This window comes from Nicotiana sylvestris, chromosome 4 (assembly GCF_000393655.2).
Source record: "Nicotiana sylvestris chromosome 4, ASM39365v2, whole genome shotgun sequence".
Lineage (NCBI taxonomy): Eukaryota > Viridiplantae > Streptophyta > Magnoliopsida > Solanales > Solanaceae > Nicotiana > Nicotiana sylvestris.
In genome coordinates this window covers 44,338,013-44,410,101 of record NC_091060.1, presented here as the reverse complement: position 1 = coordinate 44,410,101, position 72,089 = coordinate 44,338,013, and the positions used below count along the sequence as shown (strand labels likewise).

Sequence of the window (72,089 nt, the reverse complement as noted above, 5' to 3'; positions counted from 1 at the left end):
TATTTGTTTGAATTGTGACATTTTTGTTGACTGAAATCTCACAATGACGATTAACTAATCTATTATTTTCCCATCTTAGGCATATGACATAAATGATCAACATCTTAAAAATAGTTAAAGATTTTAAAGATTGTATCAAAAAAGTCCTTTTTAAAAATAAAAAATATATTCGTTGTTCAGTTAAACAAATTTGAAGAATGCGTGATGGTATCTAATAGGAAAAAAGTTTATTCGGGCGTAAACCATGTATTTTTAGTAAAACAATTTACTAAATATTTATTGTAAATTAATTATTATTATTATATATTAATTTGAGATTATAATAAATAAATTTTTTTATGTATTTGACCAAGTAATAACGTTGAACCTAGCAAAGAAAAACAAGTTGAAGATGGAGAGAACGAATCCAATCCTGCCAGGTAAGATTTTATGGGAAATTCTTCTTTGGATAGGTTTGTTTTTAAGTCCATCCAACCCCCTTATTTAACATTCGCCCATGACACCTCCCATCCTATTGAAATCAGGAAAAATACAAAAAAAGTGCTAACAAAATATAGTATAGTAATTTTTTTTTTTCCAAATAGAAAAATCCTTTATTATCTTATCTGATGCTGATACTTCATCAAAATCTTCTCTATTATTTTATTGTTGCATTTAATACATCATCTCATCCCAGATACACATCAAGAGAAAAAAGGATGCCCAATACCATCAAAGCTCAGGGGAGATGAACTTACTATAACACGTGGTCCACTGTCATGATGTGAACACTATCAACTTGACTCATATATCTAACCCCACAACTCATATATATTTTCTAACGTTTCAATTTATTTGAACTTATTTGACTGAGTATGAAATTTAAAGAAAAATAGAAAATTTTGAAATTTGTAACTCTAAACAAGTCAAAAAGGGCCAGAGTGTTTGTGTGGTTATAAAAGTTTCTCATTAAGGGTAGAATTGTAAGTTTAAGCTAAATTATTACCAAATTTAGAAAGGGTTCATTCTTTTTGGAACGGAACAAAAAAGAAATAGGTTCACATAAACTGGAACAGAGGGAGTACAATATTTTGGGATACGAATGATGTTTGGATCAACATGTATACACTTTAATCAATACTTCAATTTATGTGAACTTGTTTGACTGGGTACGGAGTTTAAGGAAAAATGAAGACTTTTTGAATATGTGGTCCAAAACAAGTCAAAAAGAGGTCCAGAGTATTTGTGCGGTTGTAAAAACTTCTCATACTTAAGAGTAGAATTGAAAGTTTAAGCTAAATTGTTTCCAAATTTAAAAAGGGATTATTATTTTTGGAACGAACCAAAAAAAAAATAAATTTACGTAAACTAAAAAAAATGGAGTATTTAATTTGTTATCTTTTATTTATACAAGTACTGAATAACTTTGTCTATGATGGCTCAAAGGGAAAAGGGTGGAGCCACCTTCTTTTAAGGGTTACGCTCAATTGACATCTCTCCGTCCAAAAACTACATTGTGTAGCTAAATATTTTTTATATTATTATATTATTATATACTACAACCCTTGCTTCCGTGAAATTTTCATTCTTAATTTTTTAATTTAGCATGACAAGCAACCTCACACCACAACATACACATATCAGTGTGGCGAAGTCATGAATTTTTTGAAAAGTGGTCAAACTTGAAAGTAATAAAAGAAAAATCAGACAAAAAGATCTTCAATATATGTTATATATCTTTACAACATAATATTTTACCTATATACTAATGTAATTTTATTGACCACATTACCAAATTGTAGCTTCACCCATATCACTAACATACAATTTACACCCTCCCCTCTCCCACCCCCACCCCCAAAAAAAATTAAACAACAAATATACGTGACCACATACTATTCAAATCCTCCCCCACCCCCATCATCTTTGAATCTTCACTTAAACTTATTGGCTTCTGGTTGACCCACAACACCCACATCTCAATTTCTTCAAAAACCCTAAACAATTTGCATGACCAGTTGTATTTTTTTTCATATAATAAAACATTGATTATTGCAGCCAAAACTTGGGGCAGAGTTTCTTATATATATGTATTCAACGACTTCATCAATCAACAACCCTATTCATACTTCTTTATCTCTCTTTCTCCTCTCTTAACTTTCCTCTTTTTTCTTTTTTTTTTTTTTTTTTTTTTTGCAAAATTAACCATATTCTTGAACTTTTACATTCTCATCAAACAAAACAAGAAATTCAATGGACGGAAGTTGTTGCATAGAACAAGAGAGCACAACTAGTGACTCTCTATCATTTGCTCAAGCACTAATATCAACTAGATTATCCCGAATGGGAAGTGGAACTAGCTGCGTGATAATAGACGCAGAATTAAATTGCAGCATAGAAGCAGAATCTAATAAAAAGTTGGCTTCTTCAAGATTTAAAGGAGTTGTCCCTCAACCAAATGGCCGATGGGGCGCACAAATCTACGAAAAACATCAAAGGATTTGGTTAGGTACTTTCAACGATGAAGATGAAGCAGCCAAAGCTTATGATATCGCCGCGCAACGCTTCCGTGGCAAAGACGCCGTCACAAATTTCAAGCCATTGTGTGATAGTGATAAAGTGGAGATTGAAATTTCCTTCTTGAATGCACGTTCTAAGGCTGAAATTGTTGACATGCTTCGTAAACATACGTATAATGACGAACTTGAACATAGCAAGAAAGTCTATAGTTTTGACAAGAATGATAAAAGGGGATGTGAAAATGCCCTAGTGAATTCATTTGATGTGGAAAATATGAGTAAAGCTCGTGAACTAATGTTCGAAAAGGCGGTAACGCCAAGTGATGTGGGAAAGCTTAATAGGCTAGTAATTCCAAAGCAACATGCGGAGAGATACTTCCCTTTGGAAAATAATTCCAAAGGAATGTTATTAAATTTGGAAGATATGAATGGGAAAGTGTGGAGATTTCGATATTCATATTGGAATAGTAGCCAAAGTTATGTGTTGACTAAAGGGTGGAGTCGTTTTGTTAAGGAGAAGAACTTGAAGGCTGGAGATATTGTATGTTTTGGAAGATCTAATGGAGTTGATAAGAAGCTTTATATTGATTTGAAGGCTAGAATATCCAGTACTATTACTCCTATTTTGGATAAAATACAAGTTCAAGTTCAACCTGTAAAAATGGTGAGATTATTTGGAGTGAATATATGCAAAGTACAAGATGTTAATAATATTGTTGTTGAAAATAATATGAGTAGTTGTAGTGGTGGCAAAAGAACGAGGGAGATGGAGTTGTTGGCATTTGAGTGTAGAAAGAAACAAAGGGTTATTGATGTCTTGTGAACACTTAGTATTTTCTTTTGTTTGTCAGTTTTTTCCTTTAATTTCCTTTCTTTTTTGTACTTTAAGCTGGCTTTTAGATGTTCCAATATCTAACTTTCAATTGTACATTAGTATTAGAGAAATAAAAGAATGGCTCAAAAGGAGAGCTCAACTATGGTGAAAACAGAGATGCATGAAAAATGGAAATGGAAATTTAGAGAGAGAAATTTAATTACTTCACATGAATCTCTTATGTTCAAAAATTTGAACTTTCTATATTTCTTTATGTCTTTCAATTTTCAAGAGTTTGTGAAATTTCACGCTTTACTTTTTGTGAATATTGTTGCTTTGCAATCGTATCTTTATGATTACTTGCATACACACGTGTGACTAAGCCAGAAAATTCAATTAGAGTGTTCATTTTGAACACCCTTTGTCAGCAATGGGCTATACAAGGGTGTTCAAAGTCCAATTTTAATCAATAATAAGTAATACTTCTGCCTCTTTGGGCCCGGGAATTATTTGTTTTTGGTTAAGGGACAGTTATAGTAATTTTATTTTATTATAACTTAAAAGCTGCTGCAGATAACCTGTTAAAGTGTAAAAACTACTTTCACTACTGTGTACATCAATTAATTCAATATATTAACCTAATCATAAATTGGAACATTGATTTATCATGTGGAGTAATATGCATGATTCTTCATGATCTTGTTTGTCACGCCCCGAACCTGGGCCTGGACGTAACACGACATTTGGTGCCTGACTACATGTGATCGAGCGAACCAACTGGCTAGCTGAATCAACATGTGATATCATAACATATTGAATACGGAAGATAAACTAACACATGCTGATATACTGAAAGTCTAAATGATATAAATCAAAGTGAGGAAATACTAATACAATTTTGAAACATATTTGTAGCCAACATAGCTTAATATGAAAAGACTGCGACTCTGTCTAACTATTACTCTAGTCTATGAAGCCTCTATTGAAGTACTGAAAACACTAACTATCTGTAAATACTGACAGACTATAAAGTAATGATAATGCCCCGAAAGAACTGGGGATCACCAAATAGCTGGTACGAGAATCCTAGCGCTCTGCATCGTTGACCTGTAAATCATTACCTGCATTGTGAGATGCAGGCCTGGGCAAAAGGGACGTCAGTACATTTGAATTATACTGGTATGTAAAGCAACTGAAAGAAAGAATTATAAATGTTGAAACTGAAACTAAGCTGATAACTGAAATGATAACTATTGAAACTGAAACTGAAGTGAGAACTGGTAATTGAACTGATAACCGAAAAGATAACTGATAACTGAACTAATAACTGATAACTGAACTGAATAAAGGAAGTAAGGTTATGAATACTCCCTCTTCTGAATGATGAACAACATGTTTATCTAAATATTAAACTACGGCCTCAGGCCTAATATATATATATATGTGCACCAACTGCGGCCTCGGGCCCAAGTATACGTATACATAACTGCGACCTCTGGTCCAAAATGCATAAAGCATAAACTGTGGCCTCAAGCCCAAATACAAGTGTTCAATATTCAGGGATTTAAAGTCAGGAACTAAGAATCATACTGCAATATATGATAATGAAATACAGAATCACACTTAACTACATGATACTGGAATACTGGATCACACTGAGTTACATAATACTAGAATACTGAATAGGACTAGACTGAGACATGTATTCTTGAACTGATTATGATCACTAAAACTTCAATTGTTTATGACATGCTGAGTAAGCTATACTGAAACTTAGGGACATCAAACCCAAGTCTATATTGAATACGAACTGAGCTCACAACGTTCAGAATGATAGTCATGAACGAGTTATGAAGATAGAGAATAAAAGTTCTACAACTATTCAAGGAACTAAGCTTAACTATATTTTTGAGGCAATTGGTAACGTCATAAAAAAAATGTAGTGTAGGGAGAATCATTAAAATTCCCAAACATAGAGAGTTAGCCTCATATACCTTAACTTCCTGCTGTTGAGCATAATACAACATTCGCCAACCCTTTCAATTTTAATCTATATCAATACAAGTTAAAGGGATTCCATATTAGCAATAATACTCGTGTTTTGGTCACTTAGGCATTTTATCAAACACTCGGTGGCATAGCCCTTATTAATGGTGTTTCTACACTCAATAACTCATTCTCTTGCTCATAGATAAATTCTAAAGTCTCAAATGGTTATAAACAACATTATTCTTGATCACCCATAAGGTAATCAACACTCATAACCAATAATAATCAGTCAACAACCCAAACCTATCACCGTTCATGCTTTTCTATCAAACGCATCAACTCATATCTCATGAATAAAGTCTACAATCATTAATCCAATGATAGAATCAATTAGAGGGTGAAGATATTACCTTTTTGACGTTCAATCTTCTTGAATTCGAGTTCTAGGGTTTCTTCTCTCAACAATGGTGTGCCAATCGAATATCTAATGATATGGAGGGTTTAACCATGTTAATAAGATGTTAGAAAATTGAAATCGACTTAGAATCACCATTAGAACTTATCTTGGATGGTGGAAGGACCCTTAAGGAGTTAGGTTTTTGAGAGCTTCCCTTTCTAGAGCAAGTATTTATGTTTTGGGGCTGTGGGGGACGAAATATAGCTTTAAAATGACCCCCCACTAGTGCGCCCGCGCTACTAGAGGCTTTCCCGCGCTAAAAGGCAGTAACACTACCTCAAATTAGCACGGACGCGCTAATGGGCGCGCTACCGGCGCGCATATCGCATACTTTTCTGTAAAACGCGCATAACGCTTTGCACAGAGATCCGTTCGGACTCCATAATATATCGTTGGAAAGCTATTTCAAAGGTATATAACTTTAATGCTTTGAGTTTTCCTTAATTCCTTACAAATTTCACAAAACACTGATGGAATACAGACCTTCTGCAAACTTAGTCGATTTTGTCAAATCTTATGCACCTCATGCTCCGTCTTGATTCCAAAACAACTATTTTCACCTATAATCATCCCGCTAGGACTTCATATGTATAAAGTATCAAATTAATACCCATTTAACATATCCACATCTATTCCGAATGTACGGAATGTTACATTATCTCCCCCTTGGGATCATTCGTCCTCGAATGATTGTCCTGACTGTAACTTCTGTTAACTTCGAACCTTAAACGGATATGGTAGAATCATGAAATTTCATTAACACTTGCATACTAAACTGAATGAATACTTGATTACTAAACAGTTGCAATACTGAACTGAATGACTACTGCATTGACTGAATATTGGTCTGCCATGGATACGTGAATACTAAACTAACATGGATATATGAATATTGAACTGGCACGAATATTTGAGTAATCTAAGTACTAAGCTGGCATGAATGTCTAAGTATTTGACTAACATTAGTAGCTGAGTATTGAGCTGACATGAGTATCTGAGTACTAAACTGACATGAGTATCTGAATATTGAACTGACATGAGTATCCGAATACTGAACTGACATGAATATCTGAGTACTGAAAACTTGAATGTTATAACATGACACGTGAAGTGGTGGCTGTATAGCCACAAATTCTGGTGGTAACTCTAACTCATAAGCTAATTGACCGATCCTTCGCAAGAATCTATATGGCCCAATATAGCAGGGACTGTGCTTCCCCTTCTTCCCAAATCTCATAACGCTTTTCATAAGCGAAACTTTCAGAAACACCCAATCATCAACTTGAAAATCTAGGTCTCTATGTTGCATGCTCGAATAGGACTTTTGGCGACTCTGAGTCGTCTTTAACGCTCTTGAATCAACTTAACTTTCTCTATAGTCTAATAGACCAAATCGGGTCCTAACAACTCCACTTCTCCAACTTCGAACCAACCAATTGGTGATCTATACCTTCGCCCATACAGAGCTTCGTACGGTGCCATCTTGATACTAGAAGGGTAGGTTATTATTAGCAAGGTCAATAAGAGGAATGTGATCATCCCAATTACTTTTAACATCAAGGACATATCCTCAACTGTTTAAATAAAATGCTCTACCTGGTCATAAAGTCTACGATGTTCTTTTTCATGTCGTTCAACCAATAAATCTCCTTGGTCATGATGCATACTTGGGGAACCTGGATAGAAAGAATACCTAGAATCATGGGCTTCTAACATGATCTTCCCTCTTTAAGTCCATCTATGTTTAGAACACACAATCTGTCTTGGTACATCGAAGTACCATCATCTCCCCCTTATTCAAAAGCCATTGTTTTATACTTGTGAATTTCCTCTTCAACTTCAACACGTAGGGATCATCAAAAAAATCCTTCTCTTGGGCTACTAATGGGGAACAAGTCCTGTTCTAGACAACAACTCCGTCATCTTCGGAGTCCGAAGTCAAACTCCTATCTTGGCTGGTGAACTTTTTTTACTAGAGTTCTCTTATCTACCTCAATCATGAGTTATACTTCCCGCACTTTATCTCCTTAAGCACTTCCTGAAAACATTTATAGAATTGTTAAAGTCTATACTCCCAAGATTAGAGTCTCGTGCAATGACACTACCCTCGTGATACATAACTGGGCATGATTTTATAGCTTTTCTGTGATCACTTTATCATCAATAAATAAGCTTAGTGACCATTCTACTCACTTTGTATTTCTTACACATGTTAGACATAATCCCTATGGTAATTATACAAATTTTCCCTCATTACCGAACTGATTTTCTTTTTCATATCCCATGCTACTATTCGAGTTTCTGGTCTCCAACTGGACTTACTGACGATTTTCATATCTCTCCCTCACACCAAAGGTTAAGGTCTTGTACTTGTAGATCATTCTCTTTTGTTGGGATCCGAACAACTTTCTTTAAATTTTCTGCAATTCTTGCACTCTACATCAATGACAATTCATCTTCCAACTTACTTCTGAGAAATATTTCTTACTAGGAAAAACCAAATTATTCACTTAACGAAAAGCTAATGTATTCACAACTATCACACACAATCTTAACAATTTAACTCTGCTCTCACTGTCAATCTTGGGAAGACCCTTTTTCGATAATTCTTAAAGGCTATTCTTCTATAGTTTGTGCTCTCACTGCTAGCTTATTTTTTTCCACTATCGCTGTACTTCGGGTTTAACTTAGACTTTTTGGGTTCTAACACATGTTCGATATTTCAAACTGCCATCCACTCACTAGAGGTAACCTAGCTAAGTGAATCAAATCTCGTCTCTACTAGCTCTGCTGAAATTGCTAATTCACTGTATCTACTCAAAACTTACTTATTATCCTTTTACTAAACACCTGGTAGAATCATGTTTTCTTGTTCTAGTTTGGATAACTAGAGTGAGGAATAAGGTTATTTCTAACGTCCCTCATCATCCGACTCTATTCTATGGTCGCCTACTATCCCCCCCTTTTTTTCTTTCTAAACTATGTGCTACATCACACTTAAGGAATTCATCTATCTTAAATAAAATTAGAATATCTAACCCCAAACTTTCTACATAATACAAAATCATATCATACTATAAACATCCGGGGTAATCACTTAGTCACATAATCTAAGGGGGAACTACCATATATTTTATCTTACATCAGTAGTTGCTTCTTATAGTAGCTTACTAACGTGGTACTTCTAGTTCTGATTTGAATAAATCTAAACAACTTAAAATCATTCCCTGAAATTCAATATTGGCTGCTCTTGGTTCTTATTTCATACATCATATCTTCTAGTCATTTGCATGAGTTGTACGAAATCACACCTCTGGTAATAACAAATGTTTCTGACTCCTAGGTATTTTACCCTTAGGCTCTTTTCTGTCCAAAACTATAGTCACCAATGTTAAGGTCTGACATCTGAACTATCATCATCCAATTTGTGGCTCCATTTCCAAAAATTAAATGAAGTTGTTCTAGGAGGTAGAACACATACGAACACACTACCATGTACAAACTTATCCTTCAAAGTATACCATCATCTGATAAATCGCTTCCTGCGCCATCCGGTGAGTCTTGATCTTAATCCGGACCTAAAATATGTGAAGGTTTCGCTATAATCACTGTTACTTACATTTTCTTTTAGCACCCGTAGGCATCACCGTATACTCCCAAGTCAGCAGGTGTTGGATATACTGAAAATTGGAGATCTGGTAACTGAATAACAAATAACTAGCATACTGAATAACCATAAACCTGCTAACTGAAAGACTGTATAACTAGAAACTGAGGTAAACTGATAACCATAAGATATCATAACTGCCTTTGTACTTTCTCATAAGGTTATTCTTTAATCTGTACTATTATCCATTACATCCCACTTTTAACACCCTCTCAAGTCTCATATTTACCAAGTTGTACTCCATAATTATACCCCAATGGGCAATTATCCTCTCCAGGACCATAGGTTTCTCCCGCGCGTCGCTTGGGCATCCAATACGTTTGAAATTCAATAGGAAGAGAAGGTTACCTATTTCTCTAAGCTTCATGACATGATTTAGAGTAGAAAGAGATGAGACAATCCTGTATGTCTTGGTAGTTAACCGTTTATATGAGTGGCCGACACACACATATAAAGGAAACTCCACTAGACACGACTTCCTAGACTCCCTAGGATACTTGAACCTAGTGCTCTAATACCAAACTTTGTCACGCCCCGAATCTGGGCCTGGACATAACATGACACTCGTTGACTGACTACATGTGACCGAGCGAACCAACTAGCTGGCTGAATCAAAATGTGATATTGTCACACCTCCTTTTTACCTGCGCCCGCAGGGGCGTAAGGGGTAAGTGGAGTTTTTCCAATTAAAGGACAATCGAAACGGGATTTTTTATTTAAGAATCAGAATCGCCACTTGGGAGATTTATGGTGTCCCAAGTCACCGGTTTTAATCCCGAATCGAGGAAAAGAATGACTTTGTATTATAGTCCACGAACCCAAAATCCGGATAAGGAATTCTGTTAACCCGGGAGAAGGTGTTAGGCATTCCCGAGTTCCATGGTTCTAGCACGGTCGCTCAACTGTCGTATTTAGCTTAATTATCTGATTTTAACAATTATGAACTTATGTGCCAATTTTAACTTTGAACTGCTTTTATTATTATTTTTTTTTAAAAAAGACTTACAACATCGTGAAAACGGGTCTCGAACCACGTCATATCAATGCACCCGTGGTTATTGACACGTTTCGACGACGTTGAGATTTGGATTTAGGTCACATAAATGTGCACCCGAATTTAGGAAGATAACATTATTAAAATACGCGCCTAAAGAGACTAACACATTGTTATTTTTGGGAAAAAGCCGTGAAATTCACTAAGTGGCCGATCCTGAAGTCTATACAATTATTAACCAATTATTGAGGGCCCCGCAGCTCGTGCGTTTTATTTGGTGAGGCTCATCTCGTTTATTTTAAAAGGATAATCCTAAAGTGACTACATTTTTTCTATTTAAGTTCGTCTCTAAGAAAGAGAAAAATCCTAGTTAATTACATGCTTGAAAAGGCCGCTACTTACTTATCGGTTTAAGACAAATGCAAACTGGAATTACAATCGAGACAAAGGGAGATTGTTTCATGCCTTATTCTATAATTAAATATTACTGAAATTGAAAGTATAAATAGAATACGGAATTTACAAATAATATTACCAAAATAAACTAATTATCCTCTAACTAATTTAAACCCACATTGTTAGATGAATTGAACCGTTGGAACTAATTGTTTTCAACTACTTGAAACTAAGTCAACCTTATTTACTAATGATTACGAAAGTTTGCTTAAGCTTGATCATAACTTAAATAACATATTGGATTAGTGTTCTTAGCCTTACTACATTGAATCGCACTTCAAATATATCAAGTCTATGGATTATACGAAATTACTAACCAATTATATTTGCCTAACACTTACGGATCTTTGTTACTAACAAGATTCAAAAAATCACAAACTCCAAGTTACTTCTATTCCAATATTCACGAGTTCAGAGCTAGATTTTACCAGCCAATTAAATCAATTCACCACATTAACTAATTACCAATTCGAGTTGGATGTGATTCCGAAGTTACATTATTTTAAATATATGAATTAGTAAAACTGAAACTGATAACTATGCAATTCCTACAGAAATACGTCCAATAGTTCAACAATCTAACAATTCTGCTCAAATTAAACATGCATACTGTATTGACTAATATTCACGTCATTTCAAAGATCTTAGGTCCGTATTCTAACGCTATGCCCTATCTAGCTGCTAATCAGTGATCTTACAAAAATAGTCTTAATACTACATGCCTCTACCCTTCGTATAACAGGAAACACATAACTAATATCTAACTAAAATACAATTATTCTATAGATTAATACAGAAATCTTCCGTCCATTTTATTTCAACTTCAATAATCAAACATCGAGGTGATTCAAAGTAGTGTACCTGATAATAGAATAGAAGAAGAAGGTGAGGATTAGTAGATCAGTAGCAGACAACAACAACAACAACAATAACCAACAAGCAACTTAAAACCAACGGAACAAAATCTGACAACCAGCAGTCCCGAAAACCAATGGAGAAAAAAAACCCAGAAATAGCAATGAAACAGTAACAGATGTCCAATAGCACACTTCAGGAAATACTACTTGAAAACCAACAATGCCAAACAATTATTTTAGTTTGAAAGTCAGCCTATTTCAACTTTAAAATTACTGAATTCTGATGATAAAATCCAGCAGGTTTTTAACTTGAACTATGAATGTTTTCCCTTTCTTCAAAATTCAGCTTCCATTTCCTTTTTTACTCTCAAAGGGAAACTGAATGTTTTAGCTTTCAAAATGTTGTCTAAGACTGCCTGAAGAACTGATTTCCTTTTGTATTTTTCAGAAAATGTTTTTCCCCCTCTTATACAGACCTACTTACCTTTTAAACCTACTACCCGACCCCCTTTCTCCCACTAAATATGAAATTTTCCACTTAAAATCCACTAAGGAAAACTTTTCCTTATTTTCAGCCCCCCATTCCCTTTTGTTCCCCATTACCATATTAATTAATATCCCACTAACAAAATACTAACATTAAAATATTATCCTAATTATTTCATTCCCAAATCACCCCTGAAACCCCTTAATATTACTGCCCCTAATACAATTATTCAACTATATTAAAACTTTTAATTCTAAAATTTGTTCAAACTAACAGTTATCTAAAACTAATTCTGACTAACAACTATAACCAATTCTCCTAACAACTGAATGACTAAGGTTGAGTTCCCATTGAAACAAAAATGAACTGAATTTAAATCATAGCACAGAACTCAACAAAATCATTAAAACTAAACTTGAAACTAGATCAAAATCAATCACACATGCAGGGATTCTAAGTCCAACCTATACAAGAATGCAGGATCAATGACAATGCCTTGAAGCTAAGTGTCTACAGATCAGAATACATAACACGACATTAAACCATTTGATGGACTTACTGGTCTACAAACAGGAATGAACTAATCGACGAAACTATTTATAACCTATGTTATTAATCGACAGAATATAAACTGATGGAGAATGGGGAAAATAACGGACAAAAGACGAATTACAATGAACCTAATTTAGGTAAACGAAGAATAGATTGAACTACTTAAACAAACATTGAAATATTTAATCCAACCAAAATCCGAAAAAGAAACAGAATATATATATTGGATTAACTTAAACTAAAAACCCTAAAAAATGACTAATCACACAAACAAACAAATACATAGAAAAGAAAAAGGAAAAAGAAGAAGTTGAAAAGAACTCACTATTTTTCTTGGATTTCAACCATACGCCCTTTCGAACTTGAGTTCCAGTTAGTATTATACGTCTATTTCATCAGAATTAGACTTATAATACTAACCAGAAACCGTTCGACCCTAACATCTTTGAAACAATCTCGAACTGTTGAGTCCTAGATCCGCCATTCGATGAGTTTTACTCGGATTCGAGCCAATCTGGTAGGGATTAGCAAAGAGGAGGTCAAGGTGATTATTGGGTGTGAGTTTGGGACTGATTGGGGTGGGTTTCAAGTTTGCTCGAATCTTCAAATGAAGATTCGAGGACTTTCAGGAAGATTCCAGCCAGATGGTTAACATATTTGGAGCAAGGGTGGTCTGATGGTCTTATGGTGTTGATTTGGTGACCGGCGGCGTTGTTGCCGCCGGGTTTTAGGCGGTGGGGTGTCATGGAGGCTAGGGTTTCAGTGAGGGGTGTTTGGTTCAGCCTCTGAGTTGAGACGATGAACAGGAAGGCGAGGGGGGGTGTTTGGTTAGGGGGGCTGGGGTAGGAGGTTGAGTTTATATAGGGGTGGGGTTGTTTGATCCTGGTCGTTCGATCAAGCACGATCGACGGCCTGGATCATTTCATTTAATGGCACGACGTCGTTTGGTCTCTATACGAAATTGGGCTGACCTTGGGTGAAAATGGGTCGGGTATAGAGGAGGCCTTGAGGCCGTTGGATCAAGATAGATGAACGGCTCAGATCTAATCACCTAAAACGGTGTCGTTTCAATTATGCAGGGGCTGAACTGGACCGTTTGATTGAAACAAATCAACGACCCAGATTTGAGACTCAGAAACGACGTCGTTCGAGTCTTCTGAGGGACTGGCTGAAATGGACCGGGTCTTTTGAATGTTTGGGCCTGATTTTTGGTCTAAAATTTTGGCCCAAATTCGATTTGCCTTATATTTTCAACTCTTTTCATTTTATTCTTTTACTTAATAATTAACAAAAATTCTAAAAATAAATTGTAAAACCAAAATTAAACTACAAAATATTAATTAACTCTTAACAATAATTAGCACACAAGTTAAAACATTTAATTAAAATAAAATCACACGATGGCACACTTTAAATGACATAAATAGACTAAATGCATATTTTTGTGATTTTCTTCTTTTAAAACCAAATTATGGTTCGATTAGTTCCTAAATGCACAATTAAATCCTAAATATGCATGCATCATATTTTTGTTTTTGTATTTTAATTAATTAAAACAGGATAAACATTCACAGATAAAAACACAAATAATTATCCAAAAATACCGCGCAAATTCTAAAAATTGCACACCAAGGAAATTTGTTTTAATTTTCGATTTCTTTTGGAGTAGTTTTTTCGTGAAGCAAAAATTACGTGCTCACAGCGGCCCCTCTTTGTCCGAAAACACAAAGAGTTTTCGTGCAAAGATAAAGGGAGCGGATTCGAGCGATTTTTGCCTGTTGGAATACTCCGTGTGAAGAATTTTTTTGACAAGGTTTACCGAACCTTTGCTTCAAAGGTTTCCTACATATCCCTGGCTAAAAGGGAATCAGGTTAATGTAGTTCGGGAAGTTTTGGTAGCTGGGACTACCATGGGACTGCAATTTTGTTGTTACTGCTGCTGCATGTTGTTACTACTGCTTACCGATCTCCTTGTTACATTGTGCTCAAAAGAAAACAAGAGGCTAGACTAAACTAGGAATTACAAAATCTTATCTATCTTCCACTCGCTCTAGTTGCCTTGCTTTCTTGTCGGCTTGTGTTTCCTCTAGTGCTTTTTCTTCCGAAAACTGCTGGGGATGACACTGGCCTTTTGCTTTTCTGAACACAAGTTTTATCATTTTGTTCTGTCTGCTAGGGACACTGCTTCCTACATTAAAGCTTGTTATGCTGGAGATTTTTGTTGTAACCCTCCGCATTACTGACTTCTGATTTGATCTTGAAATGTATTCCTCTGTTCTGCAGGCAGGCTCCTGACTCCAACTTGACTTTCGAAAGATGATACAACCTTCATTCTCTAGGCGGGCTCCTGACTTCAATAGTAATTCAAAAATATAACAACCTCCATTCTACAGGCGGACTCCTGACTTCTTCCACAATTTAAAAATATAACAACCTATGTTCTACAGGCGGGCTCCTGACTCCTTCAAATTTTTAAATGTAACACCTCCATTCTCCAGGCGGGCTCCTAACTTCAATAACTTCTTAAATTTTAACACCTCCATTCTCCAGGCGGGCTCCTGACTTCCACAGCAACTTTGAAAATAAATCAACCTCCATTCTCCAGGCGGGCTCCTGACTTCATCAACAACTTTTTAAATGTAACACCTCCATTCTCCAGGCGGGCTCCTGACTTCAACAACTTCTTAAATTTTAACACCTCCATTCTCCAGGCGGGCTCCTGACTTCAACAGTAATTCAAAAATATAACAACCTCCATTCTACAGGCGGGCTCCTGACTTCTTCCACAATTTAATAATATAACAACCTCTGTTCTACAGGCGGGCTCCTGACTCCTTCAACTTTTTAAATGTAACACCTCCATTCTCCAGGCGGGCTCCTGACTTCCACAACAACTTTGAAAATAAATCAGCCTCCATTCTCCAGGCGGGCTCCTGACTTCAGCAACTTTTTCAAAACGTAACACCTCCATTCTCCAAGTGGGCTCCTGACTTCATCAACAACTTTTTAAATGTAACACCTCCATTCTCCAGGCGGGCTCCTGACTTCAACAACTTCTTAAATTTTAACACCTCTATTCTCCAGGCGGGCTCCTGACTTCAACAGTAATTCAAAAATATAACAACCTCCATTCTACAGGCGGGCTCCTGACTTCTTCCACAATTTAAAAATATAACAACCTCTGTTCTACAGGCGGGCTCCTGACTCCTTCAACTTTTTAAATGTAACACCTCCATTCTCCAGGCGGGCTCCTGACTTCAATAACTTCTTAAATTTTAACACCTCCATTCTCCAGACGGGTTCCTGACTACCACAACAACTTTGAAAATAAATCAGCCTCCATTCTCTAGGTTACCACAACAACTTTGAAAATAAATCAGCCTCCATTCATCAACTTTTTCAAAATGTAACACCTCCATTCTCCAGGCGGGCTCCTGACTTCAACAAATTCATAAATTTTAACATCTCCATTCTCCAGGCGGGCTCCTGACTTCAATAACTTCTTAATTTTTTTAACACCTCCATTCTCCAGGCGGGCTCCTGACTACTATAACTTCTTAAATTTTAACACCTCCATTCTCTAGGAGGGCTCCTGACTTCAACAACTTTTTAAATGCAACACCTCCATTCTCCAGGCGGGCTCCTGACTTCAACGACTCCTTAAAAATAATTCAGCCTCCATTCTCCAGGCGGGCTCCTGACTTCAACAACTTTCTTAAAAGTCACACCTCCGTTCTCCAGGCGGGCTCCTAACTTCAACAACTTTTTAAAATAATTCAGCCTCCATTCTCCAGGCGGGCTCCTGACTTCAGCAACTTAAATCATCTTCTTTCAATTGCTTCTCTCAAAAACTGGTGTTTTATTCCTATGAGAAACTGCTGGGGATAACCCCGATATTTTATTCACAAATATGTTATTTTTCTTCTTCAAAGACTACTTCCTTTAAAGCTGGCGCTTTCACTTCCCTGAAACCTGCCGGGAATAACACTGCTGGGGAATTATCCTCCTCCTTTTAACAATGGTGGGGATGATACTGATTCAAAGGCCATTACTTTTAAAACTTTGGGTTATTTTGCTTCTTCCAAGATTGCTTTTCTTTAAAACTTTTATCTCCCTTTTCGTATACTGCTGGGGATTTTACTTCCTTCGAAACTTGTGTTATCTTCCTCTTCCCCAAGTGGCTATCTTATTTCAAGAAAATTTTCGTAATGAGAGAAAGTTTTCTGCCCCAGTTTGATAATCTTTTTTGTGGCCATGTCTTCCTACTGTCAATAATATTTCCTTTCCCTTCTTTAAATCAAAGAAAAATTTGTTAGCTTAAAACGTGGCGAGTGGTCGTGCCACTTCTGCTGGGGATGGTTTTTCCTTTTTTCTTTTCCCTGCTTTGCTATAAAACTTGCTGGGGATGATATTATTTGCTGGGGCTGATATTCCTGTTGAGGATGGTTGTTCTTTTCTCTTCCTTCCCCGCTCTATGTTGTCCGACCATTGTGGAACTTGTCGAGAATCTGTCGAAGTTGTTCTTGTATCTCACAAATCTGTTGGGGATCCTCTTGGAATTTGATCCATAACTTCTCAACTGTTGTTCTTTCTGTTTTTCTCCGACTTCCTCGGGAAATTTTGTCCTCTTGGGATCTAGACCCATTCGTCATTTGTTCTTGCGACAAACTTCTTTTCGCTTTGTTGCCTTATCTTTGGCCTGTCCTCTTCGCATTTTGCTTTGCACCATTTTGGCCACTGGTAGTAAGCTCTGAAAATCCTTTTCAAAAACAAACTACTAGGGAGGTAAAATCTTTAAACCAAGAAATGAAAAAGCGATGATTTCAAAAAAATAGAAAATGAAGAAGTCGTTAAATGCTGGGGAAAAAGAAAGAAAAGAACTTATCTGAATGATATAACCGATCCTCAACGATCATGTCGTGCATTCCGGATTAATCAACCCAGTTTATTCGTATCAATCAATCTTTCGGACAGCTTCATCTTGTTGGGGATAAACAAACACTCAACTTTTGCTAAATGTGGACCCTTTCCGCCAATCTTGCCTTGTCGCCTCATAGTGCCCTTCAAGGGGTTTTCACTGCTAAGGCTCTCTCATTTCTCTCAGCTCCCGTCGCCTTATGGTGCCTGTGAAGGTTTTCACCGATAAGACTCTCTCATTTTATTTTATCTTTTCAGCTGGGGATTTGGAGTGTTGCTGATATCACTCTCTCTGTTGGGGATTCTTTTCGGCTATCAATTCATTTCCAGTCCATGATCCTTTTCTCTGTTGGGAATCGGGGTGCTATCCCCGACTTCCGTTTGCATGACTTGGCACTTCTCGAATACTGATCAGGAGGTCTTTTTTGGACATCAATAGGGGTTTTTGTGTATGGCTAAAATAGTACAACTCTTGGAATCAAACTTTCTTACCAAAATTACAAACGCAAACTTCTGCCCCAGTTTTTCTTGCTTGTGGATTTTTATTTTTTTGTTACACTATGTTACATTATTCACACTATGTTACACTATGATCGAGCCGTGAGGCGCCTACGTATCCTTCTTTGAGGAATCAGGTCAAACGTAGTTCCCAATCCTTTGTTTTTCTTGTTACCCTTCTTTTGTCTTTATTACCATTATTTTTTCTCTTTTTTTTCTTTCATTTTCATTAATGATTCCAAAAGAGGGGTATGAAAGAACAAATAAGGCTCAAAAGGGGAAGCAAAGGTTAAAGTGTTTGGATAGAAGAAAGAATTGCCTCTGTCATTTCATTCTCCGATAAATGCCAAGTACAAACAAACAATAATTACAACTAAAAGAAATCATACATAATATCTCTTAACTGCGTAAAAATTTGATAGCCATGTGGACGCATTTCCCTTCGATGTCTGTTAAGCATAAAGCGCCATTGGACAACACTCTGGTTACAATGAATGGCCCTTGCCAATTCGGGGCGAACTTGCCTTTTGCTTCGGCCTGATGTGGCAGGATTCGTTTCAACACCTGCTGCCCCACTTCAAATTTTCTGGGGCGCACCTTCTTGTTGTAGGATCTCGCCATTCTTTTGATATAACTGGCCATGACACACAACTGTCAATCTCTTTTCATCAATCAGGTTCAACTACTCCAACCGGGCTTTGACCCACTCGTCATCATCAATCTCAGCTTCAGCGATAATCCGAAGGGATGGAATTTCAACTTCTGCCGGTATTACTACTTCAGGTCCATATACCAACAAATAAGGAGTTGCACCTACTGAAGTCTGAAAAGTAGTGCGATAACCCAACAATGCAAATGGTAATTTCTCATGCCATTGTCTGGACCCTTCTATCATCTTCCTCAGTATCTTCTTTATGTTTTTGTTGGCTGCCTCAACTGCTCCATTCGCCTTGGGACGATATGGGGTGAATTGCGGTGTGCAATCTTAAACTGTTGACATACCTCTTTCATCAAATTGCTATTAAGATTAGCACCATTATCTGTGATGATTACTTTTGGGACCCCAAATATGCAAATGATATGGGAGTGAACAAAATCCACCACTGCCTTCTTGGTTATCGACTTAAAAGTTTTAGCTTCAACCCACTTAGTGAAATAGTCGATGGTCACCAGAATGAACCTATGACCGTTGGTAGCTGCTGGCTCAATAGGTCCAATGACATCCATGCCCCAGGCAACAAATGGCCATGGTGCTGACATTATATGCAATTCTATCGGCGGAGAATGAATCAAATCTCCGTGTATCTGACACTGATGGCATTTCCACATGAAATTGATACAATCACGCTCCATAGTGAGCCAATAGTACCCTGCTCAAAGAATCTTCTTCGCCAATACATATCTGCTCATATGTGGCCCACAAACTCCAGCATGTACCTCTGTCATAACTATCGTGGCTTGACTGGCATCTATACATCTCAGCAATCCCAAATCTGGGGTTCTTTTGTACAACACTCCTCCACTGAGGAAGAATCCACTTGCCAATCGCCGAATGGCTCTCTTTTGATCTCCGGTGGCCTACTCCGGGTATATCCACATCCTAAGGTACTCCTTGACATCATAAAACCATGGCTCGCCATCCATTTCTTCCTCTATCATGTTGCAATAAGCATGATGATCACGAACCTGGATATACAATGGGTTAACATGAATTTTGTCTGGGTGGTGCAACATCGATGCTAAAGTGGCCAAAGCATCAGCAACCTCATTGTGAACTCTTGGGATGTGTCTGAACTCCACTGATCGGAATCACTTGCTCAGATCGTGCAAACATTGTCGATATGATATGAACTTCAAATCATGTGTTTCCCATTCACCCTGAATCTGATGCACCAGGAGGTCCGAGTCTCCCAAGACCAAGACGTCCTGGACATCCATGTCTGCAGCTAGTCGTAGACTCAAAATGCATACCTCATACTCAGCCATGTTGTAGGTACAATAGAAACGTAGCTGAGTCGTAACAGGATAATGACATCCTGTTTCAGAGATAAGTACCGCTCCTATTCCAACTCCCTTCGCATTTGCGGCTCCATCAAAGAAAAGCTTCCAACCTGGTTCCTCAGGTAATTCCAACTCATCTATATGCATCACTTCTTCGTCAGGAAAATACGTCCTCAACGGCTTGTATTCTTCATCAACAGGATTCTCAGCCAAGTGATCGGCCAGTGCTTGGGCTTTCATGGCCGTCCTTGTCACATAGACGATGTCGAACTCCGTGAGTAATATTTGCCATTTCGCTAACCTCCCTATGGGCATAGGCTTCTAGAAAATATACTTTAGTGGATCCAAGCGTGAAATGAGATAAGTAGTATATGATGACAGATAATGCTTCAATTTCTGGGCCACCCAAGTTAGGGCGCAACATGTCTTCTCAAGTTGAGTGTACTTAACCTCATATACTGTAAACTTCTTGCTGAGATAATAGATGGCTTGCTCCTTCCTTCCTGTAATGTCGTGTTGCCCCAGCACGCAGCCAAACGAATTCTCCAGGACCGTTAGATAAAGAATTAAAGGTCTCCCCGGCTCAGGTGGAACCAACACAGGTGGATTTGATAAATATCCTTTGATCTGGTCAAATGCCTCCTGATATTCTATCGTCCATTCTACCGCGGCATCCTTCTTCAGTAGCCGAAAGATGGGTTCACAAGTTGCTATGAGTTGAGCAATAAATCTGCTGATATAATTCAACCTTCCCAACAGACTCATTACTTCTGTCTTGTTCTTCGGCGGTGGCAAATCTTGGATAGATTTGATCTTTGACGGGTCTAGTTCAATACCTCACCGACTGACGATGAATCCCAACAGCTTTCCAGATGGAACACCAAAGGCACATTTGGCCGGGTTGAGCTTAATATCGTACCTTCGAAGTCTTTGAAAAAACTTCCTTAGGTCTGCTACGTGGTCTTCCTGATGCTTGGACTTTATGATTACATCGTCCACATACACCTCAATCTCTTTGTGTATCATGTCATGGAACACAGTAGTCATTGCTCTCATGTACGTTTCCCCAGCATTCTTCAAACCAAATGGCATTACCCGGTAGCAATAAGTCCCCCACAGCATAATGAATGTCGTCTTTTCCGCATCTTCTTGATCTATCAGAATTTGATGATACCCAGCATAGCAATCTACAAAAGATCTAATCTCGCGTCTGGCACAATTGTCGATCAAGATATGGATGTTGGGTAAAGGAAAGTTGTCCTTTGGGCTTGCCCTGTTTAGATTGCGGTAATCGACACACACCCTGATCTTCCCATCTTTCTTCGGCACCGGCACCATATTAGCCAACCAATCAGGATATCGAGTGACCCGAATAACCTTAGCTTGTAGCTGCTTGGTTACTTCTTCTTTAATCTTCACACTCATGTCTATTTTGAACTCCTTAATTTCTATTTGACGGGAGAGCATGCCGGGTCAGTAGGCAATTTATGAACCACTAAATCAGTGCTTAATCCTGGCATGTCATCGTACGACCATGCAAAAATGTCTTTGAATTCAATGAGTGCTTTAACTAGTTCTTCCCTGATATTTGGTTCAATGTGGATGCTTATTTTAGTTTCCTTGATATCGTCTGCATCCCCTAAATTGATGGCTTCTGTGTCATTTAAGTTGGGCTTGGGTTTTTCTTCGAACTGGCTTAATTCTCTGTTTATCTCTTCGAAGGATTCATCCTCATCGTATTCCGATTCATTATCATAATCGACCTCTTGTATAGTTAGTTCGGAATCAGATTGATCTTTTAGACTAGATTGAAGATCCATTGTGCATGCCATGTCATTAGAACCAGTATGAAAAGAACTGTTCAGAAAAAGAAAAGAAGAAAACAGAATTAAAACAAAAACAAAAATAAAGAGAGAAAATTTTTACTTTATTAAACTGTGGGATAACAGAGTTTCACACTTTTGACGAATACAAAAATAAAACTAAAACTGGATTACAACTCTGAATAATCCCAAAACACAAGAAAGAAAATCCAAAGCCTACTACCAAGACTCCCTCCGGGTAGGAAGAGGAGTAGATGTCCAATTGTTGACCTTGGCCTTAGGCCCCACAAATTGTATGTCTGCCTTACTGGAACCCTCTCCAGCTTCTATCATGTTGATATCAGCGAACATCTTTTCAAAGCCCTCATTCAAATCTCCATCTGGCCCGATTAGGGGTCCGAGAACTTTCGGGACCGACAACTTTCTGAATCCTGCTCTGACAAATAATCTGGATAGGCGTGGGATTGGCATAGGAAGGACCCAGACTCTTTTCTTCAACTTGCGGGCCCGCTTTACATCCGCTGCGGTAGGCTTGAATCCTAACCCAAAAGTATCCAAGTTCTTGGGCAAAGAAACTGGCTAGACAATACCCTGCAGATCAACCCCCAAACCTTTTCCTGATACAAACCCGCTGTTTAACATCTCCGAGGCTATCATGAAGGTCGCAGCGGCGATTTTGGGAAGTGGAAGGCCCCCACCCTCAGGAATTTTGTCTACTGAGACTGTGTCCAAAACCTGATAAACCCATGGGCCCTTGTCATTGTCGGTTTCTATGAAGGGCACAATGGCATCACTGACGGCATATGTACCATCATCCCCGTATACCACAATCTCTTGTTTATCCCATTCAAATTTTTCCATCTGATGCAGTGTAGAGGGCACTACTTTGGCTGCGTGGATCCAGGGTCGTCCCAACAGAAGATTATACGACACCGCCACATCTATCACTTGAAATTCCATGGTGAACTCGACTGGACCAATGGTTGATTCCAGTATGATATCACCCACTGTGTCAGTACAGCCCCCATCAAAACCTCGGACGCAGATGTTGTTCTTGTGAATCCTGTCATCATCCACCTTCAGTTTGTTCAGAGTGGCCAAAGGACAGATATTGGCACTAGAACCATTATCAATCAGTACTCGAGTGACCACCGAGTCTTTGCATTTCACCGTCAGGTAGAGTGCTCTGTTCTGTTCTGTACCCTCTACCGGCAACTCATCGTCAGAGAATGTCACTCGATTTACCTCAAAGATTTTGTGCACTATTTTCTCCAAATGGTTCACTGAGAGCTTGTCCGGAACATGGGCTTCGTTCAGAATCTTCATTAATGCCAGACAATGGTCGCTTGAATGGATCAACAAGGATAGCAACAAAATCTGGGTCGGGGTGTTCCTCAACTGCTCTACAATGGAGTAGTTCTGTGCCTTCATCTTCTTCAAAAACTCCTCTACTTCTTCCTCCGTCACTGGCTTCTTTATTGTTACAGGATTGGCCCTTCTCAATTCTGCGAAAGCAAAACACCTTCCTGAACGGGTTAATCCCTGGGCCTCGCATATTTATTCCACAACTTCCTTCCCCTTATACATCACCGTCACTTGACTGTAGCTCCAGGGCACATTTCTTACTTGTTATCGGCAACTGCATTACTGGCCTGATAACAACTGGTTCTATGCGGGGCCCCTTCACTACTAACACTGGTGTGCTTGATACTCCCTGCAGCACTACCCTGACTGACTCTGGCTTCTTCACAACAACAGACGAACCTTTCTCTATTACCACAACTGACTTGTCATCTACCCTTCCCAACTGTACCACTGCCTCTCCACTGGTCGGCTTTTCGCTTGGACTGGCATGAATCATCATTACCGTTTGTGAGGGTTTCTTGGGCTCTCCTCCTTCGTGCATTAGTTCAATCATGTGAGCCTCGCAGTGCACCGGCAACGGGTTCTCATTGATGTTGGGTGCCTCTGGTGCCTGAACCTCGATCCTATTTGTGTCAATAAGATCTTGTACGACAGTCTTCAACTTCCAACACTTCTCAGTATCATGCCCGGGAGCCCCCGAACAATATTCACAGCTTACTGAGTGGTCCAGATTTTTGGGAAGGGGATTTGGCAATTTGGGCTCAACAGGGCTTAATAGGCCTAACTGCCTCAACTTGTGGAACAGAGTAGTATAGGTTTCTTCTAGTGGAGTGAATGTTCTCGGCCTCTGCACCCTCTCGTTCCTGAAAGCCTGATTTCTGCGGAAGCTTGGCCCTGAAAGATTCCTGTAGGCCCTTGGTGATGGGTATGTGATTTGCGGAGGTGGGTATGTGTTTTGTGGAGGTGGATATGTATTCTGGGGAAACGGCGCACGCCATTGCGGGCGAGCCGGAGGCTGGGTGTAAGTATGGGCGTGATGGATGGAGAAATGTAGCACTTGTGGTGGATAATAGAGTTGTGGAGGGTTGTATGGAGTGTGTGGATAATTTGGGTAATGGGGTCTGGGTTGGTAGCGAGGGGAAGGACCTCTGGATTTGGACCAAGTACCTGCTTCGACTGTTGCGACCTCCTCTCTCTTCTTTTTCATGAGCGCACCTCCCGTGCCGCTTTGGATAGCCTGAGTTGTGGCCTTGATCGCCGAATAACTCATTATCTTGTTGGACCTTAGTCCCTCTTCAACCATGCCGCCCATTTTTACTACTTCATTGAAAGATTTACCAACTGACGTCACCAGGTGACCAAAGTAAGTTGGCTCCAAAGTTTGTAAGAAGTAGTCCACCATTTCACCTTCCCTCATTGGCAGATCGACTCTTGCTTCTTGTTCTCTCCAACCGAATCCGAATTCCCTAAAGCTCTCTCCAGGCTTTTTCTCAAATTTCAACAGTGTGAGACGGTCAGGGACGATCTCGAGGTTATACTAGAAGTGACCTGCAAATGCTTGTGCTAGATCGTCCCAGGTATACCACCTGCTAGGATCCTGCCTCGTGTACCATTCCAGTGCGGACCGCTTAAACTTTGACCAAAATAAACTATCATCAGCTCATCCTTTCCACCTGCCCCTCTCATCTTACTACAGAAACCTCGTAAATGTTCCATGAGATCACCATGTCCCTCATATAGATCAAACTTTGGCATCTTAAAACCTGCCAACAATTGAACATCGGGGAAGGGACACAGATCTTTGTAGGCCACACTAACTTGGCTGCCCAATCCATGCATATTCCTGAAGGATTGCTCCAGGTTTTTCACTTTACGGAGCACTCCTTCCTGCTCCGAATTCTTTGTTGGCCTCTCAGTTTCTGTCGGGAGCTAAAAGTGTGGGGTGTAAGTTTATGGCTCGGGTGCTTTGAAGGTGAGTTCAGGAGGATAGTATTGGTTGTCGTGAACCTGAAACACTGGTTCATCGGCTGATTTTTGCAATGTGGCGGGTGGAGGTGCCACGAAAACAGGAACAGTTGGTGGATGAGGGTTTTGTTTGGGTGGTGAAGCTTGGGGATTATAAGAAGTTTCCCCCTGATAGTATTGGGCGATGGGGAAGCTCGTTGATGGACCGGTGGAAGGGTGTTCCGGAGTCCGAGCTGGTGAGAGGGTAGGAGTAGGGGGAAGTATTGGTGATGTCTGTCCCTTAGCCCAGGCTAGGTGCATCCCAGCTATCTCTTGTCTCAACCTGTCTACTTCCTCCTTCATAATTTGCATCTCCATCTTTTCCTCCTCAATGCTTTTGTCCGAACCAGACATACTTTCCGGAATAGGCCCTTTTGATCTTGTGTGGTAATGGTAATCTGCCAGAACGTTCTAACGAGCTAACTGTTTCGAAATCTTTCTCTGATATAAACAACAAACTTGTTAGTGTTAGAGTTTAACATATATTGCAATTTCACATTGGGGAATGCAATGTTCCTAGGCAGTTTAACCGTTTCTAACATGTTTTTGCTTCGACTGCATGCGTCATTCCGGCTTATGTCCTTTCTTTTATTCACCAATGCCATTTCTTTTTTCTTTTTAGTGATGATCGAATCTTATGTGGATTGCCTACGTATCATGTCCCCGCATGAATCAGACCGGGCGTAGTTCTGCCATATAACTGTGAAAGCAAATTTTCGGAATTTTCCATTTTCTTTACTGAAACATTATAATACAAACTAAACATTTTTGGAAAGAACAAACCTAAGGTAAAACCAATTAAAAACAAAGTACTAACACATTTTGATGAAAAGAGAATATACAGACAGACAACAGACTCTAAAAACAAAAACACTTACTCGAACTATAAATACATTAAAGCTCCAAAATTTGGTGCCCGCGAGGCATCGTTCGGCCTTACCGCGGGCTTAGGTGCAAGATCCCTTTCAAGTTGCTCCAGATCGTACATTGTCCGCTTGACGAAAATCATTACTGCTGACATGAAGGTAGTGCGGATCGTGTCTTCACACTCTCGACATTCTTTTGGTGATAGAACGAGCAATAGTCAGAATCTTATTTCTAGTTTGATATTTCTCTAGGTGTAGGCGTTCTATCTGATCCCCTCTAGCCTTCAAAACCCGAGAATCATGCAGATGTTGTTTCCGTAACTGCCGTATTTCACCTTCCATTGAGGCTATCAGATTACAGCAATGTTTACTCTCGGTTTCAAAAGCCTTGGCTTGTTTAGCCGCCTTGCTCTCTAGGGTGGTCACCTTCCTTTTTAGACCGGCAATGGTCTTTTCATAATCTTTCCTTGCCTGTTGTAGGTACTGTGTGCGCTCTTTCATTCTCTTTGCCCATTGTACCTGGATTTGTGCTATGGTACCCTCAGATTTCTTCAGATCATCCTGGCATTCACCGATTTCCTTCTTTAGTCCGTAAATCAATCTTTCATTCGACCGACTCCTTTGCTGATTGTCAGCATCTATCCTCATTTGTTGGATCTGAGCCTTGAGAGCCTCATTTGCTTGGTCTAACCTGTTCTTCTCTCCCTTATCGGTAGCAACTTGCACCTTGTTCTCAAATTTCAAATCCTTGATCTGTTGTTTCAGCTTGCTTACTTCGGCCCGGTATTCGCACTCTTTGGCCAACCAGTCCCACGGTTCTTGTGATGCCTCAACGAACTCTTGAATGTGAGATTTTTTGGTTGGCCTTTCGTGCTCAAGTTCTCTCATGTACCAAGCAAGGTATCCTAGCGCCACTTCGCCTTTGGCCTGATCCTGCACGCAAGTATCTACTTTTAAATATTGGCATTCACTCCAGATCTGACGAACTCTTGCTTCAGGGAATTGTCCATCAGGGCTAATCTCAATTACTTGAGCACTAAGATCTTCTTCCTAAGGCACTGTTTGGCATCTCCTAAGCTGTCTCAAAACCCGATATGGCGCATAAGGCTGAATGCTCTTGAGCCCCATCAATAGAAAGTGGGCCCTAGATGCCGGCATATGGATGACCTCATCCATGGGCAACCATCCTAGTGTCCACTGTATTTGGCTGGCAGTGAGGTTCCGAAATAATAATGTCCATGCTGTAACTCCCTCGGGTAGACTGGCCCCCTGGATTCTTGTGTAGAACTCTTCTATGCAAGTTTTCTTCGAGGAACCATAACTCAAAAGCTGGGAATGGTGGAAGAGATGCTCAGTCATCCATATTTGTGGCAACAAGTTACACCCCTCGAAGAAACTCCGTCTGGCTTTGCAGGCCGTGAGAGCTTTGAAGATATCAGATACTATCATAGGCACAAGAGTGCTTTTGTCTTGAATGAGCAAAGTACTGACGACCCCAGCTATTTTCAGATCAATGTTTCCGTCTTTCCTTGGGAATACCAAAAGGCCCAAAAAGGTTACCATAAAAGCCATTCGTCTATGCTCGTCCCACTTCTGACGGTTACCCTTCCTGCATAACTTGTTGTCCGGTTTGTTGAATCCCCCGACATGACCGTATCTGTCGTATATGAAGTGCGAATTACAAAAACCTGCGGCCAAATCTGGGTTGTGGACCGTCCTAGGTATTTTTAACGAATCTAAGAACCGATGCACAGTGACAGCTCTTAGAGCAACCAGGTATTTTTGCCTCAACGGAACTTCAGCATTTCCGATGTACCCGACTATTTCCTCCAAAGTCGGGGTAAGTTCAAAATCGGAGAAGTGGAAGATATTGTGCGTCGGGTCCCAGTAGGTGACCAAAACTCTTATGATATCCTCCCGAGGCTAGATTTCCAATAAACCCGTAAGTCCTTTCAGATATTTCTTGACATCATCTTGCCCTTCACCACCTAAAGCATCCCACCATAATCGCAACTTGAAAGGGATTTTGGTCATTATTGAAAAAGGTTCATTTTGCATTGTGCTCATCCTGCACATTTATTTAGGTGATTAAGAGATAAATTTTTTTGACTCAACACACTGACTGAAAGGAAGATCCGGTTCCACACACGGCTTTTCAGCATTTCGGGAACAAAGATTTTAAAGCTGGGTGAGTCAGCCGGTCAAAAATCAAAAATAACTAAAAGTGGCCATTTATGCAAAGTCAGCCTTCCGGCGTCCCTTTCGGGAACATTCGGCTATTCCTGCCAAAACGGTATCACCTGAATTATTTATGTTGACAATTAAAATTTTGACAATTTGTTGGCTATTTTTGCAAAAGTGGAGGTTGGACCCGATGAGGGTTGCCTACGTATCCCGCACCCTGTGAGAATCAAACCGGCGTAGTTCGGGCAGATAAAACAAACTTCTTTTGAAAACAAGACTCTTTTCAATGAAAAACCATTTTCAAAAACCATTTTTCATATTTTTTTTTCAAAAATTCGACAGAGTTTCGACGCTATTTGGACATCGATTTTTTTTTCTTTCAAAACAGGCGATTAACTACTTCTATCTCTATCCTCAAAGTATTCAAAAGTCGGTCATCATGCAAGTCCGAAGCAAACAAATGCACAGATAGCAAGTTGGATGCATCAGGATGGTCTTTTGTCATTTTGGTACACTTGTCCTAGACAGACCCAACCCCTGTGTTGAGCCTCCAAAGTCAAATGCACATGATGCAAACAACGTTCCTACTAGGGATCCGGCATGAACCTGAGTTATTCTAGGTTCATAACCTGGGTATTTATTCTAGACTGTGTACCTGAGCAGACAACTCGAGTCGAGGAGGGGGCTACATACCGGGGACCCGCGGGATCGTCCGGCTTTGTAACTTGTCCGGCCTCTTTCTTATTTCAAGGTATGACACTAACAGAATAGGGAGTCTCGACCAGCAAGCTCCTCCCCGGAGGTAAGAAGAGAAGATGGGGTTACGACACAGTTTATATACAGTCCAGATAATATCAAAGCGGTAAAAGCAGCATTTAGCACCTTAGGCTCAAACATGTAAAAATCAGCTAAAGCCAAATATAACAATTTATCTAAGCTCGAATTCTGAACCCTGAACCAGAGATTCTGGGTTCGTTCCCCAGCAGAGTCGCTAGAGCTGTCACACCTCCTTTTTACTTGCGCCCGCAGGGGCGTAAGGGGTAAGTGGAGTTTTTCCAATTAAAGAACAATCAAAATGGGATTTATTATTTAAGAATCAGAGTCGCCACTTGGGAGATTTATGGTGTCCCAAGTCACCAGTTTTAATCCCGAATTGAGGAAAAGAATGACTCTGTATTACAGTCCGCAAACCCGAATCCGGATAAGGAATTCTGTTAACCCGGGAGAAGGTGTTAGGCATTCCCGAGTTCCGTGGTTCTAGCACGGTCGCTCAACGGTTGTATTTAGCTTAATTATCTGATTTTAACAATTATGAACTTATGTGCCAATTTTAACTTTGAACCGCTTTTATTATTATTTTTTTTTAAAAACACTTACAACATCGTGAAAACGGGTCTCAAACCACGTCACATCAATGCACCCATGGTTATTGACACGTTTCGACGACGTTGAGATTTGGATTTGGGTCACATAAATGTGCACCCGAATTTAGGGAGATAACATTATTAAAATACGCGCCTAAAGAGACTAACACATTGTTATTTTTGGGAAAAAGCCGTGAAATTCACTAAGTGGCCGATCCCGAAGTCTATACAATTATTAACCAATTATTGAGGGCCCCGCAGCTCGTGCGTTTTATTTGGTGAGGCTTATCTCGTTTATTTTAAAAGGATAATCCTAAAGTGACTACATTTTTTCTATTTAAGTTCGTCTCTAAAAAAGAGAAAAATCCTAGTTAATTACATGCTTGAAAAGGCCGCTACTTATTTATCGGATTAAGACAAATGCAAACTGAAAATTGCAATCGAGACAAAGGGAGATTGTTTCATGCTTTATTCTATAATTAAATATTACTAAAATTGAAATTATAAATAGAATACGGAATTTACAAATAATATTACCAAAATAAACTAATTATCCTCTAACTAATTTAAACCCACATTATTAGATGAATTGAACCGTTGGAACTAATTGTTTTCAACTACTTGAAACTAAGACAACCTTAATTACTAATGATTACGAAAGTTTTCTTAAGATTGATCATTAACTTAAATAACCTATTGGATTAGTGTTCTTAGCCTTACTACATTGAATCGCACTTCAAATATATCAAGTCTACGGATTATACGAAATTACTAACCAATTATATTTGCCTAACACTTACGGATCTTTATTACTAACAAGATTCAAAAAATCACAAACTTAAAGTTACTTCTATTCCAATATTCGCGAGTTCAGAGCTAGATTTTACCAGCCAATTAAATCGATTCACCACATTAACTAATTACCAATTCGAGTTGGATGTGATTCCAAAGTTACATTATTTTAAATATATGAATTAGCAAAACTGAAACTGATAACTATGCAATTCCTACAGAAATACGTCCAATAGTTCAACAATCTAACAATTCTGCTCAAATTAAACATGCATACTGTATTGACTAATATTTACGTCATTTCAAAGATCTTAGGTCTGTATTCTAACGTTATGCCCTATCTAGCTGCTAATCAGTGATCTTACAAAAATAGTCTTAATACTACATGCCTCTACCTTTCGTATAACAGGAAACACATAACTAATATCTAACTAAAATACAATTATTCTATAGTTAAATACAGAAATCTTCCGTCCATTTTATTTCAGCTTCAATAATCAAACATCGAGGTGATTCAAAGTAGTGTACCTGATAATAGAACAGAAGAAGAAGAAGGTGAGGATTAGTAGATCAGTAGCAGACAACAGCAACAACAACAATAACCAACAAGCAACTTAAAACCAATGGAACAAAATCCGGCAACCAGCAGTCCCGAAAACCAATAGAGAAAAAAAACCCAGAAATAGCAATGAAACAGTAACAAATGTCCAATAGCACACTTCAGGAAATACTACTTGAAAACCAACAATGCCAAACAATTATTTTAGTTTGAAAGTCAGCCTATTTCAACTTTAAAATTACTGAATTCTGATGATAAAATCCAGCAGGTTTTTAACTTGAACTATGAATGTTTTCCCTTTCTTCAAAATTCAGCTTCCATTTCCTTTTTTACTCTCAAAGGGAAACTGAATGTTTTAGCTTTCAAAATGTTGTCTAAGACTGCCTGAAGAACTGATTTCCTTTTGTATTTTTCAGAAAATGTTTTTCCCCCTCTTATACAGACCTGCCTTACCTTTTAAACCTACTACCCGACCCCCCTTCTCCCACTAAATCTGAAATTTTCCACTTAAAATCTACTAAGGAAAACTTTTCCTTATTTTCAGCCCCCCATTCCCTTTTGTTCCCCATTACCATATTAATTAATATCCCACTAACAAAATACTAACATTAAAATATTATCCTAACTGTTTCATTCCCAAATCACCCCTGAAACCCCTTAATATTACTGCCCCTAAGACAATTATTCAACTATATTAAAACTTTTAATTCTAAAATTTGTTCAAACTAACAGTTATCTAAAACTAATTGTGACTAACAACTATAACCAATTCTCCTAACAACTGAATGACTAAGGTTGAGTTCCCATTGAAACAAAAATGAACTGAATTTAAATCATAGCACAGAACTGAACAAAATCATTCAAGCTGAACTTGAAACTGGATCAAAATCAATCACACATGCAGGGATTCTTAGTCCAACCTATACAAGAATGCAGGATCAATGACAATGCCTTGAAGCTAAGTGTCTACAGATCAGAAAACATAACACGACATTAAACCATTTGATGGACTTACTGGTCTACAAACAGGATTGAACTAATCGACGAAACTATTTATAACCTATGTTATTAATCAACAGAACATAAACTGATGGAGAAGGGAAAAATAACGGACGGAAGACGAATTACAATGAACCTAATTTAGGTAAACGAAGAATTGATTGAACTACTTAAACAAACATTGAAATATTTAATCCAACCGAAATCCGAAAAAGAAACAGAATATATATATTGGATTAACTTAAACTAAAAACCCTAAAAATGACTAATCACACAAACAAACAAACACATAGAAAGAAAAAGGGAAAAAAAAGTTGAAAAGAACTCACTATTTTTCTTGGATTTCAACCATACGCCCTTTCGAACTTGAGTTCCAGTTAGTATTATACGTCTATTTCATCAGAAATAGACTTATAATACTAACCAGAAATCGTTCGACCATGACAGCTTTGAAATAATCTCGAACTGTTGAGTCCTAGATCCTTCATTCGATGAGTTTTACTCGGATTCGAGCCAATCTGGTTAGGGATTAGCAACGAGGAGGTCAAGGTGATTATTGGGTGTGAGTTTGGGACTGATTGGGGTGGGTTTCAAGTTTGCTCAAATCTTCAAATGAAGATTCGAGGAGTTTCAGGAAGATTCGAGCCAGATGGTTAACATATTTGGAACGATGTGGCCTGATGGTCTTAAGGTGTTGATTTGGTGACCGACGGCGTTGTTGCCGCCGGGTTTTAGGCGGTGGGGTGTCATGGCGGCAAGGGTTTCGGTGAGGGTGTTTGGTTCAGTCTCTGAGTTGAGACGATGAATAGGAAGACGAGGGGGGGTGTTTGGTTAGGGGGCTAGGGTAGGAGGTTGAGTTTATATAGGGGCGGGGTTGTTTGATCCTGGCCGTTCGATCAAGCACGATCGACGGCCTGGATCGTTTCATTTAATGGCACGATGTTGTTTGGTCTCTATATGAAATTGGGCCGACCTTGGGTGAAAATGGGTCAGGTATAGAGGAGGCCTTGAGGCCGTTGGATCAAGATAGATGAACGGCTCAGATCTGATCACCTAAAACGGCGTCGTTTCAATTATGCAGGGGCTGAACTGGACCGTTTGATTGAAACAAATCAACGACCCAGATTTGAGACTCAGAAACGACGTCGTTCAAGTCCTCTGAAGGACTGGCTGAAATGGACCGGGTCTTTTGAATGTTTGGGCCTGATTTTTGGTCTAAAATTTTGGCCCAAATTCGATTTGCCTTATATTTTCAACTCTTTTCATTTTCTTTTTTTAATTAATAATTAACAAAAATTCTAAAAATAAATTGTAAAACCAAAATTAAACTACAAAATATTAATTAACTCTTAACAATAATTAGCACACAAGTTAAAACATTTAATTAAAATAAAATCACACGATGGCACACTTTAAATGACATAAAATAGACTAAATGCATATTTTTGTGATTTTCTTCTTTTAAAACCAAATTATGGTTCGATTAGTTCCTGAATGCATAATCAAATCCTAAATATGCGTGCATCATATTTTTGTTTTTGTATTTTAATTAAGTAAAACAGGATAAACATTCACAGATAAAAACACAAATAATTATCCAAAAATGCCACGCAAATTCTAAAAATTGCATACCAAGGAAATTTGTTTTAATTTTCGATTTCTTTTGGAGTAGTTTTTTCGTGAAGCAAAAATCACGTGCTCACAGATATCATAACATACTGAATGCGGAAGATAAACTAACACATGCTGATATACTGAAAGTCTGAATGATATAAATCAAAGTGAGGAAATACTAATACAATTTTGAAATATATTTGTAGCCAATATGAAAAGACTACGACTCTGTCTAACTATTACTCTAGTCTATGAAGCCTCTATTGAAGTACTGAAAATACTAACTATCTGTAAATACTGACAGGCTATAAAGTAATGATAATGCCCCCGAAGAATTGAGGATCACCAAATAGATGGTACGAGAATCCTAGCGCTCTGCATCGTTGACCTGTAAATCATTACCTCATTGTGAGATGCAGGCCCCGGGCAAAAGGGACGTCAGTACATTTGAATTGTACTGGTATGTAAAGCAACTGAAAGAAAGAATTATAAATGCTGAAACTGAAATTAAGCTGATAACTGAAATGATAACTAGTGAAACTGAAACTGAAGTAAGAACTGGTAACTGAACTGATAACCGAAAAGATAACTGATAACTGATAACTGAATTGAATAAAGGAAGTAAGGTTATGAATACTCCCTCTTCTGAATGATGAACAACCTGTTTATCTGAATATTAAGTTGCGGCCTCAGGCCCAATATATATATGTGCACCAACTGCGGCCTCGGGCCCAAGTATACGTATACATAACTGCGACCTCAGGTCCAAAATGCATAAAGCATAAACTGCGGCCTCAGGCCCAAAGATGCATAAAGCATAAACTGCGGCCTCAGGCCCAAATACAAGTGTTCAACATTCAGGGATTTAAAGTCGGGAACTAAGAATCATACTGCAATATATGATAGTGAAATACTGAATCACACTGAACTACATGATACTGGAATACTGGATCATACTGAGTTACATAATACTGGAATACTGAATAGGACTAGACTGAGACATGTATTCTTGAACTGATTATGATCACTGAAACTTCAACTGTTTATGACATGCTGAGTAAGCTATACTGAGACTTAGGGACATCAAAACCAAGTCTATATTGAATACGAACTGAGCTCACAACATTCAGAATGAAAGTCATGAACGAGTTATGAAGCTAGAGAATAGAAGTTCTACAACTATTCAAGGAACTAAGCTTAACTATATTTCTGAGGCAATTGGTAACGTCATAAAAGAAACGTAGTGTAGGGAGAATCATTAAAATTCCCAAACATAGAGAGTTAGCCTCACATACCTTTACTTCCTGCTCTTGAGCATAATACAATATTCGCCAACCCTTTCAACTTCAATCTATATCAATACAAGTTAAAGGGATTCCATATTAGCAATAATACTCGTGTTTTGGTCACTTAGGCATTTTATCAAACACTCGGTGGCATAGCCCTTATTAATAGTGTTTCTACACCCAATAACTCATTCTCTTGCTCTTAGATAAATTCTAAAGTCTCAAATGGTTATAAACAATATTATTCTTTATCACCCATAAGGTAATCAACACTCATAACCAATAATAATCAATCAACAACTCAAACCTATCACCGTTCATGCTTTTCTATCAAACTCATCAACTCATATCTCATGAATAAAGTCTATAATCATTAATCCAATGATAGAATCAATTAGAGGGTGAAGATATTTCCTTTTTGACGTTCAATCTTCTTGAATTCGAGTTCTAGGGTTTCTTCTCTCAACAATGGTGTCCCAATCGAATATCTAATGATACAGAGGGTTTACCCATGTTAATAAGATGTTAGAAAATTGAAATCAACTTAGAATCACCATTAGAACTTACCTTGGGTGGTGGAAGGACCCTTAAGGAGTTAGGTTTTTGAGAGCTTCCCTTTCTAGAGCAAGTATTTATGTTTTGGGGATGTGGGGGACGAAATATAGCTTTAAAACGAACCCCCACTAGCGCGCCCGCGCTACTGGAGGCTTGCCCGCTCTAATGACCGCGCTAAACGGCAGTAACACTGCCTCAAATTAGTGCGGCCGCGCTACCGGCGCTCATATCGTATACTGTTATGTAAAACGTGCATAACCTTTTGCACAGAGATCCGTTCGGGCTCCATAATATATCGTTGGAAATTTATTTCAAAGCCTACGGCTTTCATTCTTTGAGTTTTCCCAAATTCCTTACATATTTTCACCAAACACTGATGGAATACAGACCTTCTGCAAACTTAGTCGATTTTGTCAAATCTTATGCACCTCATGGTCCGTCTTGATTCCAAAACAACTATTTTCACTCATAATCATCCCGCTAGGACTTCATATGTATAAAGTATCAAATTAATACCTATTTAACATATCCACATCTATTCTGAATGTACGGGATGTTACATTGTTTCTCAATTATTCGGACGTACAGATTCATGCAACTAGAATTTAATCCAGAACTAACCTATTATATGAGGAATCTTTTGTTTTCGTAACAAATACTCCCTCTATTCCAAATTATGTGATCCTGTTTGACTGGGCACGGAGTTTAAGAAAAAATAAAAACTTTTAGAATTTATGATCCTAAACAAGTCAAAAAGGGACCTAAAGGTTTTGTGTGGTTATAAAAGCTTCTCATTAAGGATAGAATTGTAAGTTTAAGCTAAATTGTTTCCATCATTCTATTTGGAACGGACCAAAAAGAAAATAGATTCACATAAACTGGAATGGAGGGAGTATTTAACTCATGGACGAAAACAGCTGTAAAGTAAGTCTCGCTGCTTTTAGAAACTCTTTAATATCTGGTATTGTCAACAATATACGAGACAATAATATTTTCTCCATTTAACAATCTATCCTTCTTTGTATCCCGTTTATCATATCCTGTTCCGACCAACAAAATTTCTTTAAAATAAAGATAAAGAAATGAATTTTAGTTAATTACAATGAACCGTACCGTACATATATCTGGTTGTTGCATGGAGATTTTCATACTGTTCATTAGTTGCATTTGACTAGTTAATCAGCAGCAAAAAAAGAAAATTATTTCTAGTAGTAAATTAATATATAAATCATTAATGTGAACCTCTGTGGCTAGTGTCAACGACAATGTGCTATCAACACTGCTAGTCAAATTTATATTGTGATGAACTAAGAAAATGGATCTGGAATTTGAAAAATGGAACTGTTGAAAGATCAGAGATATGACTTTTTGTCTTCATGATTGAGTGGCACCTTAGCTAAGCTGAAGTCAACGTATTTTGAAGTTTCATGTATTTTCTTGGAAACTTCCATGGCATAAAACTGTGAATTTACTTCTATACTTGTTTTTTTTTCAAATTGTTCAAGAAGCTTAAACTCGTTATTTCTATGTTAGCCAAATAAAAAGGAAAAATGCAAAGAAAATAACTATAGTTTGTTTGGTCAAACTTTTGGTGAGAAGCAATTTATATTTCGCTAATTAATTTGAAAAACACTTTTGAACAGCAATTAATATGTGATCAAACTTTTAAAAATTACTTTTAAATGTATTTTTTTTAAAAGTGCTTTGAAAAAAATGCTTTTGGGAAAAATTATTTTTACTGCTTCTCAAAAAATGTTCTTGCTTTTACTTAAAAATAATTTTTATATTCTAAAACCTTGGCCAAATACTTTAACTCTAGGAAAAAAAATACTTTTGATCAAAAATAACCTTGGCCAAACATTTGTTACTTCTAGGTGCAGGAGACAAACTTATCCGAGACAACTAGTGCACCACGTTTAACAGGCAAAAAGTTGCTGTACAGCATGTTTGTCCATTCCATGTTTTATATTTGCTCACATTTTTTTTTTCGACAACCTTAAGAAGATAATGGAAGAAAGATAAACATATGTCAGGTAACAGATAATAGAGCCTGTCGGCAATAAAGTCTTAGCAGAACCTCAGGTACTAAAGTTGGAACTCTTATTAAACATAGAGCGCATATTATTTTTGGTTCAATTGTTTTGTCTTCATGGTAGTGTAATTCACAATATAATTTAATCTCACTTCCTTAATGCTTGTTTTATTTTTATTGTGAGTAACAATATAGCTTACAAGTTATAATAATTTATCATATGTTCTAAGAGCCCGTTTGGACATAAGAATTTTTTTATTTGTTTTGCGAAATCAGTATTTGATAATAAAATTTTCAATTTTCACTTGAAGATGAATTTTGAAATTTTTCAAAAATTTGAAAAACTCCAAAAAGCTATTTTTCAAAATTCACTCAGATCACTCATTAAAAATCAAAAATAACCGAAAATATTCATGTCGAAACACAACTATAATTTTCAAATACCATTTTCACCTTTTTTTTTTTTTAACTTTTTTTTGAAATTTTACAATTCTTATGTCCAAACGCCCACTAAGTTACCAATCCACATACACTATATATACAGTCCAGTTCACAAATTTAGACTTACTACAATGTACCTACTACACGGCTAGTTATCAGGGCTTTCGTGTAACCAGATTCTATATGATAATTCACTCCCAATGCAAAACTAAGGGCGAACTGCAACAATGGTAAATTTTACGCCCACTATTTAAAATATACTCATAATTTATAATGTATTTAAAGATTAGTCAATTCACTAAAACTTCAGAATTAGGTATATTCTGAATTTGAAAATTTAGGACTTATTGTGGGTTATGGCCCATATTTGTGTTCTACACTTTCAAGTTATGACCCATAAGGCGCTCATGTAATTTTACTTGGGCAGAGGCCCAAGATGGATTACTCTACAGTTTTCTTCTTCTTCTTTTTTTTTTTTTTTTTTTTATTTTTTATTTTCCACAGTTCAACTATACAATATTGAAGAAACTTTTACACTATATGACAAATAAAGACCCCTAATTACTAGTTTTAATGACACTTTCAACTAATTACGCAACGTAACAACACTTCCCAAAACATAGCAAATTAGAGAAACAAGGAATTCCTTGATTTCAGGCTCCTAGTTTTATCTCTAGCTCTTTACCACCTAACCCTAATCTCTCTCTCTTTACCACATTCACCCCAACCATCAGGGGCAAACCTAGAGCATTCAATATGGATTTTCGGAACCCAGTAACTCTTGGTAGACCTTGAATTTATATTAAGAAATTCATAAAATATTTGTAAATATTTAACTTTACACTTGTATTTGTATTCAACCATCGGCTTATCCCTCATCCCCAACTTAGGTCGTCGCCATAACTCCAATCACTGACATCCTCTTCGCAGATGGCCAATGACGATAGTAGAGTTATTTTCTCCTCCTCTTTCCTCTCTTTTGATTCACTGGGTGACGACACGTACTTTCCTGCATTACATATTAATAGTCACCTTCTTTGCTATTCGAATTAAAATGGACATATGGTCTTTGAATCCCTAAAGAACCTGGAGAATAGACCTGTTCTTTTTACGGAAGTTGTTTTTGTATTGTTATAGTAGAATGGCTGGTGGTTCTGGTGATTTGTGGTGGTAGTTATGGTGGTTCTGTGGCGGTTTTTTGAAGGTAGAAATGAGTATATATATGTGTGGTGTATCTCACTGTATGCTTAATGTATATATAGTGTATATCTGATGCATATCTTACTATTTGTCCTATATGTCAGATCACTATATATACAATGGCATATACTTAATAGACAAGTGTGTATATCACTGGTATGTTGCATGTGTGTCTTGTATGTACAGTGTGTGTTAATGTATATCATCGTAAGTCATGTGTATGTTAAGTGTATACATTAACATATATATGACATACAATGATATATAGGTGTACATGGAAAGAAGTTGTGGCAGCCATGGGAGAGAACGACAAAAAAGACAGTCATTTAATTTTCTGGCGAAGCTCCAGCATTTTTCCGGTAGAGTAGCGGCTGTTGGTGGTGGTAGAGAAACATCGGAGTAGAGGCAGTGGCCGGCGGGTGGATAGGGACAATGGGTTTGTGTGAGGGGGGAGATAAGGAGGAGGAGAAATCTCCAAAATCTCTAATTTCAATACTCAAACTTCACCTAGTAATATAATTCTGTTATGTATGGTACTAAGTTTCTTCTAGTTAAATGTAGGTGTTATGATTCATGATTTTCGCATCTCTTACCGCAACATAACTGAAAATAACACATTTGCAGCACGGGGTTAGACTCATGTAAAAAGAAAGGAGGAGAGAAAGCTTCGGAATGAATTTTTGGAACGTGGGGCACGTTTATTAGGTTCATGCAGCACCAAAATTTGGGAATTTACACTCAATAGAAGAGCTCTAACAATAATATTTCACCTTTTCGAGACACTCAAATGACGAAGGACGCCTACAAAGGTTATGCATAGTAGTCCTGCTCCCAACAAAAGAACTGCTATACAGGGATTGTAGGTTTAGATTTTGAAAACAAGTGTTCTTTCCCACCTTTGTGGCTGATAAGGTATGGGACTAACAATCGTGACACCTTGAGGTACAGGCAGTTCGTCGTGCATGGGAATCTTTTCATGCCAGACAAACTCATTTTCGTGTTCATACTTCTGGAGCCGTCCAGTCAAGTCATCGATCAATTGCTTATGAACTAGTCTCCATGACTTTTCTCTTGGTATATGCTTTTCTGCATTTTGTATCACATGCCGAAGAACTCCAATAGCAAAACCTATTTGCCCCTCAATCTTAAGACTCTCCGCAAGATATTTGTAACTGAGTAGCTCATGTAACATGTTAGAAGTTGTAATATAATCCTGCATAGGACAGAAAATCGCCTCAAAGACATGTCAAGTTCCAGTTTGCAGTAGAAAGGCGAGGGTGGGATGGAGGCAACAGTTCTTATAAGTTTGACTACGTTAGGAAACAAAACTTTGAATTGTTCTCATTTTACTCAAAATCCCAAAAGAGAGTCCCTAGAGTAAAATGCAAAGATTCAATTGCTTCATGTACCATGAAATTGTTATATATCCTGTACTCCAACAATGTATAATGATAGGGTTTTCTACATTTACAACAGAAAATATGGCAATTCCTGGTTGCGGCTTCAGGTGAAAAAGGCAGTATACCTGCCTTAGGCTGCTCTAATTTAGCTTTTTTGGTATAATATCATGGTTAAGAATTACCATGAGCTTCGGCCTTCTATGCGATGTTTCTCATGGACTTCTACACAAAACTAATAACCTGTTTGGCGAAGCTTCTAAAATCGACTTATTTTGAGAAGTGATTTTCTCAAAAGTACTTTTAAAAAAAGTGCTTTTGGTGAGAAGCAGTTTGTGTTTGACTAATTAATTTGACAAGCACTTTTGGGCAGTAATTAGTGTTTGGCTAAGCTTTTGAAAACTGCTTCTAAGTATATTTTTCTCAAAAGTGCTTTTGGAGAGAAGCTACTTTTTTATGCTTCTCAAAAACTGCTTCTGTTTCTCCTCAAAAGCACTTTTTTCCTTCCAAAAGCTTGGTCAAGCACCTCAATTTTTAGCCAAAAGTGCTTTTGGCCCAAAAAAGCTCTTTTGGCCAAAAAAAAGCTTGGCCAAACAGGCTATAAGTCACAAACCTTTGCATGCCAAACATTATTAAGGCAAATTGAGTACAACATATTATCCTTTTCTGCTATTTCTACTCCATCAGCGAAATTTTACTGCTTGCCTTATGTTCTGTATTACTAAACGGGTATCCTGGTATTTCAAGGAATAAAAACTCCACTTGGGTGGCATTTCCATCTATTAGCTGCCTAAGTTTAGAGCAAAATGAACTACGGAAACAAACTTCTGACTAAATTGATGAATTAAACTTTTCCAGCAAGAATTTTGTCCTCAATCATCCAAGCATTGACAGATAAAGAACAAATAAAAGGAACCGGAAAAAGAGGAAAAAGTAGACCAACAAGACATACCATTAAGCAAGATGAAATGTCTTTGCACTGCTTGGTGGCTGAATGCAAGGTATGCATAGCTTCTTCAAGAAATTTACAAACACCATAGTGCAGCTTCGCCAAGAGTCCTCCAGTATTCCCTTTTTGCTCTGCCTTCCTCACACTCACAGCCTAAAATTTTTGGAATTGTCCAACATCAGGCAAGCAAAAAGAGAACCATAATTACTTGCCAACCAGAAGACATAAAAAACAGGCCGTGTTGATGCTCATATTCTAATGAAGGAAATATAGATGTCATCATTGTATGAAAGCTTGAGCAGAAAAATGATAACAGGATAACGATTAAGACCAACCTGTGCCTCAGCTAAGCAAACAAGGGCGATTGCAGCAGAAACACTGATTACAGCTTCTGGTGGCCTTTCTTGTGCCGATGCAGGCTGTAAACAGGGAAGGACATCCTGAGCTATATGATGGTAAACTCCTGCAGCTTTTCTGAGAAAGGAGGCTGATTGCACTAAATCTGCACGACGTAAGGGAGGAGTAAATAAGATATTTGCATGATATAGGATTCCCGAGATAAAGGAACGGACAGATATTTCACACATACCTGTTGACAGAACTTCAAGAGCTCGATCTCGAAACAATGCACCAAGAACGAAAAGTGTCATTGCAAGTTCAGAATGCAAATTATCCATCTGATAAAGTTTTGGACCGTTAAGTTGAAAAAAGGATGATGAAGTGAGAGCACTGCTCCACCTAATCTTTAGGTCAGAAATCCATCGAACCATCTTGGGGTTGTCACCAACTAGATTTACATGGTGTATCAGGTTTCCCAAAATTGGTAAATACTGTTCCACCTTCTGTATATTCTGTATAGTTTGAAACAAAAATGAAAATGAGAAACTTTAGGCTATTCACTGCTCCGAAAGGTTAAAAATCTGCTTGTGCATATTGAGGCCATCCAACCTATTTGTCTATTTAATTTTGTTTTTTCAATGATCAACATAATTTTTATCTTTCCTGAGCCGAGGGTCTATCGGAAACAGCCTTTCTACCTTCCCACGGTAGGGGGTAAGGTCTACGTACACACTACTCTCCCCACAATCCACTTGTGGGATCCCGCCGGATTTTTTGTTGTTGTCGTTGTAATGATTAACATAATCCAAATTCATGGCTAACACACCCGTGTCTGGTGTTCTTCATGATACCGCGTTGTGGTTGTCCATTTAATTAGTGACGCAGAATGTTATTATCTCCATGTTACTACGTTAGTAACCAGGTATTATACAAAGACTTTACCATGACTAAGGATGCAAACAAAGATGAAACGTTCTTATTTAAACTTCATCATACATGGGTTTTAGAATCTTGCCAAATCTGTTCACTAGAGTCAAAAGTAAGATGATAACTTTTCAAGTTCATCTTATTTTTAGTTCTTGATAGTGCATGAGAAAAGATGACTACCTGTTCACATCGAGAAGTCAATCCCCCAGACATTTCCCTGGCAATAGCCTCTGTCACAAAGCTATTTTGGTTGATGGATTCGATAGCTCTCCTTCTGCAGCTCAACTCTTTTAATTGCTCCAATGTGCCAGGATCAGCCGCCGGAAATGCGTCTTCAAACAGAACCTGTCAACATTAGCACACTAAAACTAATTGAAAATCAAAAAGTTGAGTCAATAAGAACTTTACAACTATAGACTAAAGAGCACACATCTTTTTTCTAAATTTCGCCAATAGAACATTCTTAGAAGTCCAATTCATGATTCAGGTGTAAGGAAGTTAACATCATACAATTTCACTATAATATATCAATTTGAGTTTAAGGTATATACACTGTCTGTGTTTACACTATCAAGTCACCCAAATGATATCTACAGGTAAGTCTCCTTAAAATGAGAGATCAGTAATCTTGAAAATAAGACAGGTTATCTGATACACTAAGTAGACGTGACCTAATGGTGTAAAAATTCCTTACACTAACGGTATATATAACTAAAACCCTATCAGTTTACCCAATGCTTAAGGTGGAACTATCGCATCTACCTCCGATATCAGTTTACCCTGCGTTCAAAGAGCTCAAGAACTCAAAGAAGAACATTTTGTAGTACAAATTTCAACTTTCGACAGAAGCCTCAAGCCTTACATATAAAAAATCACTGAGGAGAAGAGAAAATGCGTATATCTAGTCAAGCACATACTTAATAACACACACACACACACAAAAGATTAGTTGGCAAATTACCCCTAAAACTCTTTAGCAAATGCCCACGCTGGTCTAAGAATGAACTTCTTCCTATGTGACTAACTACCATCACATTCTTGTCGTTATGTATATTGACTAACTTCATACAATCTGCTAATAAAACCCAATTGCAAAATACTTAATGATATTTGCAAGTTTGTCTTGTTTTGTCTATATATGTATGTAAGAACAAAGAGGCAATACCTGGGGAGATTTCTGCTTTGAAAGACCTTGAAAATTTATCATCATATCTTGATTCTCTCTCCGATAATTTCCGGTTTAATTCATGCTATAATTCAACATCAATTGGCACGATTCTTTAATTGTTGAACTCAAACAATGAATTACAGTGAAAATCACACAGAAAAATGGATTTATTGATTAGAGATTTCCGAAGAAACTTCTGGTACTGTGTGTGATAACTTAAGTAGTGCAAGAAACGTTGATAATAAATAAATGAATAAATAAGACTACAAGTAATATTGAGCAGAGAAGGGAGTCCACGAGTCGTTTTCAATCAATCTTCTACTCAATTTCCGGTTACCTTCTCTGCTAAGAATACCAATCAATTTGGGGGTGACCCGTCTGGGTTCCCGCCGGTCCAAGCTATTCAGTTAGAAGTTACCCGCTGACAGCTATTAGCACAAATAAATAGGGACTTTTACATGTAAATACTAGTATCATGTATCCATTTGCAAAATTCGCCTCCTAAAAGTATATGCGCAACGCGCGCGTGGCTCGTCTCAATAATTATAATTTTTTTAAAACTTACATAAATATTATATTAAAATATATTTGAGTTAATTGTAAATACAAGTTAAAAGAAAAGGTATAAGTTCCTAAAAATAATGATTATTGATCGTATTTAACTAACTCAATAAAGGAAGAAAGTCTACCCATAAAAGTCCTCAATCATCTCAATCATTATATCCGGCTTTAATTTTGTTCAAGTTTTATAATTTTATTACTTCAATTTCATAAATTATCATACTTGTTTTTATACCTTTTTTTTAGTTTTAGCGAAACGCATAACTCCTGAAAATTTAAGAGTTCTGATGTTAGAAAACTAATGTTAGTAAGTTCATCGTTGAAAATGCAGACAGGATCAGCTAACTGACATAGGGTTTAGAGTTTGACAATAAAAACTTCTGTGAAAATCTTAACGTGTTAGAGTTTCATACTTTTATAATAGTATAGATAGATAGATTTTTGAAAATATATTTTGCACATGTATTCTTTTTCACTCGTTACGTAGCTTGTAGATAAAAAAAATATTATTATAACTTAATTAACTCCATACAAATTTTAAAATATTTGTAGGTTAAAAATAGAACTCGTAGTGTACAAAATAAAATTTGTGATTATATTATTATTATTATTATTATTATTATTATTATTATTAGATACATAAATGTTATTGGTTGAATCTCATGTAATTATTTTATAAATACTATTATTAATTCATGTATATAAAATATAAAATCTAATCGCACTTATAATTAAAATGTTAAATTAATATTTGTTGCAATCTGCAAGTATAAAATTACGGTCTTCCGTTTGTAAATGAACAAAAGGATTCGAAACAATGGAAAAGGTCTTAAACGTTAATGATTATTTTGGTTGAAATCTAAGTCACTTTTTTCTTATTAAAACCGGTCTACTATTGCTAAGAAGATTTTTCATCTTCTCGAATTAGCTATTTGTTCAAATATATAAAAGGTAAACTTTAATTAACTTTAAATTCCTACATAATAGTTCAAATAAGGAAAGACTTAATAAGTAATATTTGTTATAAAATAAAAATAATGCAGTAAAATGTGTAAGCACGTGATTTTTGCCCTACATGAGAATTACTCCCAAAAATTCAAAATAAAATAATTTTCCTTTTGTGTGCAATTTTGAGAATTTTCGTGGTATTTTCTTGATAATTATTTGTATTTGTCCGTGCATGTTTATTTGTTAAATTAATAAAAAATATATAAAAATATATCGCATTTGCATTTAGGATTTAATTCTGCAATTAGGAGCAATTAAGTTTGTTTTAAAAGAACAAAAAATCATAAAAAATAATGTACGTTGCATTTTTAGCATTTAATGTTCAAATTGTGAGATTTTATCGTAATTGCTATTTAATTATGTGTTAATTATTATTAATAGTTAATTTGCACTTTTATAAATTAATTTAGTTCTATATGATAATTTAGGATTTTTAGAATTTAGTTTTAGTTTAAGAAAAAAAAAGAAAAAAAAAAGCAATGGAAATAAGAAGAAAATCGGATTGGGCCACCTTTTAATTTAAATCAACCAGGCCCAAACCAAATAACCCCCACCAGGTTGACCCAACCCAGTCCGCCCCATAACCCAAACAAATCCCAACCCCCTTCTTCCATTTTTTCATTTTTCATTTTTTGAAAACCCTAACCTAAAAAACATCTGCACCCCCCTCCCCCCGCTCTTCTCTCCATCTTCTCCAAACAACCCCAAGCTCTAGCTCCCATGGCTGCCCTCCCATGGCTGCCTTTCTCTGCTTCTTCGTCCTCAACTCCAACCATGAACGACCCCGTCGCTTCAAAAAACCCCACTGCCATCTCCATAACCCGCAACCCTCACAGTCCGTCGGACCACCCAAGTCGACACCCCATCCACCATTAAGGAGCAGCAGTGCTGCTGCGTTCCTGCTCGTCGAACAACCTAGCTCACTCATGCGACGACCATTCATGACCCTCGTCGTCCACCCAAACCGCCATGACTGCTGCTCCTTCTTCTTCTTCGTTCCCAGCTCAACCACGGCGACCACCCTTTTTGCTTCACCTCACGTCGCCATTGACGCAGCAACTCCGGTCATCTTCTTCCTCGTTCCACCTGAAACAGCCTGCCATGGCTGCTGCTGCTCAACACACACACACACAGCCTCCTCCTCACGACTAGCTGCTCTACCAAGCAACCAAACAGTCCGTTAACTCCATCAGCTTTCCGACCACCCAACGTCCAGCTTCATCCATGAACGACCACAAACCAGTGAACTCGATCGTCACTGCATCAAAAACGAAAATGGTTTGAACACAGTGATGTTTGTTCAGTTCGTCGAGTTTCCGTTCGAACCCGGACTTCAAACTAGTAGGTTTCCGTTCTCTTTTCTTTTAGTTTTCGTTCAGTAAATTCATCTTCCGCTCCTTTTCTTCTTTCTATGATTATGTTCGTGTTCCGATAGGTTGGTTTGAATTCGAACCCAGGTCTTTGTTTTTGTTATAGATAATTCGTGTTAATTTTTTGTTTGAAGTTCGTTAGTTCTTCATCAAGTGATTTAATGTCGAATGTCGAGTGATTTAATTTGAATCATTCATCCTTGTTGTAATGTTATTGGATTTAATTCGTGTTCATTTTTTTGTTTGAAGTTCGTTAATTTTTCATCAAGTGATTTAATGTGAGTGTTTATGTGTTGGTTTTTAGTTTTTAATTTAGTATGAATCATTCATCTTGGTTATGATGTTGTTTGATTTAGTTTGAGGTCAACTGATGATCGAGTTTAGTGATTTAAATCTACTTGTTTGTTCTGATGAATTTGTTCGGATATGAATCTGACTTTGTTTGTTAATCATGAACGTTGTCGATTAGGAGTTTGTTTGGCAAGTTTATTATGCAGAGTTTGATTATTAGTTGTCAATTGTCAGGTTTGATTTGGTTATAGCTGCTGTAATTTGATTAATCGATTATGTGAATTGGTTATAGCTGATATGGTTTTGGTACAGATTGAAAGGGATGGGGGTAGAATGGTAAATTGCAGTATTTTCAGGGATAGAATGGTAATTTCAGTAGTTTCAGGGGCATTTTCGGGATTTTAAGTTTTAGTAATTGATTAATTTGAGTGTTTTGTCCACTAAGCGCTAATATATTAAAATAATACATAAAATAATACGTAGTGTGGGACAAGATATAATGGTGGGAATTAATACATTGTTTAATATAGTGGAGGACAAAGCATGCGGTAGTGGGGAATAAGAGAATTAAATAAAGAAAAGATATCTATTAGTGGGAACTAATATATTTGTTTAATATAGTGGGGGACAAAACATTAAGTAGTGGGATTCAAAAGGGGGATGGGTAGAAGATGATGGGATTTAATTTAATTGCTTCAAGTTTGGCTATAAATAGGAGGAGCTTGACACAAGTTAAAGGGGGGATTCAGAAATATTGAGAGATTCGAAGACGAATTTTTGAAGAGAGTTTGAGAAAAAATTTCTGAATATTAAGAGAGATTTGAGGATTTTTTTTGGAACAGAAAAAAACATTCTGGAAATAAAAGGAGAGAGTAGTATACACCCGATATACACTCTGAATACACTGGATATACAGAGTCAGCATTTAAGGGCTAAACATTAACCGGTCTTTAAATCTAAAAAAAAGGGTTCACTTTGTTTCTGGCCGTTGATTGTTGTTGGTGTTTCTGGATTTTCATTTGGTTTGTTCCTTGAGTTTGGTTGGTTATTTGCTACTACTTCACTGGTTATTGCTGGATTTTTTTTGCTTGATTTTAAAATCTGTCATTGGTTTCTCGTTGCTGGTTGTTACTGGTTGCGGGGTGTTGCTGTTGTTGTATGCTACTGCATTTCTGCTGATCTTCCTCTTCTTTTGCTTCCAATATCAGGTACACAAATTGATACACTGGTTCTTGTAGAATGGAAACTGAAGCATAAATATGAAATGAAGAGTTGAAGTTCTGAATTTATCTTAGTTATATTCTGAATTTTAGTTGTATATGTACATTATTTAACTTCCTCTAATTAGAATCATGTAGTTTTTTGATATATATAATGGAACATCTGATAGTAGCTTAGTGGACGAACTGTCTATGTATGCTAGTTAAAAAGAGACTAATGGTGTAGTAGCTCTGTTCAGTTAGTTCGTTATGGTTTGATGATTATCATGTCTCAAAAAGCATGTTAGCTGATTTGGACTATTCTTAAACATTCAACAGTTAGCTCATTAAACAGATAGCCCGTTTCGGAACTTGTAGGAATATTGTTTAGCTAGATACTACTGGTTAATTTCAGCATATAAATGGTTTAGGATTAAAATTAGATTGCTAAGTTCTTTAATTTGGCAAACTATGAGCATGTGTAGTATGATGTAACTAGGTAGTAACATGTGAATGAGATGGCCCGGGTCCAGTTTTGTACCATACACGTTGGGCCTGGGCCCGCATTGGCAACGAACTGCCCTGCTTGCATCATTTTCAGATTTTACGAATCATATTCGGAACCCAACTATAACAAATCGTAAGCATGTAAATAAATTAGGACCTTTTCTCTTTCATTTTTAGAGACAAATTTAACAGAAAAAATATAGGCACTTTAGTATTATCCTTTTAAAATAAACGAGATGAGCCTCGCCTAATAAAACGCACAAGTTGCGGGGCCCTCAATAATTGGTTAATAATTGTATAGACTTCGGGATCGGTTGTTTAGCAAATTTCACGACCTTACCCAAAATAATGATACGCTAGTCGCTTTAGGCGCGCCTTTAACAATTTACTTTCTTAAACTCGGGTGCACATTTATGTGACCCAAATCCAAATCTCAACAGAGTCGAAATGTGTCGATAACCACGGGTACATTGATGTGACGTGGTTCGAGGTACGTTTTTCACAATGTTGTAATTCTCTGTTAAAATAATAATAATAATAATAAAAGCGGTAAAGAGTTTAAAGTTTGCACATAAGTTCATAATTGTATAAAATCAGATAATCAAGCCGAATATGACAGTTGAGCGACCGTGCTAGAACCACGGAACTCGGGAATGCCTAACACCTTCTCCCGGGTTAACAGAATTCCTTATCCGGATTTCTGGTGCGCAGACTGTAATATGGAGTCATTCTTTTCCTCGATTCGGGATTAAAATTGGTGACTTGGGACACCCTAAATCTCCCAAGTGGCGACTCTGAAATAAATAAACAAATCCCGTTTCGATTGTCCTTTAATTGGAAAAAACTCTCTTCCGCGTCCCTTTGCGGCGGCGCGGGCGAAAAATGATGTGTGACAAAATGTAAATAAGAAGAGATAGAAAGAAGGGAGAAGTGTTTTCTTCTTTCACTTTGGTGTATTTTTCCATTGCAATTACATGGCCTTTTATAGACATAAAAAGTAAAGATGATGGACATAAAGTAGGAAATTTAATCTTTAAGTTATTCACAACATGAGCATCCAATGTAGTATCCAATATAGTATCCAATGTACAAACTATTCATAACACTCCCCCTTGGATGTCCATGTAAGATAATGTGCCTCATTAAAAACTTACAAAAAAATATTAGGATGTACATAGTTATTTATAATATGCATTGCTTGTTGCCTCGTTAAAAACCTTACCAGGAAAATCTAGTGGGACAAAACCTTGGTTAAGGAAAAGAGTGCAGCGTGTAGTTACTCCCCCTGATGAAAAATCACTTAATGTCTCGAAGACGACGCATTCCAATCTTATATATCAGCTTTTCAAATATTGAGGTTGGTAACGCCTTAGTGAACAGATCAGCCAAATTATCACTTGAACGAACTTGTTGTACATCTATTTCACCATTCTTCTGAAGATCATGAGTGAAAAAGAATTTCGGTGAAATGTGTTTTGTTCTATCTCCTTTGATATATCCTCCTTTCAATTGAGCTATGCATGCAGCATTGTCTTCATACAATATTGTTGGAATATTCTCTTTCGAAGAAAGACCACATGTTTGCTGAATGTGTTGAGTTATAGATCTTAACCAAACGCATTCTCGACTTGCTTCGTGAATGGCTATTATCTCTGCATGATTTGAAGAAGTAGCAACCATAGTTTGTTTTGTCGAACGCCATGATATGGCTGTACCTCCACTTGTAAATAAATAGCCTGTCTGAGATCGACCTTTATGTGGATCAGACAAATATCCTGCATCTGCATAACCAATCAATGATAGCTTGGATTCATTTGAATAAAATAAACCCATATCAATGGTCCCTTGGAGGTATCTGAATATATGTTTAATACCATTCCAGTGTCTTTGTGTTGGCGAAGTACTAAATCTTGCCAATAAGCTTACTGAGAAAGCTATATCTGGTCGGGAATTATTGGCAAGATACATTAATGCCCCAATTGCACTAAGATATGGTACTTCGGCACCAAGAAGCTCTTCATCATTTTCATGAGGTCGGAATGGATCTTTCTTTATATCAAGTGATCTCACAACCATCGGGGTACTCAATGGATGTGCTTTATCCATATAGAATCGCTTTAAAATCTTTTCGGTGTATGTTGATTGATGGACAAATATTCCATCTTTCATATACTCAATTTGTAGACCAAGACAAAATTTTGTCTTTCCAAGATCTTTCATTTCAAATTCTTTCTTCAAACAGTCTACTATTTTTGGAAGCTCCCCAGGAGTTCCAATGATATTTAAATCATCAACATACACGGCGATTATAACAAATTCAGATCCAGACCTTTTTATAAAGACACAAGGACAAATTGGATCATTCTTGTACCCTTCTTTCAACAGGTATTCACTCAGGCGATTGTACCATATACGACCTGATTGTTTCAATCCGTATAAAGATTTCTGAATCTTTATTGAACAAGTTTCTCGAAAACTTTTATATGCTTCTGGCACTTTAAATCCCTCAGGTACTTTCATAAAAATTTCGTTGTCTAATGATCCATACAAATAGGCTGTAACAACATCCATTAGATGCATATCAAGTTTTTCTTGCACTGCCATATTTATGAGATACCTGAAGGTGATAGCATCCACTACAGGAGAATATGTCTCCATATAATCAATTCCAGGCCTTTGGGAAAACCCTTGTGCCACAAGTCGTGCTTTATATCTAACGACTTCATTTTTATCATTTCGTTTTCGCACAAAAACCCATTTATACCCTACTGGCTTTATGCCTTCAGGTGTTCGAACTATGGGTCCGAAGACTTCACGTTTTCCAAGTGAAGTTAACTCTGCCTGGATAGCGTCTTTCCATTTTGGCCAATCATTTCTCTGTCTACATTCATTGACAGATTTTGGTTCAAGATCCTCATCTTGTTGCATTATTTCAACAGCAACATTATAAGCAAAAATGTTATCGATAACAATATTATTTCGGTTCCATCTTTTCCCGGTTGAGACATAACTTATTGATATCTCTTCATTTTTATTATTTTCAGGTACCTGGACCTCTCCTAAGGTCTTATCATTTGTTACGTCTTGGGGCTCTTCTTGAGCCACTGGCTCTGTGTTATGTTCACTTTGATCACTTTCTCCTTTTCTTCTTCAAGGATTTTTATCTTTAGAACCGATTGGTCTACCACGTTTCAAGCATGGCTTAGACTCATTTGCTTTAATTAATTGTCCTGCCGGGATATCAACTCGAATTGGAGCATTAGCAACTGGAATATGTGACTTAGTCACCCTTGGTAGGTCAGTGAATGCATCTGGTAATTGATTTGCAATATTTTGCAAATGAATAATCTTTTGAACCTCTTGTTCACATTGATTTGTTCGAGTATCTAAATGAGACAGTGATAATGCATTCCAATCTATATTCTTTTTCAGCTGCTTATTTTCTCCCCCTAATGTTGGATATACTGATTCATCAAAATGACAATCAGAAAATCTTGCCGTAAATAAATCTCCAGTCATCGGCTCTAGATATTTTATAATTGAAGGAGATTCATATCCAACATATATCCCCAACCTTCTTTGAGGACCCATCTTTGTGCGTTGTGGTGGAGCAATTGGAACATATATCGCACAACCAAAGATCCTAAGATGGGAAATATTTGGCTCCTGACCAAAAGCCAATTGCAATGGGGAGACTTTATGATAACTTGTGGGCCTTATCCGCACAAGTGTTGTTGCGTGCAAAATAGCATGACCCCATACTGAAATGAGAAGTTTTGTTCTCATAAGCATTGGTCTAGCAATTAATTGGAGGCGTTTGATCAATGATTCTGCTAGACCATTTTGTGTATGAACATGAGCAACCAGATGCTCAATTGTTATCCCAGTTGAAATACAATAATCATTAAAGGCTTGGGATGTAAACTCACCAGCATTATCAAGACGAATTGTCTTAATTGCATAATCTGGAAATTGTGCTCTTAGCTTTATTATTTGAGCCAACAATCTCGCAAATGCCATATTGCGAGTTGATAGTAAGCACACATGTGACCATCTTGTAGATGCATCTACCAAAACCATATAATATTTGAATGGTCCACATGGAGGGTGAATGGGCCCACATATATCACCCTGTATACGTTCCAGAAATGCAGGGGATTCCATCCTAACTTTAATAGTTGATGGTCTAATAATTAATTTTCCTTGAGAACATGCAGCACAAGAGAATTCCTTAAATTGAAGAATCTTCTGATTCTTCATTGCATGTCCATATGAATTCTCAGACTTCAATGCTCCAAATTGATCAATTTATCTCCAAATTAACTTTTGAGCTTAGGATCACTTCCTGCAAGGCATAAAATATGTACTAAGTGCAATTCACTATTATTTGAACTCAAACACACGTAAAAATGCAGTCATTGTTATGTAATACTACAACTAAAACACGGGTTTCTATCCTAACATCAACACCCCACACTTAAACCATTGCTCGTCCTCAAGCAATCAAACTTCACTTTATATAGACACGACCTTTTTAAATAACTCTCCTAATTCATTATGCCAAGAATATTTAAAATAGATTAAGCACAAAAGCGTAACATCTTAACCTCAAGATTTGACTCACAAGTACCACGCATTATCACTCACCCACTTACTCTAACATAGAGGTCAATGACATTACCTTTCCTTCATGAATCAAGTGCCTTCACACAACCAATGAGAGTAGTCCCACACAATAAAATTTAAGAACATTTAGGAACACAAGATAGAAAGAATTCACTCACTCTCAGAAATAACATTCATATGCCACAAAAGATGCACCATATGCTTGCCAGTAGTGTACTACTATACTAATCGAGCTTATTCAGTCTAGGATCAAGTAGGACTTTATTTGGCAGTAATGTAGGCTGCGGGACGGGTAGGATACATTTAGATAGAAGTGTGACTAAAGCTCCCTAAGCACTTTAATACATATACTTTAACATTCAAACCCCATACTTATGTCAAACCAAACTCTGCCTTCACATCAATGTATTTTACCCCATACTTCTTTAAGCACAAGCACAATTACATCAAGAGTCACCACTTATCAAGGAAATTTTTTTTCACAACAATACAACTTTTTTTCCTTTTCTCTTTCTTTTTTTATTCATATGGCTCTTACTTTTTCAAAATAGTGAACCTTTCTCCTTATTTCATTAGTTCCACTCAAAAGCCAAACCAACCACCCCACACTTTAACTTTTACACAGTTCATAATAATTCAAGTGCTCATGAGAGGTTAAAAGGTTCAAACAGATGATTAATTCAAACAAATGGGTAAGGCTTATAATGTGGTTGCCAAAGAAATAAGATTACAGCCTCAAAGGGGTTAACTACGATACATAACAATTAAGTGGGTAAAAAATACATACTGGTTCAACAAAGAAATGCTTATATCACTTCCAAGACTGAACAAAACTACTATTTCGCTTTGCAAACACATAAGGCAAGTTCTAGGCATCAAATGCAATGCACAGAATAACACACAAACCTCACACACACATGGCACATAACTCACTCAGGATTGGATTCATCAAGACACTCTAGTTAAAGCAGTTAAGTAGAGTTAAAATCATACAATTTAAGGTACTTATACAAGAGTCAAAAACTGAGCCTAAGCGTCACAACCAAAGTACTCACTATTCTCAAGGCATAACAAAGTCAAGAGATATTGCTTCAATTCAAAACAACACAATGTCTCCTACTCCAAAAAAAAACTAACTACACCCGGTTCAAATAAAATCCTTGGAAAAGAACCGCGGCACAAAGAAAAACCAAGGGAGAATTGCTACACTACCTAACAAAAGAAAATCTTTTTTTTCCTTTAGACTTAAATCCCTTAAGAAAATTGTCTAATAGATCCATCATAGGGAAAAATCCAATCTTTTCTATATAAAAAATAAAAATATTCAATTAAACTAACATAACTAAAATAGCATAGAAAGTTACCCAGACAATCTCCTCACCCCACACTTAAAATTATGCATTGTCCCCAATGCACACCATAACTAATAAAAGGGTAAAAGAAACTCCCTGGTAGGCCAAAGGCCAAAGCATTAACAACTCATGGTGTACTCAGACTTCTCCCAAGCTTGGTCCTTCGTGCGGGTACCTCACACTTAGTTCCAACCATTTGGTTTGCTGTTGCATCCTTCCAATACCTTTTCTTTCCATGCTCCTAAAAAATAAAAAATTGACACTAAAAAAATAATACAATTAAAAAAAAATAAAAAATAAATAAAATAAAGCAATAAAGCTGGGTTGCCTCCCAACAAGCGCTTGATTTAACGTTGCGGCACGATGTGAATCACTTTCTACCTCCACTTTGAATTTTTGAATCAGAGCCCAAGTTTTGATTCTGTACTATGATCATGCTCCTGGGGTGATGGAACGAGTTTGACTGGCCCAATAAAATAATGTAGTATTGTGCACTTCTTGGCGTTTAGATGAGGTGTGTAATCTCGACTTTCTGGCAAGAAAAATTCCAGAATGTAAGTACTTTGTTCCTCATTCCTTGACTCCTCAAGTGGCTCGGACGACTCTATTTCCATATCATCATCTAAACACAATGTGGAAAAATGCTTGGAGTGAGGACCAATGCGCTCAACTACATGAACATTGGGACCGTCTATATTCTCAACACTAATGACAATAGAGTCAACTAAATATGTATCCTCAATATCCTTGGTTGACTCTAGTATCTCTTCTACAACATCGACATCCTCAAAATCTAGTGTGATTAATTGTTGGTGCTCTACTCTAGCCTCCTCCTCTAGCTCATCCTTGTATTTTTTTAAATCCTCCAGTAAAATGGCAATTTCTACAGCCAATTCATGCTCATATTGGCTACTATCCACAATGTCAACTTGTTGCGCTTTATAAGGTTTAATTAATTTATTCGCTTGAGCCTCCAAGTTGTGAATAGTTGCCCCTTGCCTTTGTACCCGCAGTTGTATCTCATCATATTGTTCCATAAGGCACTTTAGCATATCCTCAATCTCTTTCAGGTCCTCATACCAGGGTTCTTTATTCCTATTAACTTCACAAGAAAAAGAAGAACCATTAAAGTAAGGGGTTAGGGGAAGATAAGAACTATAAGCACAACCATGAAAGTGACCATCTTGACCACCACACATATCACACACATTCTACACATAAGATTGAGTTGGTGCACAAAACTCGCTCTCATGAATATTTTGATAATTTTGCCCTGGGTGGTTTCCTTCACAATATGCATAAGGAGGATTAAAATCTGAATTACCAATATCAAAATTCTCATAATTCTATGATGCCATGTTTCTCAAATAAACAAATAAAACTAAAATAAAAAAATCAAATAATAAAATAAAAGTTCAAACTTGAAACCTAGCAATATGTACACATACAACTACACCGTTAGTTCCCCGGTAACGGCGCCAAAATTTGATCACGCCCAACTATGCCTTATAAAAGGACACACGTTCGTTGCAAATATAATTCGGTTTACAAGTCCGGAGTCGAATCTCACAGAGAACTAAGGTTTATCTACAACTGTTCACTATCACTAAGAAGACAAGCTTGAACAATTCTTTATTATAGATATTAATATTCTTGTGTTTAACTAATTAACTAACAAATTAAAATAGTAAATTAACAACTAAAGATACTAAGAGTTAGAGACAAGATTAAAGAGGTCTAGAATTATGATTTTCCCAATTGTCGGAATTCTTCCCGCTATGTCTTCTATAATTTTGCCTAAGTATTCTCTACCGATCATGAGCACTCTTATTACCGTAAATATCTCCCGAGTAATTACGACAATTTACTAGATGCACTCTCCCGAGCTACGCTAGCTGGCTTTTAATACAGCTCACTTCAGATCGCACCCAAGGCTTCGTTATCCCTAATCCCGCCTTTAAAACCTCGATTATTGATCCCTCATATACTCTGGTAATGGTGTTGTTCAACAATTACCTAAATATGCACTCTCTCCCGAGTTATGCATACTAAATAGGCACAGCTAATTGAGGATCATATCAATTAACTACAACAAGAACGTAGTTGAACAAACAGAGATTATACTACGACTCAATTATATAAAAATATAACAAGAATTTATCCTACAAAAAGTTCCATCAAAACCCTAGATAACAAATTAGATATTCATAATAGTATGTAAAATTACAATACTAAAAGTCATAACAGACAATGAAAAATAGGAAGAGGAAGGAAAAACTTGTAGAAGAATTCCCTGCCTTGCTCCTATTGTGTCTCTGCCTCCTTAGGTTGAATATGTCCCTGGTTCTCCAAAATAACATTTTTACATGTATTTATACCAAGTAGGGTCGGGCCCAGACGAAAATACCTTATCCCGTGCGAAATAGGATAATCACTCTATAAACTTTGCACTACCGCGCCGCAGGCTGCGCCGCACCATGTGGCGCGTTAGTGCATTTTATTTGCAGCCTCTTATTTTCGTGTCAGGCCTCAATTACACTGTTGTGCCGCGCCTTGTGGATCCCCATGCGGCGCGGCAGTGTAATTTTCTCAGAGTGAACTTATTTTGTCCTCTTTTAACATCCGGACTTGGTACACGACCTCCGAACACGATCCCGGCTTAATGTATTGGGCTTTTACTCAGACTTCAAAGCTCTAAATTGATCAATTTAACTCCAAATTAACTTTTGAGCTCAAGATCACTTCTTGCAAGGCATAAAACACGTACTAAGTAATTCACTATCATTTGAACTCAAACGCATGTAAAAATGCAGTCATTGGAATGTAATACTATGGCAAAAACACGGGTTTCTAGCCTAACATCACCCTCCCCAACTTTAATTGTTTGTTTCCGTCTATCTTTCCGCTGTATATATATATATATATATATATATATATATATATATATATATATATATATATATATATATATATATATAATTGCACAGGTTTATCTGGAGTCTGGTCCTAGCCTCGTCACTACCTCGCCGGGGTTAGGCCAGATAGTTACCAACACATGGGATCGATTGTGCTGATACTACACTCTGCACTTATGTGCAGATACCGGAGCAGCATTTGGTCAGCAACATTAGCTCGGGAGCCAGCCTTCAGTCCATAGAGATCCCGAGGTAGTCCTGCTAGCATCCGTAGGCCCGGCGTCTCTTCTATCTATTTGGATGTTCTGTTTCCTTTTGTATCCGAGACAGACTATATTTCCTTTTATAGATACTTGTATGTAGCATTCCTAGACAGTCCGTGAATGTTATGACACCAGTTTTTGGGTAGAGACATATGTTGGTTTCCGTATTATTTTGGTATCATTATTGTTTAAGTCTTCCGCTATTATTATTTAATTGCTGATCACCTGTTAATTTAATTGGTTAAAAGGGGCTAAAATAGAAGAGATTGAATTTTTCGCATCCCGTGGCTTGCATAGCTTCTACGAGTAGGTGCCATCACGACTCCCGAGGTTGGGAAATCCGGGTCGTAACAAGTTGGTATTAGAGCTCTAGGTTACATAGGTCTCGCAATTCACGGACAAGCTCTGTAGAGTCTGAGGGATCGGTACGGAGACGTCTGTATTTATCCCCCAGAGGCTACAGAGTTAGGAAAAACTTCACTTTCTTGTCGTGCGGTTCTGTTTCTCAATTCTAATTGAATTTCTACTATGTTCTTTCGTATATGGCAAGAACACGCGCTTCCTTATCCACTGTTCAGCAGCCCGAGCCCCCAGTAGCAGCACCTACGAGGGGCAGAGGGCAAGGCTGAGGCCATGCTAGAGTCCGAGGTAGGGGCAAAGCTCAGCCTCGAGCAGCAACACCAGTGACAGAGCCTCAGGTTGATTTTGATGAGGAGGTTCCGGCCCCAGCAGTTCTGGTGGGGCCAGCTCAGGTCCCAAAGGGGTTTATTGCCATTGTGATTCTTCAGGATGCTCTGGTCCAATTAGTGGGCCTCGTAGAGAGTGTCACCCGAGCAGGCTTGCTTCATGTAGCACCAGCCATCTCTCAGGCTGGAGGAGGGCCCCAGACTCCTGCTACTCGCACTCCGGAGCAGGTAGCTCCCCAAATTCAGACTCCAGCAGTTCAGCCAGTTGGAGCAATTCAGTCGGGTGTGGTAGTTCAGACCGGTGATAGAGAAACTATGTTTGTCGATGCTTTGTGGAGGCTGGATAGGTTCACCAAGCTCTTCACTACTACTTTCAGCGGTGCATCCACTGAGGATCCCCAGGATTATCTAGACAGCTGCCATGAGACTCTCAGGAACATGGGTATTGTTGAGACCAATAGGGTTGATTTTGCTACATTTTGCTTGTCTAGATCCGCCAAGACTTGGTGGAGGGATTTCTGTTTGGCCAGACCAGCCGGATCGCCATCTTTGACTTGGGAGCAATTTACACAGCTATTTCTGGAGAAGTTTCTCACCATTACTCAGAGAGAGGCCTATCAGAGGCAGTTTGAGCACCTCCAGTAGGGTTCCATGATGGTTACCCAGTATGAGACCAGATTCATCGACTTGGCTTGCCATGCTCTTGTCATACTTCCTACCGAGAGAAAGAGAGAGGGTGAGGAGGTTTATTGATGACCTTATTCATCCGATTTGTCTTCAGATGGCTAGGGAGACTGGGAGTGAGATATCTTTCCAGGAGGTGACCAATGTGGCCAGGAGAGTAGAGATGGTTCTGTCATAGGGAGGTGGTCATGGGTCGGACAAGAGGCCCTGTCATTCAGGTAGATTTAGTGGTGCCTCGTCTAGAGGTAGGGATTCATATGGTAGAGGCCATCCTCCTAGGCCCTTTCAGTCAGCTCTTCAGGTTTCTCATGGTGCTTCAGGTAGCCTTGGTCCTCAGATGCAGTATTCTGATAAGTAGTCCTACAGTGCACCACTAGCACCTATCAGTGCACCACCGCTTCAGAGTTTCTAGGGTCGTCAGCCCCAGCAGCCGAGGGCTTGTTTTACTTGTGGCGACACGAGGCACATTACTAGGTATTGCCTCGAGCTTCGAGCAGTTCTCCGCATCAGGGTTCCCGTGCTATGGTTCAAGCACCAAGTGTTCCATAGGCCGCCCAGCCAGCTAGAGGTGAGGGTAGAGGTGCTAGAGGTGGAGGTAGAGGTGCTAGAGGTGGAGCTTAGGCCGCTAGAGGTAGAGGCCAGCCAGCTGTAGGCCATCCCAGAGATGTAGTTCAGGATGGTGGGGCCCAGCCCCGATGTTATGCTCTCCTAGCCAGGACCGAGGCTGAGGCTTTAGATGCAGTTATCATAGATACGGTTCTAGTTTGTGATAGAGATGCTTCAGTGTTGTTTGATCTAGGGTCTATGTACTCGTATGTGTCATCTTATTTTGCACCGTATCTGGTCATGCCTAGTGATTCATTAAGCGTTCTTATTTATGTGTCTACACCAGTGGGTGATTCCATTATGGTTGATCGAGTCCATCATTCCTGTATTATGGTGATTGGGGGTCTTCAGACTCATGTAGATTTGTTGCTTCTAGACATGGTTGACTTCGATGTTATATTGGGGATGGTCTGGTTATCACCTTACCACGCTATCTTAGACTGTCATGCCAAGACTATGACCTTAGCTTCCGGGTATGCCTCATTTAGAGTGGAGAGGGACTCCTAGTCATTATACCCTCAACGTTATCTCGTATGTGAAGGCTCGCGTATGGTCGAGAAGGGTTGTTTGGCCTATTTGGCGTATGTTTGTGATTCTAGTACTGAGGTTCCCTCTATTGACTCTGTGCTCGTTGTTCATGAGTTTCCTAAGGTATTCCCTTCAGACCTGCCGGGTATGCCACCCGACAGGGATATTGACTTTTGCATTGATTTGGCTCCGGTCACTCAGCCATTATATTCCTCCGTATCGTATGGCCCCGCCAGAGTTGAAGGAGAAGTTGCAAGACTTGCTTGAGAAGGGTTTCATTAGACCTAGTGTTTCGCCTTGGGGCGCGCCGGTGTTGTTTATTAAGAAGAATGACGGATCGATGAGAATGTGTATTGATTACCAGCAGTTGAACAAGGTTACAATCAAGAATAAGTATCAATTGCCGAGGATTGATGATTTGTTTGATCAGCTTCAGGGTGCCAACATATTTTCAAAGATTGACTTGAGATCTGGCTACCATCAATTGAGGATTAGGGCATCCAATGTCCCTAAGACAGCTTTTCGCACTCGACACAGGCATTATGAGTTCTTGGTTATGTCATTTGGGTTGACCAATGCCCCAACGGCTTTTATGGATTTGATGAACCGGGTGTTCATGCCTTATTTGGACTCGTTTGTGATAGTCTTCATTGATGATATTTCGATATATTCTCACAGCCGAGAGGAGCACGAGCAGCATCTTAGAGTGGTTCTTCAAACTTTGAGGGATAGTCACCTGTATGCTAAATTTTTGAAGTGTGAGTTTTGGTTGAGTTCAGTTGCATTCCTGGGTCATGTTGTATCAGTAGAGGGTATTTAGGTTGATTCGAAGAAGATTGAGGCAGTCAAGAACTGGACTAGACCAGCATCAACTACAGAGATTCGAACTTTCTTGGGATTGGCAGGCTACTATCGTCGGTTCGTGGAGGGGTTCTCATCTATCGCAGCCCCGATGACTAGGTTTACCCAAAAGGGTGCCCAGTTCAGATGGTCGGACGAGTGTGAGGTGAGATTTCAGAAGCTCAAGACAGCTCTGACTACAGCACCGGTGTTGATTTTGCCCACAGGGTCAGGGCCTTATAAAGTTTATAGTGATGCATCTCGTATTGAGCTTGGTGCAATGTTTATACAGGATGACAAGGTCATCGCCTATGCTTCACGGCAGTTGAAGATTCATAAGAAGAACTATCCGGTTCATGATTTGGAGTTGGCGGCCATTGTTCACGTATTGAAGATTTGGAGGCATTATCTGTATGGCGTGGCATGTGAGGTGTTCACAGATCATAAGAGTCTTCAGTATTTGTTCAAGCAAAAGGAGTTGAATTTGAGGCAGAGGAGGTGGTTGGAGTTGTTGAAAGATTATGATATCACCATCTTATATCATCCGGGAAAGGCCAATGTGTTGGCCGATGCTTTGAGTAGGAAGTTAGCCAGTATGGGCAGTCTTGCTTATATTCCAGTCGGTGAGAGGCCGCTTGCTTTGGATGTTCAGGCCTTGGCCAATTGGTTCATGATGTTGGATATTTCCGAGCCTAGTCGGGTATTAGCTTGCACGGTCACTCGTTCTTCTTTATTGGAGCATATCCGTGATTGGTAGTATGATGATCCCCATTTGTGTGTCCTTAGATACACGGTGCTGTGCGTAGGTGCCAAGTAGGCTACCTTAGATGATGATGGAGTTTTGAGATTGCAGGGTTGAGTTTGTGTGCCTAATGTGGATGGGCTCCGAGAGTTGATTTTAGAGGAGGCCCATAGCTCCTGGTACTTTATTCATCCGGGCGCATTTCATAGGCTGACCAAGTCAGCACATTTCATTCCTGTGGCAGTCTCCTATTCATCCGAGAGGTTGGTTGAGATCTATATCCGAGAGATTGTTCGCCTTGATGGTGTGCCCGTGTCTATCATTTCGGACCGAGGTACGCAGTTTACCTCGTAGTTTTGGAGAGCAGTTCAGCGAGAGTTGGGCACTCAGGTTGAGTTGAGCATAACATTTCATCCTCAAACGGACGGACAATCCGAATGGACTATTTAGATTTTGGAGGATATGCTCCGAGCTTGTGTCATTGACTTTGGAGGCTCGTGGGATCAGTTTTTTCCTTTAGCAGAATTTGCCTACAATAACAGCTACTAGTCGAGTATCCAGATAGCTCCTTATGAGGCTTTATATGGTAGGCGGTGCAGGTCTCCGGTTGGATGGTTTAAGCCGGGGGGAGGCTCAGTTGTTGGGTACAGATCTAGTTCAGGAGGCCTTGGATAAGGTCAGAATTATTCAAGATAGGCTTCGTATAGCTCAGTCTAGGAAAAAGAGTTATGCAGACCGCAAGGTTCGTGATGTGGCTTTTATGGTCGGTGAGCGAGTATTGCTTTGAGTGTCGCCTATGAAGGGCGTGATGCGATTTGGGAAGAAGGGCAAGCTTATCCCTAGGTTCATTGGTCCGTTTGAGATTCTTGATCGAGTGGGAGAGGTGGCTTGTAGACTTGCGCTGCCACCGAGCTTATCAGCCGTGCATCAAGTGTTTCATGTGTCCATGCTTCGGAAGTATCACGGCGATCCATCCCACGTGTTAGATTTCACAACTGTCCAGTTGGACAAAGACTTGTCTTATGAGGAGGAGTCGGTAGCTATTCTAGACCGGCAGGTTCGTCAGTTGAGATTGAAGAGTTTTCCTTCTATTCGTGTTCAGTGAAGAGTTCAGCCTCCTGAGGCATCGACTTGGGAGTCCGAGTCCAATATGCGGAGCCGTTACCCTCATCGTTTTCCCGACTCAGGTACTTCCTTTTTCTTTCCGTTCGAGGACGAACAGTTGTTTTAGAGGTGGAGAATGTGATGACCCTAAAGGTCATCACTTGCTTTTAAACTACATTCTGTGCTTCCGAGGCCTTGAAAACCTCATTTATCATCACCTCAAGTTGCGTGTATAGTCCGGGCGCGTAGCCGGAAAGCTTAGATATGAAAACCTGTGAAATATGATAAAATTTGGCTATAAAATGAGTTGACTTCGGTCAATGTTTTGGGTAAACGGACCCGGACCTATGTTCGACGGTCCCCAAAGGGTCGTAAGAAAATATGGGACTTGGGCGTATGCCCGGAATCGAATTCCGAGGTCCCAAGCCCGAGAAATGAATTTTTAAAGGAAATTGTTTTCTGAAATTGTTTAAGGAAATTTGAAATGAAATTTGATTAGAACATGGTGGTATCGGGCCCTTATCTTGGTTCCGACGCCCGGTACAGGTCTTATATATGATTTAAGACATTTCTGTAGAATTTGATAAAAAACGGATGTCGTTTGACGTGATTCAGACCTAAATAGGTAAAGTTGATGTTTTAAGAAGTTTGAGGAAAATCTTTGATTTTGAGGTTTAATTCGTTGTTATTGAAGTTATTTTGGCAATTTGATCGCACGGGTAAGTTCGTATGATGTGTTTGAGATAGTAAGTGTGTTTGGTTAGGAGCCCCGAGGGCTCGGGTGTGTTTCAAGAAGTTCTGAACTTAAGAAAAAATGCAGAAACAACTAATATGGTATTCTGATGTGTTCTTCTTCGCGTTCGCGGGAGAACCCACGCGAATGCGATGCATTAGTTTTTGCTGAAGGTGATTCCTTCTATGCAAATGCATAGCTCAGTTCGCGAACACAATTCATCGGGGGGATATCCTTTCGCGAACGCGTTCCTGGCCACGCGAACGCGAAGGCCAATTGAGCCTGGGAGGGGGTGGGGTAGTTATCTTAGGCGAACGCGACCCGTTGGAGAGAACGCGAGGGCTCCTGGGGCTAACGCTCCGTGAACGTGAGCCCTATGTCGCGAGCGCGAAGGTCTCCAGGGCTCATCGCGAACGCGATGAGCCTGTCGCGAATGTGAAGGGTAATTTTTCCCAGTTATTTAAAACTCTCAAAAATAGAACACTTACGGGATTTTATAAATATTTCGCAAACCTCTTCTTCTCCAAAGCTCTTAGGCGATTTTTGAAGAATTTCTTCACCATAACCTCTTGGGTAAGTAATCTTTAACTTGTTTTCTTCCATTTTCATCAACACCCACTAGATTTCTAGTCCTAAAATATGAGATTAAGGGTAGAAAATTAGGGATTTGGGTAGACTTAGTTTTTTTTTGATTATTTATGATTTAGACCTCATTTTGGGGTCGAATTTGAAAATAAATTATATATTCGGGCTCGTGGGTGAATGGGTGATCGGATTTTTGTCCGAACCTCGTGTTTTGACCAAGCGGGCCTAGGGGTTAATTTTTGGATTTTTGGAAAGAATGATTAGAAAGCAATAATTAAGCATTAGAATTGGATTGTTTAGCATTTATTAATGTTGTTAAGTCGATTATGCATAGATTTGATTGGGTTGGAGCCAAATTTGAAAGTAAAAGCGGTGTTTGAGGCTTGAGTTGGCCGTGGAAGTTTGAGGTAAGTGTCCAGTCTAACCTTAGCTTGAGGGATTAGGAGTTGTGTCCTATTTGCTAATTGCTTCTTATTGAGTACGACGTATAGGCATGGTGACGAGTGTCTATACGTTGGTGTCGAGCATGACCGTGAGTCTTAAATTGATATTTGTTGCGATCTTAAATAATTCTACGGATGCATTAATTGATGATTCTCGAAATTGAGCAAGGATTTAGTTTATTTTTGTAGAATTTATTTATGACTGAGTATTGATATTAATTGAGTTGAGTAGGAGTTGAGTTAAGATTGGTTATAGCTGATTTTCCCTTGCCAGGATGTTTATTTTGTTATTATTGTTCCCTTGCCGGGAAGTATTATATTTTTTTCCCTTGCCGGAATTTCCTTGTTACTTTATATTGGCTTGAAATGGGAGCGGGTGGTACTCCCCACAAGATATAATAAAATGGGAGAGGGTAGTACGCCTACCACAGGATATAATAAAATGGGAGCGGGTGGTACGCCTACCACAAAATATAATGATATGGGAGCGGGTGGTACGCCTACCACAAGATATGATGAAATGGGAGGGGGTGGTACGCCTACCACGAGATATGATGAAATGAGAGCGGGTGGTACGCCTACACAAGATATGAGTAATGGGATCGGGTTGCACACCTGCAACAAGATGTGAACCGAAAGTAAAATTTGCCTTTATCTTCCTTATCCTTGTTAGAAGTTAAATTTTTGATTTCCTTATAATTCTATTGAGATTTTTGCTTTATCTGTTATTCCCCGAAGCATCTTTTCCCCTCCCCATCTTTAATTGTTTGTTTCCGTCTATCTTTTCACTTATATATATATATATATATATATATATATATATATAACTGCACAGGTTTATCTGGAGTCTGATCCTAGACTCGTCACTACCTCGCCGGGGTTAGGCCAGACACTTCCCAGCACATGGGGTCGGTTGTGCTGATGCTACACTCTGCACTTATGTGCAGATACCGGAGCAGCGTTTGGTCAGTAGCAATAGCTCGGGAGCCAGCCTTCAGTCCACAGCGATCCCGAGGTACTCCTGCAGGTGTTCACAGGCCTAGCGTCTCTTTTATCTATTTGGATGTTCTGTTTCCTTTTGAATCCGAGACAGACTATATTTCCTTTTATAGACACTTGTATGTAGAATTCCTAGATAGTCCGTGAATGTTGTGACACCGGTTTCTGGGTAGAGACATATGTTAATTTCTGTATTATTTTGGAATCATGATTGTTTAAGTCTTCCGCTTAATTTCATCTTTCGTTATTATTTAATTGCTGATCACTTGTTAATCTAATTGGTTAAAAAGCGCTAAAATAAAAGAGATTGAATTTTCCACATCCCGTGACTTGCCTAGTTTCTACGTGTAGGCGCCATCACGACTCCCGAGGGTGGAAAATTCGGGTCGTGACACTTAAATAGTATATAAAAATAAAAATAGTTGAAATTACACTATTGTATAGCATTAAGGTATTACTCCCTTCGATTCACAATAAGTGACCAATACACTTTTTATTTTGGTCCAAAATAAGTACCATTTATATAATCAAGAAAAAATTTAATTTATTTTTCCGATATTTGCTTTATCTGTTATTCCCTGAAGCATGTTTTCCCCTCCCCATCTTTTATTGTTTGTTTCCGTCTATCTTTTCACTTATATATATATATGCACAGGTTTATCTGGAGTCTATATATATATATATATATATATGCACAGGTTATCTGGAGTCTGGTAGTAGCCTCGTCACTACCTCGCCGGGGTTAGGCCAGACACTTACCAATACATAGGGTCGGTTGTGCTGATGCTACACCCTGCACTTATGTGCAGATACCGAAGCAGTGTTTGGTCAGCAACAGTAGCTCGGGAGCCAGCCTTCAATCCACAGAGATCCCGAGGTAGTCCTACAGGCGTCCGCAGGCCCGACGTCTCTTCTATCTATTTGGATGTTCTGTTTCCTTTTTATCCGAGACAGACTATATTTCCTTTTACAGACACTTGTATGTAGCATTCCTAGATAGTCCGTGAATGTTGTGACACCGGTTTCTGGGTAAAGACATATGTTGGTTTCCGTATTATTTTGGTATCATGATTGTTTAAGTCTTCCGCTTAATTTCATCTTTTGTTATTATTTAATTGTTGATCACCTGTTAATTTAATTGGTTAAAAAGCGCTAAAATAAAAGAGATTAAATTTTCCGCATCCCGTGGCTTGCCTAGCTTCTACGAGTAGGCGCCATCACGACTCCCGGGGTGGAAAATCCGGGTCATGACACCTAAATAGTATATAAAAATAAAAATAGTTGAAATTACACTATTGTATAGCATTAAGGTATTACTCCCTCCAATTCACAATAAGTGACCAATACACTTTTTATTTTGGTCCAAAATAAGTACCATTTATATAATCAAGAAAAAATTCAATTTATTTTTCCGATATTTGCTTTATCTGTTATTCCCCGAAGCATGTTTTCCCCTCCCCATCTTTAATTGTTTGTTTCCGTCTATCTTTTCACTTATATATATATATATCTGGAGTCTGATAGTAGCCTCGTCACTACCTCGCCGGGGTTAGGCCAGACACTTACCAATACATAGGGTCGGTTTTGCTGATGCTACACCCTGCACTTATGTGCAGATACCGAAGTAGCGTTTGGTCATAAACAGTAGCTCGGGAGCCAGCCTTCAGTCCACAGAGATCCCGAGGTAGTCCTGCAGGCGTCCGCAGGCCCGTCGTCTCTTCTATCTATTTGGATGTTCTGTTTCCTTTTGTATCCGAGACAGACTATATTTCCTTTTACAGACACTTGTATGTAGCATTCCTAGAATGTCCGTGAATGTTGTGACATCGGTTTCTGGGTAGATACATATGTTGTTTTCCGTATTATTTTGGTATCATGATTGTTTAAGTCTTCCGTTTAATTTCATCTTTCGTTATTATTTAATTACTGATCACCTATTAATTTAATTGTTTAAAAAGCGCTAAAATAAAAGAGATTGAATTTTCCGCATCCCGTGGCTTGCCTAGCTTCTACGAGTAGGCGTCATCATGACTCCCGAGGGTGGAAAATCCGGGTCGTGACACTTAAATAGTATATAAAAATAAAATAGTTGAAATTACACTATTGTATACCATTAAAGTATTACTCCCTCCGATTCACAATAAGTGACCAATACACTTTTTATTTTGGTCCAAAATAAGTGTCATTTATATAATCAAGAAAAAATTAAATTTATTTTAGCCGATTTTTGCTTTATTTGTTATTCCCCGAAGCATGTTTTCCCATCCCCATCTTTAATTGTTTGTTTCCGTCTATCTTTTCACAGTATATATATATATAACAACACAGGTTTATTTGGAGTCTGGTCCTAGCTTAGTCACTACCTCGCCGGGGTTAGGCTAGACACTTACCAGCACATGGGGTCGGTTATGATGATGCTATACTCTGCACTTATATGCAGATAGCAGAGCAGCGTTTGGTCAGCAGCAGTAGCTCAGGAGCCAGCCTTCAGTCCACAGAGATTCGAGGTAGTCCTGCAGGCGTCCGCAGGCCCGACGTCTCTTCTATCTATTTGGATGTTCTATTTCCTTTTGTATCCGAGACAGACTATATTTCCTTTTACAGACACTTGTATGTAGCATTCCTAGATAGTCCGTGAATGTTGTGACATCGGTTTCTCGGTAGAGACATATGTTGGTTTTCGTATTATATTTGTATCATGATTGTTTAAGTCTTCCGCTTAATTTCATCTTTCGTTATTATTTAATTGCTGATCACTTGTTAATTTAATTGGTTAAAAAGGGCTAAAATAAAAGAGATTGAATTTTCCGCATCACGTGTCTTGCCTAGTTTCTACGAGTAGGCGCCATCACGACTCCCGAGGGTGGAAAATTCGGGTCGTGACACTAAAATAGTATATAAAAATAAAAATAGTTGAAATTACATTATTGTATACCATTAAGGTATTACTCCCTCCGATTCACAATAAGTGACCAATAAACTTTTTATTTTGGTACAAAATAAGTACCATTTATATAATCAAGAAAAAATTCAATTTATTTTTCCGATTTTTGCTTCATCTGTTATTCCCCGAAGCATGTTTTCCCCTCTCCATCTTTAATTGTTTGTTTTCGTCTATCTTTTCACTGTATATATATATAACTGCATAGGTTTATCTAGATTATGGTCCTAACCTCGTCACTACCTCGCCGGGGTTAGGCTAGACACTTACCAGCACATGGGGTCGGTTGTGCTGATGCTAGACTCTGCACTTATATGCAGATATCGGAGCAACATTTGGCCAGCAGCAGTAGCTCGGGAGCCAGCCTTCAGTCTACAGAGATCCCGAGGTAGTCTTGCAGGCGTCCGCAGGCCCGACGTCTTTTCTAACTATTTGGATGTACTGTTTCCTTTTGTATCCGAGACAGACTATATTTCCTTTTACAGACACTTGTATGTAGCATTCCTAGACAGTCGGTGAATGTTGTGACACCGATTTCTAGGTAGTGACATATGTTGGTTTCCGTATTATTTTGGTATCATGATTGTTTAAGTCTTCCGCTTAATTTCATCTTTCGTTATTCTTTAATTGCTGATCACCTGTTTATTTAATTGGTTAAAAAGGGCTAAAATAAAAGAGATTGAATTTTCTGCATCCCGTGGCTTGCCTAGTCTCTACGAGTCGGCGCCATCACAACTCTCGAAAGTGGAAAATTCGGGTCGTGACACTAAAATAGTATATAAAAGAAAAATTAGTTGAAATTACACTATTGTATACCATTAAGGTATTACTCCCTCCGATTCACAATAAGTGACCAATACACTTTTTATTTTGGTCCAAAATAAGTACCATTTATATAATCAAGAAAAAATTCAATTTATTTTTCCGATTTTTGCTTTATCTGTTATTCCCCGAAGCATGTTTTCCCCTCCCCATCTTTAATTGTTTGTTTCCGTCTATCTTTTCACTCTATATATATATAACTGCACAGGTTTATCTGGAGTCTGGTCATAGCTTCGTCCCTACCCGCTGGGGTTAGGCCAGACACTTACCAGCACATGTGGTCGGTTGTGCTGATGCTACACTCTGCACTTATATGCAGATATCGGAGCAGCGTTTGGTCAGCAGCAGTAGCTCGGGAGCCAGCCTTCAGTCCACAGAGATCCCGAGGTAGTCCTGTATGCGTCCGCAGGCCCGACGTCTCTTCTATCTATTTGGATGTTCTGTTTCCTTTTGTATCCGAGACAAACTATATTTCCCTTTATAGACACTTGTATGTTGCATTCCTAGACAGTCCGTGAATGTTGTGACACCGGTTTCTGGGTAGAGACATATGTTGGTTTCCGTATTTTTTTGGTATCAAGATTGTTTAAGTCTTCCGCTTAATTTCATCTTTCGTTATTACTTAATTGCTGATCACCTGTTAATTTAATTGGTTAAAAAGGGCTAAAATAAAAGAGATTGAATTTTCCGCATCCCGTGGCTTGCCTAGCTTCTACGAGTAGGCGCCATCACGACTCCCGAGGGTGGAAAATCCGGGTCGTGACACTTAAATAGTACATAAAAATAAAAATAGTTGAAATTACACTATTGTATACAATTAAGGTATTACTCCCTCCGATTCACAATAAGTGACCAATACACTTTTTATTTTGGTCCAAAATAAGTACCATTTATATAATCCAGAAAAAATTCAATTTATTTTTCCGATTTTTTCTTTATCTGTTATTCCCCCAAGCATGTTTTCCCCTCCCCATCTTTAATTGTTTGTTTCCGTCTATATATATATATACAGGTTTATCTGGAGTCTGGTAGTAGCCTCGTCACTACCTCGCCGCGGTTAGGCCAGACACTTAGCAACACATAGGGTCTTTTGTGCTGATTCTACACTCTGCACTTATGTGCAGATACCGGAGTAGCGTTTGGTCAGCAGTAGTAGCTCGGGATCCAGCCTTCAGTCCACAGAGATCCCGAGGTAGTCCTACAGGTGTCCGCATGCCCGGCGTCTCTTCTATATATTTAGATGTTCTGTTTCCTTTTGTATCCGAGACAGACTATATTTCCTTTTACAGACACTTGTATGTAGCATTCCTAGACAGTCCGTGAATGTTGTGACACTGGTTTCTGGGTAGAGACATATGTTGGTTTCCGTACTATTTTGGTATCATGATTGTTTAAGTCTTCCGCTTAATTTCATCTTTAGTTATTATTTAATTGCTGATCACCTGTTAATTTAATTGGTTAAAAAGGGCTAAAATAAAAGAGATAGAATTTTCCGCATCCCGTGTCTTGCCTAGTTTCTACGAGTAAGCGCTATCACGACTCCCGAGGGTGGAAAATTTGGGTCATGACACTTAAATAGTATATAAAAATAAAATAGTTGAAATTACATTATTGTATACCATTAAGGTATTACTCCCTCCGATTCACAATAAGTGACCAATACACTTTTTATTTTGTTCCAAAATAAGTACCATTTATATAATCAAGAAAATATTCAATTTATTTTTCCTTTTTTTGCTTTATCTGTTATTCCCCGAAGCATGTTTTCCCCTCCCCATCTTTAATTGTTTGTTTCCGTCTATCTTTTTACTGTATATATATATATATATATATATATATATATATATATATATATATATATATATATATATATATTACTGCACAGGTTTATCTGGAGTCTGGTCCTAGCTTCGTCACTACCTCGCCGGGGTTAGGCCAGACGCTTACCAGCACATGGGGTCGGTTGTGCTGATGCTACACTCTACACTTATGTGCAGATACCGGAGCATCGTTTGGTCAGCAGCAGTAGCTCAGGAGCCAGCCTTCAATCCACAGAGATCCCGAGGAGTCCTTCAGGCGTCCGCAGGCCCGATGTCTCTTCTACCTATTTGGATGTTCTGTTTCCATTTGTATCCGAGACAGACTATATTTCCTTTTACAGACACTTGTATGTAGCATTCCTAGACAGTCCGTGAATATTGTGACACCGGTTTCTAGGTAGATACATATGTTG

The 72,089-nt window shown here is 38.4% G+C and overlaps 2 protein-coding genes and 1 long non-coding RNA gene across 7 annotated transcripts; 1 reads left to right on the top strand and 2 right to left on the bottom strand.

Annotated features, from left to right (window-relative positions):
* The first annotated feature begins 2,094 nt into the window (after positions 1-2,094).
* Positions 2,095-3,540, top strand: LOC104237381 (AP2/ERF and B3 domain-containing transcription repressor RAV2-like). The gene has a single exon (XM_009791524.2). It carries the CDS (start codon positions 2,233-2,235, stop codon positions 3,319-3,321), a length of 1,089 nt encoding a protein of 362 aa, XP_009789826.2. The 5' UTR covers positions 2,095-2,232; the 3' UTR covers positions 3,322-3,540.
* A 30,355-nt stretch (positions 3,541-33,895) lies between these two features.
* Positions 33,896-37,125, bottom strand: LOC138889138 (uncharacterized). Its single transcript, XR_011406745.1, has 2 exons — positions 35,053-37,125; positions 33,896-34,145 (listed from the first exon to the last, which is right to left on the bottom strand). It is a non-coding gene; the product is annotated as an uncharacterized lncRNA (long non-coding RNA).
* Positions 37,126-38,838: 1,713 nt separating this feature from the next.
* LOC104230989 (uncharacterized) lies at positions 38,839-44,490 on the bottom strand. Of its 5 annotated transcripts, none has more exons than XR_711997.2 (7): positions 44,049-44,486; positions 43,064-43,228; positions 42,207-42,468; positions 41,953-42,119; positions 41,621-41,770; positions 40,042-40,484; positions 38,839-39,080 (listed from the first exon to the last, which is right to left on the bottom strand). XR_711997.2 is itself a non-coding variant. In XM_009783904.2 (7 exons), the coding sequence occupies exons 2-7, from the start codon at positions 44,091-44,093 to the stop codon at positions 40,137-40,139; spliced, it is 1,137 nt and encodes a 378-aa protein (XP_009782206.1). In that variant the 5' UTR covers positions 44,094-44,133; positions 44,389-44,490; the 3' UTR covers positions 39,945-40,136. The 5 variants fall into 5 exon arrangements, 4 of the variants coding, with proteins under 4 accessions (XP_009782206.1, XP_009782207.1, XP_009782205.1 ...); XM_009783904.2 differs by lacking the exon at positions 38,839-39,080 and having other exon boundaries at positions 39,945-40,484; positions 44,049-44,133; positions 44,389-44,490; XM_009783905.2 differs by lacking the exon at positions 38,839-39,080 and having other exon boundaries at positions 39,945-40,484; positions 43,064-43,245.
* Between the last annotated feature and the right edge of the window lie 27,599 nt (positions 44,491-72,089).

Bases quoted from the DNA above. Each gene is read 5' to 3' on its own strand.
- LOC104237381 (XM_009791524.2), top strand. From the start codon at position 2,233: ATGGACGGAAGTTGTTGCATAGAACAAGAGAGCACAACTAGTGACTCT.
- LOC104230989 (XM_009783904.2), bottom strand. From the start codon at position 44,093: ATGATGATAAATTTTCAAGGTCTTTCAAAGCAGAAATCTCCCCAG. The intron at 42,120-42,206 runs GTATGTGTGAAA...TACGTCGTGCAG, and splicing joins TCTTGAAGTTCTGTCAACAG to ATTTAGTGCAATCAGCCTCC. The intron at 41,771-41,952 runs GTTGGTCTTAAT...CAAAAATTTTAG, and splicing joins TTTGCTTAGCTGAGGCACAG to GCTGTGAGTGTGAGGAAGGC.